Source organism: Cebidichthys violaceus, unplaced genomic scaffold (genome assembly GCF_023349555.1).
Source record: "Cebidichthys violaceus isolate CVI_PGR_0920_01 unplaced genomic scaffold, fCebVio1.0.p SCAF_14, whole genome shotgun sequence".
In the NCBI taxonomy this organism is placed as follows: domain Eukaryota; kingdom Metazoa; phylum Chordata; class Actinopteri; order Perciformes; family Stichaeidae; genus Cebidichthys; species Cebidichthys violaceus.
The window spans coordinates 4,107,522-4,179,610 of NW_027176307.1; positions in this window are offsets into that span (position 1 = coordinate 4,107,522).

A 72,089-nucleotide genomic window follows, 5' to 3' on the forward strand; every position below is an offset into this window, starting at 1 on the left:
GGCTACCTCACTGCTCTTTTCAAATGAATCAACCTCCTTGGTTCAGCTTTTGTTTGTTTGGATTTGGCCTGGATGGAAATTTGTTCTTGAAGACGATTAATGCAGCGTCGGGGTGTCAGTGTAAGGCTTGCACCGTGCTAGTAAAAGTCAAATCTGTGTGATTTAATTGTATTTATATTATCGAAGTGGAGCTCTGGAGACACTGGATGAAACAGCTCCTTTATATGTAAGAGGCATTGCCAAAAGTCCTGATATGAGGATCCTCCCACTAGAGGAGGGACGGAACACTGGAATGTCCACTGACTGATGAAAGTGATTACTGTAATACAACATCCTCCCATGTCTAAGTGTGTGTGTGTGTTTCTGTATCTGCGTGGGTGTACACAGCTCTTCAATCAATAGCAATTACGAAGACACATAGTTGATTGCTGACCTCGGTCACTATGAGAGTCTGTGTAGATGAGTGTGTCACGTTTCTCCCCTTTGGGTCAACGCACCGCTCACGGTTTGTTCAGTCCAGGCTTGAACAGCGCTGGGATCGGTGGTTAAAAAGGTAGAGCTTGTCTCAGCAGTTTGATGGAGCTTTACAGATTAGCGTCAGATTGAGGTGAAAAATTCATTTCAAACAGCTCCTCAGTACACGTGCGTTTAAGACCGGGGGAGGACAGGCAGTGAACTTGGTGGATTGGTGGTGTGTTGTGCTGCACTGTGCAGATGCTCATTTGTTGAAATAAAGCAGATTAGTCCATTAGTGGGACTGACAACATGCACACAGACTGCCAGGGCGGCAAAAAACATCAGCGATCCCAGCCCGCTGGATCAATCAGATGGAATTACAGTGGTAATCGGTGGTGCTGTGATATCAATACGCATCCATTATGCTTCAATCTAATGCAGATTGATACACAGTAGTAGGGTTGGGTGCAAAAGTTGTCCAACCGGCCACCGTCGTAGTTTCTAGTTTCAGCTGGAATATCGGTTGAGCAACGTAAAACACACTTGGTTCAAACTCGACAGAAACTAAATAAAACCCACCAAGACCAGCTTCCAACAATCACCAGCTTTGGTTTGGTCAAAAATAAACCCTTAATTCAGTGAGTAAATGCCTTTACACATCAATTATAATATATTTTCTTTCTCTCATGGGTATTTTCACACAGAACGTGGATATTACACACCGCAAATAAAGGCATTAAGGCCTTTAGATGTGAAAAGGTGCAGGTTCTTGGCCTTCTCACAATGTACATTATGAACATTTTAACAATAATTATTCATTCTCCATTTATTTCGTGACAAAATTGCTATGACAATGTAGATGAAAAACAGGGAAATATCTTTTCATTTTACCCTGAGGAGCAGACGACCTAAGATGGATCACGGAAGCCATCTCAAAGCATTGGTTGTTTTCCTTTTTTTGACAAATTATTAATCTGCAAGTGCGTGTCTAAATTCTCACTACTTTAAAACGATTAGCTCCTCTTGCTGCGTTATCGTTAAATCTAACGGATGCAAATAGACAAAGTAATAAAATTAACATCTAACTGTGTATTATTGATGTTTTCTTTTAAGAGTCTTAAAGAAGACATTATGGAAGCAATTGACCAGTGCTTGAAATGTGTTTTTGCCTGGGGTGTGTCCCCTGAAATAAGTGAATTTGTGCAAAGACATCATTTTTATGTTTTACAGGCTGTTTTTATGTTGCCGCGGTCATTCCGGTGTTCGGATGTCATTTACCGGTCGATAGCTGATGTTAATAAACATCCCGCATTGACAAACCAATTTATCAGCCCGGCTTTTTGTTTTGGTTCCGTACAGTCCAAGGCTTCGTGTAAAGCCTGAACACTCCTGGCACTGCAGCCCAGACCTCACACAGCTAACTCAGATGTGGTCAGTCTGTGTGTGTGTGTGTGTGTGTGTGTGTGTGTGTGTGTGTGTGTGTGTGTGTGTGTGTGTGTGTGGGTGACCAGGGTTTTTTTCTTGAGTGTGTTGCAGTAGCACGCTGTTAAGCCCTGGAGAGCCACACAACCTGCTATGCATCAGTCCCAACCCCCCTCAGCTGTCTCTCCTCAGCCTTAGTGGACATGGCAGCCCGCTCACAAGCATTTTCCTCCGCGGGGACATCCCCCCCCCCCCCCACACACACACACACACACACACACACACACACACACACACACATACACACACAGATGCACTCACACACATTCACACACAACCCCGACAGCAATCTCCCTTCCCCGGCTCGGATCAAAGCCATCCACACGGTAAATAAACATATCAAAATGGCCAACAAAAGAGCCGGTAACTGCTCTGGAACAAAAAAAAACCGGAGAGACTTAGGAAACAACAGAGTGAGGGCTCTTGGCTATCGGATCACAGGCGGGAGGAACCCGATGGGCGCGATGTGAAGATGTGAAGGTAAACATGCAAGGGAGAGGCTCCTGTCCTGAAGGCCGCCGACAATGATGTGATCTAGACCTGCAAGCACACACTGGAAGAGAAAATATATGGTGCAAGAATATCGATGTATGGGTGCTGGCTTTGAAATGGCACCCTGAAGTCAACTACAAAGGAGCTTGTAGTGCAAAATCAGCAGGACAGACAGGTAGGGGAGCACCGGGTGGTACAATGCTGTGATCAGAGATTTACCTAATTAGTAACTGTACTTTTGACTGATGATATCTAACATCTACAAAAAAAACCATACTGAATAATAATTTATTCTGAATAGAAATGAATAACATGAAATTGATCCCATTGATATCAGTTGATAATGATAAAAGCTTCCATCCTTTATTCCAGGTCCATAAACGGAGGCAGATACAAAGGTATACCTGAAGAGTAGCATTTATGTGTTTTTTGTGATCTTGCTGTTGTTAAGGATGAATTTTATTTTGTGTTTTTTGTAATGTGTACAGCGACTCGAGGAATCGTCTGTTTGAAAAAAAAGAAAAAAATACACTCAAGAACCCTGCTTTGATCTGGTTGTCTAAACATTTATAGAAACTGCATGGCAACCAAGACCGAGACCTCTGTATCCAACATAATAAGGCTTTTTTTTTGTTGTTTTGGAAATTGAACATTTTGAGCTGTATGTTAGGCTTGGCCACGTGGTAATCCTGGTTGTTGTTGCCGTCCAGTGTCTTCTAAGCCCATTTGGGCTGGGCACCATATGGTGCAGGACGCTCAAATAAGAAAATCTAACAAAAATGTACTCATTCACACACTTATGATACCTATAAGCCATAAGCCACTCGGATGTGGGAATCACAGCTGCAGATAGGGGGGTAGTTTGGATGTTTTTAAGTGATGGTTTAAGTGGGGTTATATAAGACATCCATCGTCAGTGTGATACCTATAGTAGAGCTACTTAACGCGTTGACGACCACTGGACGGATAAAAAAAATGCTTGTGTTCATAGCGCCTATTTTTAAACTAATTAAGTCTATGTCAAGGTGTATGACGCTCAGTACATGTTAAAAGCTAATGTAGTTGGGAGCATCTAGCAATGACTGCATCTAGCAAGTCACTAGATGCAAGCATCTAGTGACTGGCATGCAGACTTGCATCTAGTGACTTGCATTTCTCACTGGTGTAACATTACATGCTAAGTTCATCCATCAAATAATATATACTGTACATGTATATATCTGGCCACTAAATATCGGGCCGCTTGCTAATGTGTTCTACCCACTCACGCATAGAATACAGATCTGGAAGTTGGTCACCAATAGTCAAAGTCAATTTGTTGAGGTTGTATTCTCGATCTTTGGTGCGTAAAGCTTGACAAGCTATTGCACTCCGCTGTGCTTCTGTTGCCGAACTGCATGCGCGGGCTTATGTACGTCATCATTGTTTGCAAACTATTAGTAGAGTTTTGTGGATTTGGAGTTAGTCATGATTAAACTTTTTAACTTGACTCGCCGTTGAATCGGTTTGACATCCTGGAAAAAATCCTGCAAACAGATATTGTAGACCTTAGATATTATTTCTTCAGGGAGTGGAGTTAGTGACAGTGGGCTCCATGGTAGCTCTGACATATTGACGGAGTAGCAGCGGGTGGGGCTTGGCTATGGGGTCAATTACATGTTGAATTTTTAATAACATGCCGTCGCGATGCCAATAACCTGGACTCCCCCATTACTTCATAACATACATTAATTATAGTTACTGGAAGAGGTAATGACTTTCAATATAGGATCCAGAATTTCTTTGCTTAGCACTGTATTTTACTTTGAAAGCAAATCAATTGATGACCATAAAATGGCGGAGTAATTGAACTTGGTTTCTCTGCCTGGTTCTCTTGAGGATTGTCAAATACTGAAACAAAGTGGTTCAATGTAGCAGGATGAAATGCTATAATGTTTATCGGGGGGGATGATTCACAGTGATGTTTGAGGCCTTAAGCGCTGCATGTGGTTGTCCAAGCCTTCAAAATGCCATCAGTCTAATCCATTGTTCCGAGTGTCGTGTTGGTTTTCTTTTTAATATGCCAATGAAATGTGGTTGATTCAATTCAGACGCGGCCTCATGCCGAGCTTGTGGCAAAAGACCAGGGGCTGCTTTAATAGTTTCTGACAGGGAAATCAAAGATCAAGATGGAGTGCTGTACTAAATGGTAGGTCTTTATAATTACAGGGCAGGTGGGCAGAAATAGTGGTTTGACTCGTAGCTGCACGGAATCCGGCTCAATAATTAATGAAGCAGATCTCTGCGCCCTGCAGAGGCGGGAGACTGGCTGTTAGAAAATGCACTTTGCTTATGATGAAATACCTCCCAAGTATAAAGACATCTTTCCATCGGCCGCATGTGCGGTTCACCTCCGTCACTCTCCAAGTGATCAGGCCTCGCTCAAACTGCTGAAAGGCTTTGTTAGTGTGAAATATATGGGGGAGAGAAAAAAGAAAAAAAGAGCTTTTCACCTGCAGTGATCAATTAAAACTCACCGCCGGTGCCATTAATAAACTCGAGCTACGGCTCTGTTTTTATTGCTCCTGCTAGGACACTTGCATCACAGGAAAAGAAAGTTCAGTGGTTTAACTAGGGGTATATTTCTTTGAAATCCCTGCACTGTGACAAATTGAAACAACAGCGGCAGAAACATAGCTGATAAAATGTACTTTCATTTGGCTACAAAATGAGAGTAAAACCTTTCTCTTTGGGTAAATACTCAGCAATAAACGCAGGAAACGACCAAATGAACGTCAGAGCAATTTGCTCTTGTGAGCTCTTTTGAAGTGCAGAGCTTGTTGTGACACGAGTGGAAATAGCACATCTATCCTTTTGCGGGAAGCAGGAGTGTGTGGCATGACATAATCGTGCCGCTGCTCAACCTGCTCAACACAGAGGACACAGACTGTGTGTTTTCAATTCAAACGATGCAAATGAAGCTTGATATGTGCCGCACATACGTATCCGTTCCAGGTCAACTATCCCAAGTGGCTTTACTTTCAATTACATGATGGAATGAACCCGTCAAGGGAAGTCGGACAAATTAATAAGAGCAAAACCGTGGAGCACTTGTGACTGCACATCCAAACTGCGCGTTATGGTGTGCATCACATTTGACATTCTCCGTCACTGTGACACAAATGTGAGAATGTGTTGTAAAATATGCTTTGAGTCCTTGAGTTTAATTTTGTTTTTGGAAACATGGCATGGCGTTTCAAATTTGACGAATTGGAGCAGCATCGCCTCTTGTTTTTGAGTTGAGGTTGAAGTGTGTTGTACGATGCCTCACAGCTCATTAGTGTCTAGACGGTGAGTGCACCTTTCAAGTTTGATTCTCTGTTCACCACAGGGGCATGCAAGAAAAAACATAGTTTTCCTCATATATTCAAAGTAAAATGTAGTATTTATATTTTTAATGTATTATATATTGATATATTGCCTTCCATGTTCCTTATCGTGCCTCTCTGTGTGTATAGTTATGTGTGTGTGTCTTCTTGTGCTGCCCTCAACCTGGATCCTGTCTACCTTCACACCTGCCTACAATCTGCTCACCACCTCCCTCAGCTCGCACATCTGCCGTTCATCAGCTCATCATCTCTGCCGTACATCCGCTCTGGCTCTTCACCCCCTCATTGCTAAAGGTCCTCGTTTCAGCTCCCTGAGTAGCATCACGTCTCAGGCAACTGAGTTTATTCCTGTGGGAAAATATTATCTTGTTGTTGCACTCAGCCACTAACCATTTTTTTCCTCTTCTTTGTCCTATAGGATCAATGCATCAACTGCCTTCCAGTCTGTCAGCCTGCCTACCTGCCTATCAACAACCCTCCTCGTCTCTTCGCTTCGCTACGCTTCGGATGGGCTTTAAAAGAAAATGTGATACACACATTTATAAATATTGCTTTGACTAAGTTTTACTATTATTTTGGTAAAATGTATTAATACAACATATGCCTGCAAATAATCATGTGTTTACATAAACACAAAGGGAATGCTAATGGCCGTGTCCTGTACAGTATGTATTTTTGAATGAACAGTATGTGTCTATAAATGTTTTATTTTAATTATTGCCTGAGCTGTGTAGGCTGTTCATCAATTATACATGTGTATAGTGAGGAGGGTGGGTGTAATAAGCTACGGTTTCAGCCTGCACCAATTGTTATAATCTTTTTTTGACATTGAGTCATTATTTTGTGGTTTTCTAAAAACATGGACACAGTTTTTTTTTCAATTTTTTCAGTAATTTATTTAATCCTAATGCTAAAATAAAGAGTGATCCATAAATTCCATATGAAGTTGTGTTTTTCTCTATATACTGAGATCATGTGGTGGACTTTATTCAACTAATTATGTGACGTCTGAACGTCATTGGTAGCGGCAGATCTTATTTTAAGGGGCTTCAGCAACATACAGCAATAACTAGACAACAAGGAACAACAACAATGTACACACTTTTTATTGTAAATTGTAAACAATAATACAACAAGTGAAAATATTTTCAGGTAGGAGACATCTTGTGTCCAGCAGTTAAACTCTGGAAAAAAAATATTTCTAATTTTGTTTAAGGAGATTAGAGTAGATTTAAGACAATTAATTGCCAAGTAATCAAGTCTGTATTTGTGGAAAACCACATTAAACACAAATTACTTTTCCAAGTATTTGATATTTGTTACTATGTTACAGTTACTGTGAGGAACTTTTAACGCCAGTTGGAGGGAAGGGAGATACGGGAGAACCAGAACCCGGACTGAGAGACTGCAGACTTTTGGTCCCTGCTGCAGAAAAATTGGACGTTTTTTAAAGGGCGTCTGGTATTCGGAAACAAACCACACTTTTGTCCAGAGGGTCTGCCAAGAGCAACACAAAATAAAAAGTTGCTCGTAGTAGATCAAATTAATTTGAAGTGTGCCAGTTGAAAGCTGTTTTTGTGGTTTTCCTAAGAATAGTACTATACTATATTGCCCTTGTTGGGGAATGTTTCTAAAATGTTTTAAATCACTTTTACTATGATGTTACAGAAAGCTCTGTGACCTGTAAAAGAACCACGTTTCCCTTCATGTTTCACAGTTACTTTCTCCATACATCGATAATATAAATATGTTTGCTGAGATCCATCACTACACTGGTGAGCTGTCAACATCTATCATCTCTCGCTGACTTGCATTGCTTTTGTACATTTGTGACGTGTTTCTTGTGCCAATCCTCAAACCCCCCCCCCCGTTCTGGAGCACCAGGGTTCATGTGGTTTTGTACATTCGAGTCAAACGGGGTTAACGTCTGGCCAGACAGCAGATGGGCTGCCACACACAGGTTTGTTTGACCCATGACCTGTGAGCATTATGCCCAGAATGAGGGCAGCGGAGTCAGCTTCTTGCTGATTTGCGGGGGGGGGGGGACATTTTGCCCAGCAGAATTCGCGATGGATTTTCTCCTTGGTGCCGAGCTGCAGCTTCCTGGCTGGACTGATTGCTGCAATCTGAAGCAAAGCAGACCGACCTTTCTCTCAAAACGTAAACACATATGGCGCAGATTTGTGACATATAAAGGCACGCATTCTTCGCCGCTTAACTCTTTTGGAGACGGCATTATCTGGAGTTCTCCACCGATACAGTATTTATGTCTGGCGCGCCGAAGCAATGACAAAACACTTCAAAACAGCTTCTGTCCCGCTCCAGCGAACAGGCCGGCTGCCTCGACTTCTGGTTATTGCGTGCCATTTTAAGAAAGAGGCCATTTCATCTCCACCTGTGGGAGAGAGTGTGTGTGTGTGTGTGTGTGGGGGGGGGGGTGGTGGTGGTGAGGAGTGATGTGGCTGTCTGCTCTGTCAGCAGACCGCCTCCTGTTTGTCTCACGCTCGCCGGCCGCTGAGAGCAGGCGCACAGTTTGCTCTCTCAAGCCGAGGTGTCCATTTATCTCAAGGTGAGATGTCAAAGGTGTGACACATGAGAAGAGGGCCTGAAAACATCCTTTTAGCCCAGTCAGCCGCCGCACACACCTACCGCTCTGTTCACGTCCCACGTGTTGCCTTTTTGTTCTTTGGTTCGTGATATTAGCTATAAGGTGTTTTTGCACAGGAATAAAGGCAAGTTATTTTCAGTGTTGCTTCTAATGCTGTATGAGGATACGTGTTTTCCTTAACATATAAGTCCATTAACTGGATGAAAATTCAGCTTTTATCCAGCAAGCATCTAAATAAATCATTTTTTTCTATAAATATAAGTAAATCAACACTTCTTTGTATATTTCACTAATATTCCTTTTACATGCAGTGATCAAAATAGGATTCTCTCAGAGTTTACCACCGCTCACGGACTTGTTCATAATGTTTTAGAGTATGTGTGTGCCTTGCAAACTGTTGGCTAGTTGGTTTGTGTACACAAAGCTGGCTGTTAACAGCCAAGAGGCTGTGTGGGAAACACTAAAGTTTACTTTTTAAATGAAAAAGATATATTCATTTCTAATGTTTACCTCGTTGTGATGGATTATGAAATAGTTTCCACCATCTAGAGTTGTAAAATCTTGCATGTGAGTATTACAAACGGTGTGCAGTGTCTGTTAAGCCTTTAAACGCATTAATCCAATTAGATTTAGTGTTTCATTGTCTCATCAGTACCTTAAGCACCTACGCAGCCCCCTGTGCTTTTTTAAAGCAGGTCTGTCCCTGCTTGCTTACACTCATCAGGTTGACAGAATCACAACTCCAAATAAATTGTATCGTTGCTCTGTCTGCTGGATGTGTAAATATGTAACTGTTTGCCAACACCTCATAAGGTGATTATATGTCAGATATTGTGTTTCCTGATCAATGCACCGCCTCCGAGTGGTCAAAAATGTATTGAAGCAGCATTAAGTTTACTGCTGAGAGTTAATTAAAGTTCCACACATTAAGTTAACTCATGTAATGTACTTACTTACGTTGTGCACGCAACTTACACAGTAAGTTAACTAAGAAACATACTTAATCCAACCCAACCATGATCTTTTCCTAAAACTAACCAAGACCTTTTTCACATTAACATAAGTGACACCAATAAGGGGACATCAAGCGTCATCCAGGGGGTGTGCAATATGTGCAGTTTGTCTGTTTTCCTGAACAATAATATGACAGGTACATATGAGCAGTGGGTTGCTGAAGTAAAACAAAGTGGCACACAGTGCACTCGCTCCGGGGAGTTGTGTATTCAGGAGCCCCGCATCCAGCCCAAGGCTTCGTTTTTTTTTTCCCCCACTTGAAAAGTTCCTGATCAATACTGGTGAGTCAGCATCTGCTCAGGTGCCAGAAATGTGGGGTGCTGAGATGACTGCCTTTAGAACTCACGGTCCAGCTGGAGTTCTGTTGCACTGACATCTCCCATTTCAAACGCTTACCCCAAACCTATCAATCTGTACTCAACCTGCTCAGTGAAGGCTGACATATACTAGATGTTACCTAATTTTGGGAAAGAGTGTGTGCAGAGGGTTCCCAGCAGCCTCACAGAGAACACAAGTAACCAGTGTGTGTGATGGGCTCTGGGATGATGATACCAGCCAAGCCTTCCAAATTCAAGCAAAAGACATCCCATAGCCACCTATAGTATGAGCTCCGTCTTAGTTCAGGAGTTGGACCAAGAACACAGGCCCGATGAAGAACAGACGGAACCTGCACCTCCTCCCCATGTGAGATGATCCTGCCTCACCGAGATCAAAACTGATGGGGTGTTAAGGGGCAACGACTACCACCAGGAGGTGTATCTTTACACATTGTGCATTGTGGACAACTGAGACAAACTGTGGAGGCTATAGCTCAGGCGTTAGAGCGGTTAGTCCATTAATTGTAAAGCTGGTAGTTTGATCCCCACATGTTGTAGTGCCCTTGAGCAAGCAGTGCTATTCGATTACAAATTCAGTTGACTCTCCGCTAACAACTTCCCCGTACTGCTTCTCCTTCAAGCTGTCAGAGCTGCCATGGAGCCCACACTGTCACTAACTGCACTCCCTGAAAATTTTGTATGTAGTTTTTGGGAAAAAAACAAAAGGGCAATTTCAAATCGAAGCACACAGAAGGGTCTACGATATGTGTTTGGATATCTACAGGATGTCAAACTGATTCAGCAGTGCAAACAGGTTAAAGAGATTTCTATCAGGAAAGACTTAATTTTGAAGACTTCATTAACTTATTTGTTAACTCATTTATCTCACGTTATCTTACTTACCAACGGCGTGTACATACTTACATAAGTAACAAACACTTATTTCAACCAAACCACTACTTTTTCCTAAACCTAGTCAAGTAAACCTTAAAACTAAGTAAACCTACATTGGACGTTTGTATAAGCACGTCACCACCGCAGGCCCAGTCTGACAGGCAGTGTTCCGTGCTGTGCTGTGATATCCGTACTGACATCAGATATCTAAAAGTAAAAGTTCTTAGACCATCCCTATGCCAGTCCACCCCCAGTTGGGCAAATGACCAAAGGTTGGTATTTTACGAGTTGTGAATGAGTGTTGGACCAGCTAGAGAGATGTCTCACTCTGTTGGGTTTGTCGGAACTACAGAAGCTCTCAGTCCACTCACAATTGTGCAGTGGCATCACAGAGTCAGACCACAGACTAAGTTAATGTTTGGCCTGCTATGTTACTTATACAATTGATGTTAATGAGCGACAGCATACATGACCTGCCTCCGGTTATTTTATCTGCCGAAAGCACCGGGCAAGGCCTGAACGTTTTGTACACTGCTATTAATCTTCAGTTTTGTTAAAGAAATTTACTCGAAGCCGATGTAAAAGTAATTATCACAGGACATTTATTCTTGCAAGAAGGAGACAGAGTTGAAACACATACAAGTCATGTATCAAGGCTGCTCAGAGGTCTGTCTCTGAGTCTCTGATATTTATACTTCGGATAACACACAAGTGCGTTTGCACAGAATCATTTGCATAAAGCTACGTGGCATGTCTTGAACTCGCCCCTTCCGCACAAGCAAACGTCATCTTGACGTCTAGTATATAATCGCCCCTTACAGAAGGTCACAGTGACTGCTAAACAAGGAACATCTGAGATAGCAAGTGTGAAGAGAGTTCACACAGTAGTCACAGACTTCACGGAGCCTTGTATGTTAAACAATAAGAACTGATCATTCAAAAAATTATTTTTCTCCAATAGTTTACAAAATCTGTGTATTTTGCCCACCCAAGTGTCTGAATTTAGGATAAACTCAGGACATCTAGGAAATACACAATGTTCTTATTTTTTGAGTGCATCAATAGCCTCTAAAATTATAGTCTGAATCCAATACATATCAGATTTCTTTTTACCATGGCATGGCAGATCCAGGAATAATTCAACATCAAATCGCACAGGGAATACAATCGCAGTGCTTTTCCTTCCGGCATGTTTGACATCAAATATTCCGCCAGAGGCGTTCAACCTGCTGAGTGTGGTGCAACAAACACCGTATTTACACTCATAATTTCATTATATCCGGATTAAACGTTCGCTGCCATTATTGCAGGTGTTATGTAAACACCTTAACAAGGTTATGTTAGTCTTATAGGCTGGAATTGAGTAAACATAACCTGATTAACACGCCACGATTGCCTGTCAGTCTTTCAATTTACTCTGGCATGTACATGAGGTGGACATAATGTATGACCACCTGTACATTTCAATGCAATTATGTAATACCCTTGCTACGCATGTTGTAGAGCTCATAATATTCAGATCACATTTCATGTCACAGTGTTAAATATGATCTACAACCTGGGGAGCATTTGAGGATTTCTTTTGTTTGATATATGATGTGAAAATTATTGTTAATATGGGGACAATTCATTCAAATGTATTTGACTAAACATGCAGACATTTTTTTAGTGTGCTGAGCAATGATAAAAAAATCGACCAACGCTTTAGACATTTTAAATGTAATACTAGTTGACTGATAAGATTTACTTTTAACTATGTAATGCTTTGAAACTTGCCGTGAAACGACCATAACAAATTAACAGTGTATTACGTGGTGCTGGCATGAAACACTGGAAACAATGTTAATGGAAAGTCAATTAGGATCCGTTGTCTTGGTGGACACAAATTCCCAGGTTGGGGGTCAGGGTGGGATGTTTGGATGGGTCACCCAGGAGTCCCTTGTGAAACCAAAAGTCAACTTTGACTTATTTGAAATTACGTAGGCTGTGTGGGAAATAACATTTTTTTATTGGTAGTAACATGACAAAATAAAATACATAGTGACATATACGTATACATAGAAGACAGATGTATTAGTCAGACATACAGATTATAAAATGAAGTAGTTACAGTGATGGATGTGATGATTCAATAAGAGTCGAGTTGTGGGATGTGTGGCGGATAGACAGGATATATCCAGAGAGGTGCAGCAACTTGGTTGGTGGAGGCTCATTTTCGTATGGAGCCAGCACTAGAAAACCCTTTTGTTAGGACAGGCTTCTTTCACTGTCTCTTGCAACACTCAGGTTACCCACTCACAAACTGTCTCGCCAACTGAGGACATGCCCCCCAAAAGAATATTTCCAAGGCCATCTTGGCTTGGTAGGTTTTCCATGCCTCCATGGACTTCCACTGTCCTTAAACATTGGCCCACTGCGCAGCCAATGTTTTGATCAGCCACTTTCGTGATTAGACCTGTGAAGCCGCTTCCCGGCTCTCTCGCCACAAAAGGGATTACCATGGGTCTTGACGCAGTCGGGTGTTTCAGGATGTCAATGCGAAACAAGTCTGCTGCAGAGACTGTCTACCGCCTGTTGCTGTTGGAAGTAATGTGACTTACTCTACCCGTGCAGCCCCTTTAAATTAGAGTTTTGTGGCGCTCATCGTTCGGTCAACACAAAGCAGAATATCATTGTCCCCCTCCACTAAAAACCACCAAGAAATATCAGTCTGATAACTTCACCCTGTGACCCAGCGGACTCTGACCCTCAATTTCCCTATTCAGAAATGGACTGGATGAACATATATGAGATAAGAATCCATGTTTAAGCTCTGTCGCTTTGAGTTTTCCCCGCATTTATTAAGATTCGTCCTTTTTCTCTCCTAATTTGTTTGTGTCCCCCTTTTTTTTCTCCAAAGCACTTAATAACACCCCCGTGTATTAAAATGCTCTGTGTAAATAATCTTGACTTGACAGCAACCTGGCTTAGCTCAGTTCAGTTTTATAGATGGATGTTTGCCTACTGAACACTGAGGAGCTGTTTGCCATCTTTCTCACTGACGCAAATGGCTTTTAAAAGTTCTTTTGCCAAACACACCTTGTACATGATTAACTATCTTTGCTGTATTAAAACGCACCCGCGTAGCCCATCTGCCAAGTACGATTGTGTTCAACCACCGAAACCATTTCATGAGAAAACTCATTTTCAGCCTCTTAATTATTTTTCATTACAGTGGCGCCGAGGAGTAGATTGGAATAGGACAGTAATTGCCCGGGCTTGAGCTGTGAAACAATCCTGATGCATCAGGCTAGATGAAGTGTGACAGGGAGACATCTCGCCACTGTCCAGAGCCCATTAGCCTGCTTCCTCCTTTCTGATCGCCTAAAAACCACCTCGGATCGTGGCCGGTGCAAGGTCAGTGCGGCGGCCTTTTGGGGCGGGGGGGGCAAAGTGCCGGTGGCAATTGGCGCAAGATGCTGATAACCTTGTCGCCAGCTTTGCAACTGTCCCTAAGCGTGTCTGATTGTGAGTGGCTGTCACATTGCGGTGCACTTTACCATCCTCCTGGAGCTGCCAATGGAACTAAAGGGGGGGGGGGGGAGGGGGGGGCAGCTTCTGCAGGTTTAAGAAGGATGTGTTCAGCACAGCTTGTGGGGCTGCTGTTAGGATTATCTTTCTACCCCGACCTCCCCAATCTGCGGTGTGATAGAAAAGCTTTTCCAAATGCACTATCGTGAGCAGTGCTGCCAATCAATACAGCTCTCTCTGCGAGAGGTAAAAAAGGGCTTCAGTCCCCCCTGCCTGTCTCGAAATCTAGGTTTATCCTTCCTACGTTGGCCAGTTTCATGTGTGATAGAAGAAATAAGAACGCTGTAACCTTTTCACATTCTGTTGATAATATTAACTTACTTTCTTATGTGTTAAACTTCTGGCAGGATCTTACACGTTGCTCTCTTTAAGATCTTATACACACGAATAAACCACACTAAAATGTTATACTTGGCTGCGAATATTATTTGTCCAGGGCTTTATTGTCAAAGGTGAGAACGGAAGGAGCAGATCTGATATGCGTTGCCTTTGCTAAGACTGGAAAAAGTAATAAGGTATGCCATCAAGTTGTTGTTTTATAATCCTCACAAAAATATGTGCAACTCAACTCGTTCCACACAGCGTGATTGAAGTGGTTGATACCTTTATTTGCGGTGCAAAACCCTCGTTAAAATTTACTTGATCATAAAAGAAAGTTTCGGCGCTTTTTGCTGTCCAATATTTCCATTATGTGCAGTAAAAACAACATAATGACGTGCGAATTAATCACATGAAAAAATGGCAAAGGCCTTTTCAGGTGAGGCAAAAAACAGTTAGTTAAAGTCAGCATTTAGCTTAAAGACCCCAAAGGTTGTGGCGACATTAATAAGAAGGCAAAGCTTATTTGCAGGGTCTGAACTCCAACTTCCTGTCAACCAGGATACTCGGCTGGAGGGGGCGGGGGAAGGTTCTTATTTGTACCTAATGTGCCTGGAAAAGGAAGTAAATAGGAAACATTCCATTCCACAAGTGTTTCATCAGATAGCTCTCTCCACAATGAACAGCAAACAGGTATGCCTCTTGTTTTAATGGGATTTCCAGACAGGCGAGTGGAAAAGGGCCTCAGGCTTTGACAGAAACTGTGCGGCAGCCTCACTGAGTGGTCTGCGGTTTTCTTTTTCCATTGAACATTCTGCAGCCATGGCCAGACTTTACACATGGTTGGACAATGACCATGAGAGTTAAAAAAACCCAAAACATATTGTTCATCCTCAGCAAGAGAGATCCCGCATGTCTTCATGATTTACCTCAACCCAGTTGTATCAAGGTCAGCCTTGGCACTGTAAAAACAAGGATGAGGTTTTTCCTCGAGGCGATAGCAGCAGAAGCAGCAGCTCCGGCCGAATGCGGCTCCGTCAGTTTCTTGGGTCAGACAATTCAATAAAAGCTCAATAAAGATCCGGTGTCCTCTGCTAGTGCATTCAGAGTCTTTATTATGAGAGTGATGGGAGAGGAACGGGCGCTGAGAGCTGTGTTCAGCGGAGCAGTTTACAAGAGGCCGACACATAACAGAGCAAACTCATGAAACGGATCCGCTGGCCTCTGTTTCAGACCTTATGGCCTCTAGGCAGGCTCGTAGTGCCTCTGCCCTGAAATGTATAACTCTATTCTCTGCAGATCAAATGAGGATTCATGATATCCTTTTTAATGGGGGTGAATGTGATCAGTCATGAGGCTACACAGCGAGCAAAAACTAGCTCAAAATCAGAAGCGGATTTTGAACAGAGGACTAGAAAACATGATAAAGTAGATCTGGGTCCTACCAATTAGCGTAATTTGAAAAGAGTACCTGTAACCTCTCGTTACAGGTACCAGTAAGACGATGGAACATCAATGGGTTTCATGACTGAGATCTGCCTACTCTGCGGGATACCTTGTGTGCAAGCTTTGTATTCAAATCCAAATAAATTGAAAGAGTTTTTAGACACCCAAAAGCATATTATTCCCAAAGACTGTCAGAGAATATTTTTTGCCTTTTTTCTCTTCATTCCTTTGGCACAACCATGAGATACGTACCTGAAATCAAATGTGTTATATTCACTAAAAAGGTTAATAACTAGAGCTGGGACCATATGTATCTACCATACCATCACAATACTTGGGTGCATGTTTCATATGTATTGTGATTTTATTGCGATTCTACAAATGTTGTGATTTGATTTTTTGTTTTAATGCCAGTTTGTTTACTTTTTTAACACTAGACCATGGGAAAAAGTGGATTCATACACTTCTAGAGACATTTACTTTGGGATATCTCTGAATTGATTCAGTAAAAATGTATGACATTCAGCATGTATCTTGGAGAAGTGAAATATATCAGGCTTTGTCAGGAATTATTCATGATATTTTTCCCAGAACCCCAAAAATCTAAAATATGATATACTTCTGGTGAAAATAATCCTGTGAATCTTATTTCCACACGTGTGTTTTGTATATACTCTTTGTTAACTCCTCATTTTAAAAAAACGGGACGTAGTCACACTGCTAACTTTCACCGTCAGCTCCGTTTTCTTTATACATCCACATTTCCCTCAGGCCGTGTGAGTGGATGTATGTATATGGGTGCACTGCAGTTGCAGTGTCGGCTGATTGGTTTACATCGATGCATGTTGCGGCTGCTTGACCGAAGTCGAGCCCTATGGGCACTCATGTTAGTCGAATTACCGCAGTACGATGACATTTTTCATTTCATGTAGCTTTAGCCAAGTCTGGCATGTGTGAAAACTGTAAACAATCCGCCGTTTTCTGCCTTCTCTGTAACAGTCAAGTACAACAACAAAAGCAGTAACTTCCGTCCACCTCCACATAGACTCAAATGAAGCAATTACATCAATGCAGGCATTAAAACGTTGACTAAAAAATATGTATGTGTATATATATCGTGACAGAAGAATACGTAGATACATCGGTTGTCTTTCCAACACTCTCAACAGCCATGTCAAATAGTATAGATCATGTTTTTTTCCAGATCATCATGGTCTTATCATTAAGATGCATTTCTTACACACAAGTACAAGTGTGTTCAATTACAATAAACATTCTGTCATTGTGTGCTGCAAATGACTGAATATCCACGCAGAAAAATGAACGATTTCATTCTTTCCTCCGGCTTTCATCACCCAGAAATGTTCTGTATTCAATTTGCAGCTGTACAGCATTCAGAAAAGTGAACGGAAGATTAAAACGAAACACAGTTAAAAAAAGTGCTTTGTTCAAAGTCATTTATGTCCATTTAGATACTCCAGAATAATACGCAGAGGAAATGCATTATCCTCCTGGCAGCAAATGGCCCTGTTGTTAGAGAAAAAAAAACTCCTGTTAGGATTGAATGGAGCTATTTTTATCAGCTTCTATCTGAAGTGAAGGGTGGTGGGAGGGTGAAAAAAAGAAAAACTTTTTTTCTGCTCCAAGAGCTGGGAGTATTGTCTCAGGGACAGCTGATCTGTATGCTTTAGCGCCAAAGGAAGCCACTTACTCCATCATCGCAGAAATCCCTGCAGTACAGCCTTCCCTTGTACATTTACAGGCCTGAGTTCAGCCCTGTATCCCACCTGTCAAGACAGAGAGCTAACCATGTCCATCTTACTCCATTTGGCAGAAAAAAAAGAGAAACGGAGAGGAAAAAGCTGGAGAGGTGTGCTTCTCTATCTCCACTTCTCCTTTTTTTCTTCATTGTACAGTAATCACAGGGGCAAGCGGGTTGCATATGTGTAAATCATTTATTGAGGAGCTAATGCATTGCACTTGGAGGAAGAGTGCCCACTTTGGCTGTAATTACTCTGGCAGGAGATACGGTGTGGTTTCACATGGGAAGTCGCGTTCTGTCTTTCTGCTCGACTGTACACGATGATGAATCCTTTTGGACGTGTTAGTGAACAGAATGTTTTTTTCATAAGTCGATAGTCACACTCAAGTTATTTAAGCACTGAAAAGAATGAACCTTGGTTTTCAAATTAATTTTTTTGGTGATAAAATCGCAGCATTAAAACAAGGTACACTCGGCTGCCAGTAGGGTGTGACACAATCGGGAAAAAAAAATGTCTTTTCCTTTTTGCCAGCAGGAGCTGAGGCCTGTTAATTAAACCCTGTTTGCACTTGGTTGTAAAGTTTGTCTTGGGCGATCGGATCACAAGTGGAGAGCGTTATATACAAGTGTCAAAGGCAACCAAGACACATTGTGATTTTTTTTTTTAATAGGTGTCGCCAAATATTTATAGATAATACAATGCAGTGTCAGAAAAAAAGTTTCCTAAAATCTTACTTCCCATTTATTAGCATTTGTGAGTCTTTTGAAAGATTAATTCAAGACATTTTATCGACAATTAAGGCCTTCATTTTAGATGTCAAACATTTACCAGCTAAGAAAGCATTTATCTCTGGAGTTGGTCGAGACCAAGACGGGGATAAATATTTTGACTTGACCGTGTCATCATTTTGGCTATTGAAGGTTCTAAATTCAAAACATGTAAAAAAAAGACTAATTACTGATGGCTGTTTGTTTATTCAAATGTATTTTTCAGCAGAAACTTGTGTCGTGAGGCTCAAACGTGCAAACACATTATTGGAACTCTTACTTAGGATGGATGAGGCTACTTTTGTCCAACCCACTGTCACTGCAGCAAGTTCCTGTCGATTTTCACAGATGAGCTGTAACAGTGGTAAAGAACAACATTTGCTGGATTCTCTGCCACGAAAATGCTACAACAACTCAGCAACGTGCTGCAGAAGAGCTCAGAGTGATCCCTAAGACGTCTCAACTGCTCCTGGTCATTGCTGTCCTGACAGCAACTTCCCAGTGTGCCTTTTGCGAGGTCCAGAATCCCTAAACTGCTCCGGTGGCTTTTATCGTCCTATCCCCTCTGAATCATATCACCTCGCCAGTACCTTCCTCCTCTACTCAATCCAATATGCTGTTATCTAGATATAAAATAACCTCACTACTTCTCTCACATTTCTGTTATATCTTCCTGGAGCACTTATTCTGGAGTAACAGGAATGTTGTTGGGGTCTTACGGCTCTGACCCCTCCAAGAAACGGCTTGGCTAGGGACCAAAGATTGAACTATATGTCTGTCAAACGTGAGTGCCACTGAATGGATTTTGAGGATTGCTTGTAATATGTTGCAGTAAGAAGTTGCCATTCGGCAAAATGTTACCTCAGACTCCATCAGAGGGATTGTGTCTGTCTTTGACACTTACTACCATATTAGTAAAGAGTGTCAGTGTGCAGTCCCATTTGTTAATACAAAACCTTTTTCAATGACTTAGGTAGTTGGTTGCATTGAGAGGTGATGAAGATAATATGTTTTTATTCTAACATATAGTTGGATAGTTGAAATAAGTATTTTTTTTGTTCAGAAATAGGAAGCCTTTATCACTAATAACCGAATAACTAAAACAGCCGGCGGGGCATGCCCCCGGACCCCCCTGAGTGACTTTGTTTGTTCAGCACTTTGCCTATAGACTGTATATAAGAAGTGGACATAGTCACCGTGAGGTCACCCAGTGGTTTGTGGACTGCGGTTTTGAAGCCTCTAGTTTGGCAATTTGGCCATCGCCATCTTTTTTTTTTTTTTTTTGCAACCAGTGACCAACAGAACTAACGGAAGTGACCATATGTGGACTGCTGAGGAGTGACGCCGAGGTAGAGTCTCCGTATATGGCTCTAGTAGCGATCTGTCAATCACGCCCTAAAGCATACCCTGCTTTATGATCTATTTCACTCTAAGTGGGACCATAATTTAAAAAAGGGCATCATGCTGTACAGAAAAAGACTTGAAACCAGCAATTGAGACCATAAACTCATTTACAATGTTTACTGAGATAATAAATCAAGTGAGAAGTAGAGTCATTTCCTCATAGACTTCTATACAATTTGAGGGGTTTTTTTTCAACCAGAGGAGTCGCCCCCTAATGGCCTGACGAAAGAATGCGAGTTTAAGGCACTTCCGCATTGGCTTCACTTTTCAGAACCTGGCTACGCTGCCCTTTTTCAGTTTAAAGCAAAAGCCCTCTCAAAAATGTCTGTGCAAGTCCCTGCCGTATTCAGTACTGATGCAATGAAGACCAGTGAGTGAGTAATGTAAATTCACGATTTGAGATGACAGGGAACAGCGAGCAGAATAATCCCACACCGAGCATTTCATGGATGACCTTTCCGGTCTTCAGCGGGAGCGGCAGTAATGTGAAAGGCAGATGGAAGGGAGAGTGATAGGGGTTCAGGAGCGGGTGAGCGGCACCCCATGGCTCCCACTCCGGCTAGGGTACTGCTAAACTCCAATGGCCTTGTCACATATCACAAGAGGTGTGCTTAATTTGATAATGATCACATCAATATGGGACGGCGTGTCCCCGTCACTGAAATCCAGAGTGCCCGCCGAATTCCTCAGCCGAGTTTTTGAAAAGGCGTATCGTTTAAGAGCCGGCCAGCTAGATGGGAATCAGAATTGGGAGTAGAAGTTAAGCTTCTCCGCTGGACTCTGCACAGAGCGGGAGTTAATCTTGATAAATAGCTGGATGTCAATAATAAAATGCCAAGTGCATTCAAGATAAGACACCATGCAAGCCACATTCAAGGCCTCAGGTTCTGACTTTGTGGTATAAAAATACACTCTTGTACTTATTCTTTCTTCCTTTTTTATGCCGACTTACAATGTCCAAGAAGCTTCTCTTTCAAAGGTTTTTTTTTCTTCTTTTTTTTTTCACCTTAGACCTTGAAAATCTTCCCCTCCGGTGAGTATGGAAAACAAAGATATGTCTATACAGTGAAATAAGGTTGTCTTGCCTCAGAGACTCTGACAAGGTGACTCATAAAGGGGTGTTACAGATAGAGAGCAAGACACGCTGGGAGAGTCTGGAAACTCAACCCCCCCCTCACTCCGGCGCTGATGGATGTGCCGTGGCGCACAATCCGTCTGCGATGCAACCTCGTAAAGATGTCGTTTACTCAAATCAAAGACAAATAGGACTCTGTTTTACTTACCGGTAGTCCGAAGGTCTCCGCGAGCGAACAGTTTGTCAGGAACCCACGAGATAGAGAGATCACAAGTGAAGCGAGAATCGCTCACTCGCCAGGAGTTGTTTTTTTGAACAGCCGTTAAATGATGCCTTCCTGGGAGTTTTCTCCCCCCCCTCCCCAAACACACTCTCTGAAGTCTCTCATTATGTCCCGTAGAGTCTTTTATGATCTCAGGCATGTTTCCCATGATGCCCCATCTGTCCGTCCTGCTATGACAGAGGGCCCGGCCTCCTCTCATTCCTGTTGGACAGCTCCATCACTCACCTCTGCCTGCCGCTATCTCTACATCAAAACAATGCTGCGCCAGAGTGAATTAGTATGTCCTTCACCTTGGGTGGAACCCTGTCATTACTTTACCCAGACTGGAGACGAGGAGATATGATTTAGCACATGTTACAGGAAGTGCAACATTGGTATGTCCTCAAAAGCTGCAGGCACTCGGATGTGTGGGGTTGAGTAGGTGTATGGCAAAAAAAAATTTCTTGGCTCTCGGAGCGTGGTGTGACGTGAGAACAATTCTGCACAAAACTTGAATACGTTCCCTTAACATGAGATGGAAAATTAGCACTGTGCTATATAGTTGTCCTTCAGTGTTTCCTTGCCTCGCACACAAAGTGTATGTTTTGCAACAGCTGCTAGAGTGATCTCAAGCGCCGTGTCTTTATATAGAACTAAACGTTGCATTGACAAAGCATTATAAAGGTGAACCAGAGTTCATGGGACTTTTGCAGCGATCACAATCATTGACTGGTAAAACAGCCTCGCACATTTTGTTCAAATGAGTGCAGACTCCAAAGAAAAGATTATGTTCAGTTGGCACAATGTGAAGATTACATGGCTCCGCTATGCGAGGATTACTTGGGTGCAATCTTTACCTAAAGCAGGAAATATCTTAGCATGGCATTAAAGAGACTTTGTTTTATTTTAAAGACATGCCGTAGTAAGACGGACGGTATTTATCTCTCTCATGCACATTCAGAGTTGACACTGGAAGACATTGGAAAAAGCCAAACAGTGAATGTCATGTTGGTGACGTCATCCAAAGGTTTCTGTGGGGCCTTTTTGCAGCTTCTATCTTTTTCTGGCCAAGCCGCCTGACTTTCTGTTGTCTCCATTGAACACATGGATGGCATGAAATAATCCAATGATGCAACTCTTCGAGACTGGGGGGCACTCTGAAAAATATGAATCGCTTTACAGCCCTTCTATTTACAATGGTTGTGGCCACTGCGCCAAAATCCCTTTACAGCCTGGTGCTGTTCCTGGGGACTTGGCCTTTACGGACTCACCCTCATATTTGTCAATGACTCGTGCCTTAAAGTCCAAATTTACAGAAGAGATGAGACCAACAAGTAACAACAACTATGGTTCAGTGTGATGGGTTGAAGCACATTTCAAAGAGGCAAATAAGCTCATGAATGTTCATATTGTTCTGATAATTGTGGTCTATTATCTAATATAAAAAGGCTTGCGTACATTCGGTTTGTTTTACTGATGAGAGGAAATGAAAAGAATGAGAATGAGCCTGTTAACTCCACCTAAATGCATTTATGTGGTGTCATTTATTAAGTATTTAACATGTGTATATGTTTTCAATAACATGCATAAAACAAAGTTATCAAACATTTATCTCTTTGAAATGGCAGTAAAAACGATAAGGAATGTTCATTTATGTAAACATTTTCTCTCATAATTCAAAGAGACCTATTGTGAAACGGGTCATGATGGTTTGCCATTTTTTAAAAAGTGGGTTCGCAGAACAAAAGTTTGGAGAACACTGCCCTAGGGTATGAAACTGAAGTCAATGTGTGTGCAAAAATAACATGCAAGAGTGAGAATGAGAGTGGACGTTCTAATACACTCTATCACAAGCTAGCAGAAAGTGCTGAATCATTTATTACTGCTGTCCATAGCCTGGCCAAGCAATGTGCATTCAGAGATCTTAGGGAAAAACTGTTTAGACTGTTGTTGTCTTGAGACATGCAAAACCTTGTGCACAGATGTGTTGTGTTTCACTACAACTAAAAACAGTGCATCTGGTCCTAGTGCATACATGTATGTTACAATTCTAATGCTACTGTGATGTCCAGATCAAATAGAATTAACTAACTAACTAACATGATAGTCATACTATCACCCAGGCAATGACCAACAAGTATGAAACACTGCTAGTTCAACACGTTCTCCCTCCCTGTGTTTACAGGAAATTATCCAGAGATTGCGGTTTGGTTTAAAATAAGTATGTTTGTTACTTTAATTTAAGTACATTACATATGCGACTTAAATTAAGTATGTTATGTAATATATTACGCAAGCCACGCAAGTTATGCACGGCCTATGGTAAGTATGTTAGGTATGTCGTAGGTTTAGTAAGTTACGTTAGTTAGGTATCGTTAGTTAAGGATGTTACATATTGTTACGTGACTTAACTTGACTTTCACCTTTACTCACGCCATAACTATGGCCACTCATAGACCGACCATGACCGAAGTTACCCTATTTAATGACTGGGGAGCGAGAAAGGGCTGGCCAGCTGTGCCAAGGGAGCACCTGGCCAAACTATAGATACAATGCCCAGGTATTGAACCTGGGTCTCTGAAATGATGTGACCTGAAACTGCAATTATAAACATAGCAGCAAGCACCGTTATAGGGACAATAGGACAATGCTGTATGCTTTGATTCGTGCCTTCATTTATCTCTCTCTGTATTGAACATTTAAGACTCATCAAGTAATATTGCTTACATATTGCAAATAAGTCATTTGTTTGCTCCAATATTCCACCACAGAGCATGTGGACACTTATGTTATTTGGTTTTGAAGACAAGGTGTTTTTTTTGTCATTATAATGCCAAAAGCTGCATCTTACAATTACATTCCTTCACATTCCTTCCAAAACCCCCTCCCCAAAATTCTTCTTTGATGACCTTGCCACCGAACACAAACTGTTTTAAAAGCTTCTGTTGCTGAGCAAAGGGAGCGGCGTGTCCTGTGTGATACGGATCGATAGCGGGCCCGGGTGAAGCGCGCCTCCTTTATAGCCGCTGAACCTGAGCTAGAAGGGTTAAAGGAACGAGGGAGGGCAAGGGCAGGCGCGGATGCAGACGGAATGCTTGATGAGGAGGTGAAGCAGCGTATGGAACCGGGATTAAGGAAGCCCAAGGATGGGCCAAAGACAGCGGTATTCCAAAAAAATTAAACAAGGTCAGTTTTCAAATTTAACTTTTTTTGATATTGTTGAATAATAAATAAATGTTCATCTCTCGTAAAGCAAAAAATTGGATGCATTTAAGAATAAATTACATAACAGAAAGCTTTTGAAAAATGTTCATCTTAAAATAAAGTACTTTATTTTGAGAAAAATGTATTTAACTGAATTGTCCTGAGCTTAAAATTCAGTTAATTCAAGTGTTAAGTGATGTCACCCAAAAAAGCCACGATATTATATTCTTTTATTCTTCTAATAAGAGAGATTTGTGTGCAATGTCTTATGTTACATCAGTGGTTTTTGAAACCACTTGTTTCAGCTCTATTCCTCTCTGTTAACATCAGTGTTGGTCAGTGAATTCACGTATTAGGATTCTGATCATATTGGGCTTGGTTTATTTTCTGTCTTCATTTGAGATGTGAGTGGATGCGTTTGCTCGTAAGATTTGTGCTTTGTCTCGTAGTGACATTACCGCTTATAATAATCGTCTCTGAACATATGAGACATACTGGTTTGGAACTGCCCGTTATTTAGCAGACGCTTTTATCCAAAGCTACTTACAATTCAGTATCTATCTACACACCATAGACGCAGCTACGGGAGAACTTTTGGGGTTAAGTGCCTTGCTCAAGGACACATTGACATGAGACTAGAAGAGCAGGAGCCGGGGATCGAACTGCCGACCCACTGATTGAAAGGCGTCCCTGATCTCCACTTAGACACGGTCACCCCTTTAAATTAACATTTAAAGTCTGTCCATTCTTGGTAAAGGTTCTGGTCTCGCTGACCACTTTTCTCTTTTTGGAGAACGTCATGTGAAATAACTTCTCTCACTCACGTATTATTCTCCGACTAGTCTCCCCTGTGTGTGTAAATTTCCCTTGAGTTGGTAAACTTATCAGAATACACATATTTGATTGGCTTAGTATCATCACGTGATATGTTTTACAACGCATGTAATTGGTTGGTGTGCTTCCTGGACCGCTGAACGAGTGCCGTTAAGGCTAGAAAAGCTGCGTCGGTTAAAATAGAAGCGCTCCGTCAAAATGTAATAATTCTCAACGATCAATCGGTTATAGGTCCGGACTTGGATCGCGGTCTACCTACTGTTACCCCTGCGGTAGACAGTCCGTGGTTTTTTGCGGTTCTGGGAGGAGACGAGATGAAAAAATTCGGCAGCAAAAAAAAAAGACAGATAATGTCCAAGGAAATAGTTGAGTCTGCTTTAAAAGGAGGAGAGGAAATAGGAAGCTGAGATTCACATTTCTGCTGGGTTTGATGTGGAAAATAGGCAGGACCTTTCACACAGTACTTAAGAGAGGAAGTGAGACTGGCTGGCTGGTGTATAAACATACCTCTAAAGTCAACAAAACAAAATGAACACAAGGAAAAATTATCAAAACCAGAGGTAATCAAAGTTTGGCAAGTTGCTAGACGGAATACATGCCCTTTATAAAACTTGTGCAAAAGAACAACTGTGAAACCACTGAACCGAGAGCGGCAGTGATCTATGGATAAAAATACCGCACCCAATCTAGCTTCCATGTGTTCTAAAAGCCCCGCTGAGGTCAGTTTACAAGCACTTAAATGGGTTTTCATATGGTCAGCCGTGATGGAGAGCCAGGCCTGTGACATTTTGGGTCACTTGTGGGTGTTTCGTCAGGAAGAGCCAAGAAAATCGTGCGGCTGTGACCGGTAAATGGAAAAGCTGAATCAGTGCTCGAGGGAAGAGAGTGAAGGATGGGGGGGGGGAATCGGCCTGCAGCTGATGTTCACGTTATGCTGTTTGTGTGCTTCTTGAGACAATGGACATTACCGGAGGCAACGCTCACCCATAAATAAGGCAGGAAGCACGCACGGTAGTATTGACAAAAGGGAAGAGGCAGCGTAGGAGTCCATTAGTCTTATAAAAAATGAAGGCAGGCGTTAGTGGTCAGGCTGAGAAAACAACCCAGGAGTTGGAACAATCAGAGAGTGTTGTGCTGCAAACAATGCACGCAAAGTCATTGACCTGGACTGAGTCCTCCAAAACTTCTCCTGCTCTATTCTTAGGAGTTGTTAATGGAAAAAAGCAGAAGATGCATTCGCAAAATACCGTTGCCATGCTCCGCGTTGCATTCGTTCTCTTTATTTGAGTGTTTTATTTTCCACCCTCTGTGGAAAGTTATGCTCGGGCACAAAGGTTACATCTCAAATTCGCTCATTGCATATGGAGGACCGCGGCAAAGGGGGAACGACGTTAGCTTTGCAATTTAGCTATCATTATCATCAATCATTCAGATGCTCCAAATAGCCAAATGAGACCTTTCGCAATGTGATCAGTGCTATTTGTCAAGGGACATGGAGGGTATGAATGTGGTGGCTGATGAGCATTTGGTCACATCCAGCTCAATGGAAGGCTGAGTGGAGCTCCGAATGCTCAGAAGAAAGGCAATTGAAGCCGCGCAACGTCTCAGCGCAAGACACTCGTAACCAAACAAACAGTTTCCTTCAAAACTTGTTCCTCTGATAGCTGCAGATTAAACGAGCAGAGCCTCTCAACTCAAACCAGAAACTGTGGTTTCTAAGTGGAGTGTGTGGTGGTTGAAAGCACCAAGAAAAAAGCAACAGATGTACTATACTGGATGAAGTAAAGGCTTACACTGTACTGACATACTGAAGCATTTAAAGGAAAGTTTGAAGGTGAATCTACAAAATAAATCTTTGGGTTGGAGAGTGTTTCTTTGCAGAGGGAAACTTCCTCGTGTTTGCATGTTTTTGCCAAGACTAAACTTCGGCATGACAAGATTAGACTGGAGACTAACTGAAGACTAGATTAAGACATTATTTAACGAAAGGTCTTTTTACGCGTCATGAATAAATAGCATGGAATAGCAAAAGTTGACTGTTGAAATTGTTGCATCAAAACGCTACAGCCGGTTAGCTTAGCTTAGCATAAAGACTGGAAAGAGGTAGAAATAATGTACGCCTACCAACAATTCTAAAACTCACTAATTAACTTGTTGAATCTAATTTTTTTAAACCATACAAAAATCTAAGTCCGACCCGAATGCTTCGGAACGTTGACGTTGCAATGGCAGAGAGTCCAGGAAGTTAATGCTCACTGCCAATAAATATTTGTTGTAAATCTGATTGTAGGCTCAAATAACAGAAAATGAAGCAAAATACTAGATGCCGCACTTGTGCATATCCAAATTCAACATTGTGCCTGTATTGTTAAATTATGTGATTTAAAATAAATGCATTTCTTTTTATTCTACAAATTGCCTTTTTTTTTTTAAACGGCGGAAATCAGACTGCTGAAGTTGTCATGCATTTTGTCCCATATCTTGTTCTAAAACAAATTATTCCCGTGATATACACATTACATATGACGGGAATTGGGTGTCTGGGCCCTTAACGAGCCCAGGCTCATTAAATGTAATGATATCACGCACACACACAGTGTTGCCAACTTCTTCTTTCTCACTGGAATGAGCTACTTCTTAGACCCTTTTAGCAACTTGCTGCTCAGAGTAGACTCTCTCACTCCCTCTCCTCTCCTTTTATCCCATTGAGCATGTAGGAGTGAGTTGCTATGTTAAGGGAAAATCAGGCATCGGTGTTGCCAGGTCGGTTTGCCGGGGCTACACCCTGACCGTTTTGAGAGCAGCCACCCGAAAATAAATGTAACTGTAAGTCAATGTGAAGCGGAACTCGAGACAGTCGAGACCTGTAAGAATGCATGCAGGTCTCTAAACCAGCTGGGTGTGTGTGGGTGGGTCTGGTGGTCAGCCCTGAGTGACACCAAATTTCCGAGGGGAGGATCCCACGGGACTCCCCTGCCAAGTTTTGGGGCAAAGCCCCAATGTTTATCTCATGTTTACCTGTATCACTGCTGGTCCCGAACCACCTCCACATCTTGGCAGGAAATGACTGCGTTTCCACTGAGTTGCTGGATAAAATCAATTACTGTCAATTACCTCATCCATGTTAATTCCAGATCAGTGAAAATTCTGTCTACCTGCCTGGGAAATGGAATACGACATGCCTATGCTATATAGATGTGCTTAACGTGGCGACATCGCCTCTTTTGTTTGCCTTGGGCCCGCTCACGGAAATCAAAACGATATGATAGGAGTATTATATTAACAAAGACTTGAACAAATCCAAACATATTTTTAAACTTAGATTCCCCCCTTACAAGCAGCCAACAGCAAAACAAGAGAGCGAGCACTGAACACCTGGACTACTGTGGGTTTTCCTGGCAGACACTGACTGGGCAGGTCTGTGGAGATATATGGGGGACTAGCTAATTAGAACTGGAGCTATTAATACACAATACGTCTTCAGTATGTCATCAGTGCACAAGTGACCGCAGTGCTGCAATCATACTGCAATAAATAGTGCCTGTGAATGATCAAATGAAATGGGAAATAATACTGGGATGCATCATGAGATCTGCTGCAAAGAGGTCGTGGTCATTTAATGCATTTCGGTGACCACGGTTGGTTGGTTGGTTTCCCTGCTCACCACATTACAAGTCCCCACCCATGCTCACCAATATTAGGATAGGTTCACGTTTTTTTAAGGGGTGTCTTTAAACAACGAGACCATGCCCTTATGTACATTGAAATAGTAATAGGTAGCTGTGATTGCTCCTCCTGTCCACACTGGCAATGAAGAAATCAATTTGTAACATGATTCCAAGTGATCTTCTAAACTTGAATGAAAATTCCCAAGACGGTAGGTGTGTTCATATATCAACATGCACAATGTAAATGTTAACAGAAATGCTCATTAATTCTCATCTTCATTTGCTGAAATTCTGTTTGTGCCTCATTTGAATGGAACACATTCATATTGTCATTTAACAACATGTATTTGTATTTATTAGTAACATATTATAACCCTGCTGTCATGTTTTTCATTTGTTGCTGTTACCCATAATCCGTCTATTTGCTCTGTGATGCTGATGTTCATTGTATCCCAATGTACCAAATGCCATAATACATAATGCCATGATTATACTACACAATATCACATACCACACATTCAAACTGTACTAAATGCATCAGCCACTGTACGCTCACATTGCTGCTGTACATGTGGAGAAGTAACTGTAAAATGTCATGCAAGCAACAGGCTTGTAATTGAATGTCTCTATCATCCGTACAGAGTTAGCCGCTGGCACATACAGTATATGGTCACCGCATATATTAAGTGTGTATTCCGCGCATGCTAAATATCCCCAGCAGGTGTTCCATTCTTCACACCTGCCGATTCATTGTAATTCATGACAATGAGGCAAAAATAAAAAAACACCACAGGATTTCCGTTCGAGAGCCGGAGCAGCTTGTCAGTGTTTGCTAATAGAGACAAGAGGTTTATAAAGAAATGTGGGCTTGTACTGCGAACGATAACACGTCCAGTTATCGCAGGACAAATTGAATGCGGGCTTCCCAGGCTCAATCTGCTTACTTTGTGTTCGCTTTTGTGTAACTTGGCAGAATGCGAGACGGTTGCACGATTTGCGTGGCTGCAGCGAAAAGCAAAGCGGGCTGTTTTTTTCCTCCCCACACAGGCACCAAATGGACTAAATGGATGCAGGCAGTGCTGATGTCACGCGAACAGTCAAGTTAAATTTCTGTACAAGTTCTCGAAAATGCTATTTTTCTTTACTTCTATTTTTGGGGCCCGCCACACGGACATCCAGACGCAAAACATGAGTGATGATTGTTTATTGGTGGAGCTAAAGGAAGTGGTTAATTATGCTGTCAGCTTCTTCCTACAGAAAAAAAAATTATGAACTGCATCTGCATCTTGATGCATTGCTGAGAAATAAAACCCCAGTTAATCATACACCAAGTGGCCTGTTCACAATCTGTCTGCCCACGGACTAACATTTGCTGCTGATAAAAACCAATGTGGTTATTTACTTTAGACGAAGAAAGTCCTGGACGCAGTTTTATTTTTTCAGTCAGTATCAAGTGTTTTACATCATAGGATTCTGGGGAACCCACTCTTTGTTTCTGGTGCAGTGTAAGGGGCTGTACAAATGATGCGTCCAAAAACGTGTGGAAAACGCCAGCTGTGTCGCTTTCATCCTTTTACCCAAGGTGCTTGGGAGGTTGCGCTTCCGTAACAAAGCAACAAAAATCTGTGCCCTGCAATGGCGATCATGATGAAGTCGTAGTAAATCCCTGACAGTGGCTTTACTGCTCTGTGTGTTGGTTTGGCTGACGTTTCATCTGATGTACTGATTTGTATTGATATTATATTGTCTTGTAAATGTGTCGCAATAGGTTTTAATAGGCAATATATGTCACAATCAATTCAGTCTTAAATTTGCTTTCGTCTGGCACGAGCCAGGCTTTGCTCTCAGTACATTCAAACAATTGTTGATGCATTTAATTAGACATTTTTATGTAGCTGTGATCTGAGAGGCACCTCTATTACATCAGATGAGGAAGACACAACTGGCTCAAGTCACCAGTCCAGTATATGAGTCTGATCCTATTAGAACTTGCAAGGTTATTTTCATTGTACAGCAGGGTTGCACAACGGGCAATGCAGATTGCAGTCCCATTTTGCTAGATGACGAAACAAAAAAAACAACATTATAAGCGGAGGGTGGAAGATGAATTATGTAGTTTTCTGTTTCTTTTGCCGGATGGCAGCAGTGTGAACAGGCTGAGGCTTGGGTTGGTATTGTCTTTTAATATCCTTTGGGCCCTACGCAGGCACCTCTTGTCATCAATATCACTGATGCTCAATAGATGGGCAGCAGTGATGTTCTGGGCAGTTTTAATAACCAGCTACAGACCCCTCCTGTCCTGGGCCGTGCACATCCCGTGCCAGTTTGTAATGTTTCCAGTCAGGATGCTTTCTATTGATCCTCTGTAAAAGTTAACAAGAACTTGACACGTGAATTGAGCCTTCTCAAGTAAGAAATACAGCCGTGACAATGACAATGTCAGGTTGTTTGTGATAAAACTTAAAACTGTTCACTTGCTCCACCTTAGCTCCATTGATGTGGATATCGGTGTGTTCATCTTCACCTCCTTTTTTTCTTCTTTCCTTTTCCTTGGTTTTACTGACATTGAGCAGTAGGTTGTTCTTTGAGCACCACTCTGCGAGATTGTGGTTTTCCTCTCCATATCAAGTCTCTTCGTTGTTTGTGATCCTGCCAAAGATGGTAGTGTCATCTGCAAACTTCCCAATTACTCTTCAGCATTTGTCATCGTTTTTCCTTCCAGTAAATCAATGTAAAGCTCCGAGGCCGAGCGTCTACTTTGCCTTGTACAGACGGACCAATGAAGCGGCGTGAAAACCTCACATGACTCATCAGCACGGAAATCCACACGCAGGCATTGCGCTAAACAGTTCCTTATCTCTAAAGAAACACCTTATTTCACTGTTTTGTTTTGCTTTTTTTCCCCCGAGATATGTTCAACAAGGTGCACAGAGGAGTGTTTGGGCTTTTACACGAGAAACTAATAATCTAGCTACTGGAAACACAAACGTTATCTTGATAAATCCACCATTCCGCAGAACCATTGTTCACGGTGCCCCTTTGCTGACCTTGAATTTTTGGCCCAAAGTCAAGTCCTGCTGTGTGTGACCAACATAATACCATAGGACTGCTTTGCATATTTATTCTATTTCCAACAGGTAAGTGTCTAACACCTCCTGTCTGGCTCTAATTAACATAGCAGTTGAATGTGGTGCAGTTATGGATCGTCTTCTTTTCCTTCTCTGTGTAGCGTTCGGCTTTGCCTCCTCGGTGTTTTCCCCGGCTTCATCTTCCCAATCCAGTCTGACAGTATTGGTAATTGTGCATTATAAGGCTTTGGCACAGGTTGCTGTTTAGTATACAGAAGCCATAGCGAGGACCTGATACTCCTTAATGCTTCTGCTATTAAGAACCAAATCACATTGCAAACACTTCATTAAACAGCCTGAGGCGCTGTCATTGTTTAATGACATATCGATGAGTGTGTTCAGTGGACAACAGCCGCAACGGCGGGCTCTCTCTTTTTTTTTTCCCATTACGCTCCCTGGGGTTGTCATCTGTCACTCCATCTCCTACTAATCGATGTCTCTGGAGAATGCAGCGACATGCCCCGCTGATGACGAGGTGTATTAAAAATGTAGCTAGTTATCTCTGCTGGGCAATTCATTAATTTTGTATGGTTTAGAGACGTGAAGCATGTGATTCCACGGCGCTTATTGTCCTACAAGAACAGGGAACTGTAGTCTGGTCATCAGATGTTTTGACACAAAGAACTTCAAACTCCACCATTCAAAAAGAGAATGGATTAAATGAGTATCTGCACTTAAAATTAGCACCCAACTTTATTAGTTTACATTTCTTGTTTTAACGCTAGGACTGCCAAGACAGTCTGACAGACCATTTGGGTTTTCATATGCAAATCAATCTGTTTAAATAAAAACTACAAGCATTTTAGCCCAAGACTTCCCCTAAATGTGTTTTTGATGTCTGAATCCTAGGAGGTACTTAAATAAAGTACACAAGATTTCTGAGCATGTATTCCTCTGTTGACAATAGTATTGAATCAATCCACTCTTCAGTACCTAGAGATTGCTTTTCAGATGGGCAGCTAAAACTAACTACACTGCTCAAAAAAATGAAAGGAACAATCTTTTATCAGGGTATGGCATGAATTCAATTCACTTCTCTGATAATGATGTGGTCAGGTAAGTAGCAGAGGGGGTTGTTAATCAGTTTCAGCTGCATTGGTGTTGAATTAACAACAGGCGCACTAGAGGGGCAACAATGAGACGACCCCCAAAACAGGACTGGTTTTGCATGTGGAGGACAATTCAAGTTTCTCCCTCTTGATCTGTTTGATTGGTTTTCCACTAGTGTTGGTTTTAGCTAGAGTCATTATCACTACTGGGAGCATGAGGCGATGTCTTAACCCTACAGAAGTTGCACAGATTGTCCAACTCCTCCAGGATGGCACATCCACGCGTGCCATTACAAGAAGATGTGACATGTCTCCCAGCACAATCTCCAGAACATGGAGGAGATTCCAGGAGACAGGCAGTTACTCTAGGAGAGCTGGACAGGGCCGTAGAAGGTCCTCAACCCATCAGCAGGACCGATATCTGCTGCTTTATGTAAGGAGGAACAGGTTGAGCACTGCCCGAGCCCTGCAGAATGACCTCCAGCAGGCCACTGGTGTGAATGTCTCTGCCCAAACAATCAGAAACAGACTTCATGAGGGTGGCCTCAGGGCGGACGTCCTGTAGTGTGCCCTGTGCTCACTGCCCAGCACCGTGGAGCTCGATTGGCATTTGCTATAGAACACCAGAATTGGCATATCCACCACTGGCGCCCTGTGCTTTTCACAGATGAGAGCAGGTTCACCCTGAGCACCTGTGATAGACGTGAAAGGGTCTGGAGAAGCAAAGGAGAACGCCATGCTGCCTGCAACATCGTTCAGCATGACCGGTTTGGTGATGGGTCAGTGATGGTCTGGGGAGGCATATCCATGGAGGGACGCACAGACCTCTACAGGCTAGAGAACGGCAGTCTGACTGCCATTAGGTATTGGGATGAAATCCTTGAACCCATGGTCAGACCCTACGCTGGTGCAGTAGGTCCTGGGTTCGTCCTGATGCACGACAATGCCCGGCCTTACGTGGCAAGAGTATGCAGGCAGTACCTGGAGGATGAAGGAACTGATACAATTGAATGGTCCTCACGATCTCCTGACCTAAACCCGATAGAACATCTCTGGGACATTATGTTTCGGTCCATCAGACGCCGCCAGGTTGCTCCTCAGACTTTACAGGAGCTCACTGATGCCCTTAGACAGATCTGGGAGAACATCCCACAAGACACCATCCATCATCTCATTAGGTACATGCCGCGACGTTGTCAAGCATGCATACAAGCACGTGGGGGCCACACAAGATATTGAGAAGCATTTTGAGTTGCAGAAATTTAATTTTGGCAAAATGGACTAGTCTGCCACATAATTTTTTCACTTTGATTTTCAGGGGTGTCTATAAAGTGAAGCCCTCTGTAGGCTGAAACTTTTATTTCCATCAAAAGATGTGGCATCCTTTCATTCCTAAGACACATCAGATCTCACATTGAGATCTGATGTGTTTTCAAAGTGTTCCTTTAATTTTTTTCAGCAGTGTAATAAGTCAGCCGACTTGAATCATCCAAACCTTGGTGTTTTCAGCCATACAAAGCCAGTCATTCAATGTTTCAAAGTTCAACACCTTCTTCTATTCAACAATACATACAATACAAGTTTTCCTTTCTTATTTTTTTACATTTCTTACATAAATGATCAGTGGGTGTCCAGTAACACCTGTGCAGTGCCATGTGCATATGTTGTCATTTCTCTCTCACCATGAGGCAGCAACATTTCTTCCCATATGGTCTGGTGTGCCGATTGACAGATGGATGTTGATGAAACGACACCGACCAGAAGTTGAGTGAAGTTCAAATAAAGTAAAGTAAAAAAAAAAGATTATTATCATTGTCTTTGAACCGTCATAAAATATTAGAAGTCTTTATACTCTATGCAAGTTAAATGAATCAATGGCAGCAATCCGTATATTAACTAGTTGTGTCATACACAGGCTAGGTTAGATGTACCTCATCTCTTTCAAAAAAATAAACTACATATGTAGTTTCTTCTTCTTCGCCGTCCTTTAACCACAAGGTTGCCGGTTCTGTTCCCGGCTCCTCCCGTCTGCATTTTATTCATGTAGCTGTATATATGTAACGATCATAGTAAAAATAGAATAAGTGTGCGCACAAGTGTTCCGATTAAATTCATTTGGCCGACTACTTTTATCTTGTTGTTCAGTGTCGAAAGTTTGTGTTGCATGTTGGGAACACATAATAAAAATAGAAAAAACTATCTTGACCAGTCTCCATGACTTTTACAACAGAAACATAACCAGCTGATCCCAGAGCTGTGCAAGACAGCTGATCTAATACTTAGTGAATGTTTGACAGACTTTCCACCTCAGCAGTCTCACATTCTTTTAGCTCTGTTAGTCCCACTCCAATCATCCCAAGCAGAAACTACACATTAACAGTTCCTGTGTAGACAGGAAGGTAAAACGCCTTTATTTAAAAGCATATGTTACAGCAAGACAGAATGCTGGAGATCACCAGAAGTGAAATGTGGTCAAATTGATTGATATATCATATACATTGCCAGGCCCCGCCCAGGGTGTTTATTTATATATTATTATTTTTATATTAATTAGGACATTTATTTCTTAGGAATTTCTGAACCAGGGGGGCAGTTGCATCTGCTCCACACCTTCAACAAATCCTGGCAGTCTGAAAAGAGAGAGAACATAGCAAAGATTTTTGTGGAAGCTGCAGTGATCGATTGGAACACTCTTGTGGACACCAGCATTGTTGTACCTTGGAACAGCCCAGTGTTGAATGTGATTTTCTTGTGGAGGAGCTCAGAGGTGACAAACTGTTTGTGTCCATCCAGCATTTTATAAAGAAGCACACCAAGCTGCCAGCCTGTGATAGGGCCAGCCTTGTGCAGCCCCTGTAGTAAAATTTTGGAGTACACAGACGAAGACAGAAAGAAACAGAGGATGACGAGTAAGAATTACATGAAAGTCACTCCAGAGATCAACAGATGGATATAGGGGGCAGGAGCAGAAGCCAGACATTGTACTTCTTCACGAAGCAGCCACATCAAAAGTCTAGAACCGGCACTTGAGGGACAAGATCGGAGCATTTTTCTGTCTTAATGTCACGTTGGAAGACTCCCTTCCGAGTTAATATCAATGGCTGCTTCCGCCAGCTGCTTCATGATATTCTCGGAATGAAATAGTGTATGGTGGAAAATGTCTCTCTGACACAGAAACCACCCGGCTTAAGAAACATAGCAACAAGGAAGTGAAAGACAGTCGGTGCCGAGACATCGGATCAAATCACTCACCATTGGCCGACTCTCCACATCAACTTTAGAGATGTGTGTTTGTTTCCCTACGGGACAGAATCACCAGTACTTTGGCTCGTGCTGGGAGTGACAACTGTTTGTATGTGTGATGTGAGAAGACGGGTCTGGTACTTACTGGTAAATTATCGGTCCTTCTGTTGCCAGCGCAAACTAATCCGAAGTCACCTTCTCCGAGCTTTTAAAGCTGCAGGTGCTTGGCCTCAAATTTGGCTACACACCTACACAAACACACACACACACACACAAACACAGATTTGTGTTTTACGGTATTTGTGAGGAGGCCTTACCTTGACCCCTCTATGTTTAAACTGAAGCTAGGGTGCTATGGTTCAAATCAGAGGTTGTCAACTGGGGCCTTAGTAAAATCAACTTTACATTTTTTATTTTTATATTACAGTTTTCAAATCACAAAAGGAATGTTTTCACATTTTGGGAAATACAATTATTTGCTTTTCTACAAAGAGTTAGAAGTAAAAGGTCAATACCACCCTCATGTCTGTACAGTAAATATTAGGCTGGGGGGGGGATAACTGCCATTTCCAAAGTCAACTCTAAATCTAAAAGCCACTAATGGACATGTTATATCTTGTTTGTTTCAATCCGAACAAAAAGTGAAAAAAACAACATGTTTTAGTCTTACCAGGAGTCATGTTTCTCTCACACTATCAGCTTACCTCAGTCTTGACTGAGCAGGACTTGCTCCTGATGTTCTTTTGGGAGGTTGGCTGCGGGAGCTCGGGCGAGACGTCACAGTCGATCTCCGCCCTGGGACTCTCTGTTGCTGGCAGCTGCTCAGCACTGGCCTCCTTCCTACTCTCAGTCTCTATGACGTCCTCCGCCGACACCGTGGTGGGCTCAGTGGTGTCGTGGGACAGTGTTTCCACCCCTCTTCTTCTTACTGGGTGTCCATCATTCATAGCTGGTCATTCTCTTGGTGCTATTCACTGTCTCACCCTCCACTGGCACCACAGTGGGTTTTTTTGATCCCCTTGGCCTTGATGGGTTTGGTAACACCCCTCTGCCTTTTTCTGGGTGACTGTGTAATTTATGCTGACCTTCCTTATAGACCCTACAGCAAGGGTAACCAATAGGTGGACCCGAACCCAGACACTGTTGTCTTGACCCAGACCTATAACCAATAGATCACTGAGAATGATTACATTTTGACGGAGCGCTTCATTTTTCATTATTCAAATGAAGTACTTTATTTGAAGATAAACATTTTTCAAAAGCTTTCTGTAATGTTTTTTATTTTTAAATCCAGCCCTTATTTTACTTGAAATGAGAGATGTATCTATGTATTATTTATAATGCATCCAGTTAAATTTGACAACTGACGATAAATATTGTTGAGATATCATTCAATTGAACTTTCTTTATTTGATTTGACTGTCAGTTTGTTGATTAGATACAGGCGTTAATACAACTAGCTAGTCTACTTCAATATATTTACTAATATTAACTAAATCATAGCTCAAGTTAGACATTAGTGTGATGTTCCGGACCTTTGCATGAGGAAATCCTCTCCAGCTGGACCTCGTTAATTGAATACCCCTGCCCTGCAGTCTTCTCACACAGTTGTTGGGTTCGGAGGTGCAGGCACTGCTCTCTAGAAATGCGATAAACCCAGTAAATTATCAACTTGTTGATATTATATAGTTTCGCAAAAGTCTGTTCAACAACCTTCCTGTTACGCTTTTAAAAAAGTGAATTGCTCGTCTGTGACAAGGCACAAACTCCTCATTTAAGTCAGATGTTCTCCATGCTTTTCCACCACTTTGACCTCTGGGCTCTGACCAGTGATGGGAAGTATCTATGGTTACATTCTTACTGTGGACAAATCCGTTTGGTTTTTCCAATCAGATCTTTCAGAAAAATTGCATTTCTCGCCATCCAGAATTTCTAAAATCAATATGGATACAATCTTGATATGCCAAATGCCGGCAGTCTGATCAAGGCCTAAGTTCTTTTGCAGATTATGATATTTAGTACTCAGCTGTGTCATTATAAATCCTGCTTACGTGTAAATGTAGTAGTAACAATACTAGTTATATAATATGTAGAATAGCATAATATATATTTAAAAATCATTTAAAAGCCATTTGGCCCAACAAGTACTTTTATTTTTGACACTACATGTCAAGTACATTTGGCTGATAATACTTTTGTACTTTTTACTTACAACTTACAAAATAGCCACGACTGTACCCGCCGATTCTGCGAGCTTAATAAGAGGCGGATGTGAAACGCATTTTTGGGTTCAGAAAGGTCCGCATTCAACGAGTCCTGAGGTTTGCAGAAACATACATGGCATTTTTAGGTCATAAAATGTCCAGTAGCAACCTTTGTTTTCTCCAATAAGTAGAGGTGTAACACAACCAAAAATGCAAATATATAAACCATATATTATTCCACAAACTAGTGCATGTGTTCCTGCTTACCACACATATATTCCTTGATGGGAAATAGCATCAGTGTTTTTGCAGTTTGTGCTGGCACAGGCTACTTTGGACAAAAATGTAGTGTTACTCTACCACTCCTAGTGAAAAGTAGCTTGTAGCTTCACCACTTTCAGCTTTAATGTAGCTTCCCCCAACCCCGGATATTGTACCCATATTGTATCTTAAACCTTTTTTTTTCTCGTAAAGAGTACATTGTCAACGTGCCATGATATTCTTGGACCAAGATGTGGGGTGAAACGGTCACAAAAAGCTTTGTGGAATTTGAGACACCCGCGAACCAGCAACAGCCTCGGGCGGATGAGATAGGTGTACCGGCACATCACTTGCCTCCGTTGTTCCTTTCACCGTCTGTCAAGATTGTGCTAGCACAGACATGCAGGACAGACCGTCCAGGGGAAAGGTTGTCTTGTTGTCACAACCTTCACTGTAGCCGCCGTCTCTCCCTCTGAAAGCCTGTATCATTTAACATACTCGGGCTGAGAGTTCCAAAACAACACTAATGGACTCTCTGAGATCTGGAGGAACTTCCAATGGGGCAGTATCTGTTACACCCATCAGCAGCACCGCCCCAGCCCCGGCCCTCAAAAGGCATTACACCACGTTATTTTGATGCTGCATAAATCATCGCGGCTGGCTCATGACAGAGGTGATATGGTGGAAGTCAAGAGAGTCACGCACTGGTTTCTGAAGGCAGGCCTGTGCAAGATGTCACATTCAAATTCCTCCCCCTTTCACCTCACGCCATGACTCTGGATGAACTTCCTGGTAGAGGGGTCATGACTTTTTTTTCCTTCTTAGCTTTAAATAACAGCGAGACACGCCTGAAAATCTGAATACTATGTTTGAAAAGTGACCACCTCTGTTTTTACGTTTTTTTGCTGTTATTCTACCCGGTGGAACTAATTTAAATGATGACGTGTCTAATTGTGTTTTATGGTGCGATGTTTGAAAAGAGGCCCCTTGAATATGACACGGCTTTTACCGATCTGTGCCTGTGTTTCACTGCTAATTTGGATATGGAGCTGTCACCTGTGCTTGGCCAGGCCCCAGAACAGCCTCAGCTCCGCCCGCCACACAGAATGTGGGGGAAGATCATTAACACCCCCAACATCCATCAGGCCCTCTGCCTGAATGGCTGTTTATATGAAAGGCTGTCCTCATTACATATTATGCAGGTAAATCCCTCCACCTGTATTGGATTTCTGACTACAAAGCCTTCCAAATTAAACAATAAAAAAATATTGGTTGTTCATGCCCTTTAGAACGACACATATGAGCGTTTTCTGATCTGATGCCACTATTGGCAAGATGACATCATTTGTCTGTGCCTTCAAAGCTGTTACAAATCTCCAGAGGTCGGTCAGGGTTTTTTCACAATGTACTACAAAGGGCTCACTGTAAACGAATCCCCCCCCCCCACACAATATTACTGCAGGTGAATGCACTAATTTGACTTGACATCTCCTTCGGGTAGAAGGAGTGCTACTGAAATCAGCCATAGTCTGTGTATTTTAAGAAAATCTTTATTACGCATAGCCCTTCATTGCATGTGGTTAAATGGCACAGTCCTACTGTTTGATGGCTTTTCTAATTAATTACACACAGAATTCATTAATGTGTCCCTACATAATGGGGGAGTGGGGATTATTTAAGTTATCTTTGCAAGTTTCTTAGCACTACTGATTTGTTTACCATAATTGTAGTCTTTTTTTCGGCTCAGTGTTTCAACTGCGGCATAAATAACGAGATAGACCTGCAATGCAATCTGGGGGAGCATGATGGATTTCTTATTGCTGGTCCCTCCCAGCTTCTAAACACAGTAGTTTAACTAGAGGGGCACTTTCTCTATTGTATTGCTGGCCCTGGTGGATGTATATTACAGGAATCTCGTTGTTTTGGCAGCAACAGTGATCGAGACAACACCGCCAACTACCCTATTGGCAAAGCCCTTTATCCAGGTGACCTTCATGTCCCATCAGCCATTCCTTTTCATTTTTCACAAGACCTGGCTGACAGGGGCCTTCCCAATGAAGCATTCGGACAAGTCTTTAACCACCGCAACATGATGGGCTCAGGTCTCCCACTGCTGCGTCTTTCGTCAGCAAAGCACTGCCAAAAAATCAGCTGGTTCGAGTCATAATCAAATCAAAAGATATTTAATAACTACAGAAGCAAAACAGTTACAATGTGAATCACCCTATTGAAGGATATTATAAACAAATGTATAACCCGGCTCATTAATCTTACTATTAATAAACTGCATTTAGTGTAATACTCCATTGTACCACCAGGAATTTAAAACTATGTAATTAATAAAGAAATGCATGCAGTGTAATACTTGATGGTACCGCCACGTTCACTGGCGGAGAGACATTCGAGATATCCAGTTACATTGAACGCACCGAAGACGTCACGTGCCCAGGGGCGTGGACACTGCCTTCCACACCAACTTTAATCCTATCATCAAGAAGAGCTCCAATGGGATGAAATCGCACCTTTTCTGTTTGTGTATATATAACTGTGTTTGTACTTTGTTCGGGATTTGTAGGTGGAGCAAGAGACAGGAAAACTGCTCAGCGGACTGTGGATTGCGGAAGCCGGCGAATCCTCAGCTGAGATTTTGTACTCTCTATTCACAACTATTTGTTACATTACATTACATTACATTACAGTCATTTAGCAGACGCTTTTATCCAAAGCGACTTACAATTCAGTATCTATCTATACAGCTATAGGCGCAGCTACGGGAGCAATTTTGGGGTTAAGCGTCTTGCTCAAGGACACATTGACATGAGACTAGTGGAGCAGGAACCGGGGATCGAACCGCCGACCCTCTAATTAAATGGCGGCCCTGCTCTCCACTTAGCCACGGTCAACTTACTTTATTTTAATATGCTTTATTATAACTTTTGATCCAAGACATCCTTTGTTCCCCTGGGAGTTTGTCATAAACCACAACACTATGCATAACAAAAATATATCTCATGAGATAGAGATCCAATGCTTTTACACCCAACAGTCCAGCAAGCCAGTTATCTGTAAAGTGGTCCGCACTGATCTGAAGAAAGTCCGGAGAATCAGAACTTCTTGTCCCCTGCGTCTCTGAAAAGTTCTCATATTACAAGGTCCTCAGCTTATCGATCAGCTCAGTGATTGGCTGAAATCCAATAGCTCCTCCTGGCCTTTGACTCTTGGCCTGTGGTCAGTCTTTCAGCCATCATGCATCCTTCCCCATCCTTCCTGAAGACGGTATCTCTCCTGTGCCCTACAATTCCCTAACTCAACTAACTTCATACATTTCAGCTAATCCTCTTCACATTATTTAATACATTCAATGACTATACTTTTTGGTTTAAGACCTCTATAAGTAAATATTGACATAAAATATCCACCACTAGGGTTGCCATTAAACATAGTAACATTACTTTTAGACTTAAATTCCTCACACCTTGCATCATGAAGCATTGTGTGAAATGAAAAAAATTGGACAATCCGCCACTCTGAATGTTAGTGATTTACCAGAAAACTGCTTCCTCATTTCTCAAACGCATATCTGATGAAAACAACAGACTTGGGGCAAAAGATATGAATGCCGCTTTTTTTGCACAGTGAAATTCCGTATTTGATGCGAAAGGGTCTGATGACAGGATATTGGTTCCAAAAGTATCAGTCATGGCTATAGAGTTAGAAAGGATATGTACTGAGATAAGGTTAGGAAAACCTTCATCAACATTGTTAGAAGAAAAAACAACATTATACAGTGGAACGTGCTTATGTTTCTGACTCATGACTATGCCCTGCATTGTGTATCAGACTGAATGCCATGGCTCACTCAGTAATCCAGCCACCATCACCGTATTTCTAGTTTTTTAATTCATTTCAATTATTTCTGGTGATGTTAGGTGACCAAAAAGTGGTAAAGGTTAAAGTTAGAGAAAGATTGTAGTAATGTTGGGACAAGAAGGAGTGCGAATCCCTAGGGGTGACCATGAAGAGTCGACTTTTCGATGATTTGATCTATGAAACTTGATTCGACCGCCAATGTCAGTCAAATTGTCGCATCGGGGGAAAAATATGTAACAAAGGATCACTCCATTTGGGCTACATGGGCGGACTGGAATGTCTTACATGAAAAAAAAAAAATAACTTTTACCATTTTAGTCCTACAAACAACTCTGTCCCGAGATGACACCTAAACGATCGTTACATGTATCTTGGACATCGTTGCAAATTGCAGTTTTTGGAGTCTCTGCTTCGATGCCCTGACTTTCAACCCCGCCTCTAAGCAGCTGCTCAGCAACGATTTGTAACTTTGACATCAAATCCTCACATTTGCCAGACTCCAAGAGCAATAATTGCCTCTAGTGTTGCCTTCTTCACAGGCATGCGACTGTCAGTCAGGAAGTAATCCATCATAGAGCAGGCAGAGATACCAGTGTTTTCACTAGTAGAGACCTCGATGGATATAAATGTGATGACAATATAATGACACACAAGGACTGTTGCATGATATGGTGTTTTACTATAATGGAGCATATCTTCACCTCGCCGGAATGTTGTTGCAGGTCATGTTTATTCAGCCCAAACAGCAAAGTCTGGAGTTCCGATGCTAGCTGCAGCTAGCTAGCAATGTATGTGCAACAGTGTGTGTGGAGTGTGCCTTTGTGTTCAGCTCAGACTCTGACTGATCTCAGATTTGACTAAGAACTCCAGTAGTTTCTCTTATTGTCCCCCAGTCTCTTTAATTTCCCTCTTGTTTCTGTGTATGTTTAAGAAGTGAAAGCACGCAGCCTTGGAATATTGCTTCTTTTTTTTTTCAATTCACTTGGATGCATCTTTCTGTCCAGCAATGACAGCCCATGTTTTCATTCTGGAGACCAGAATTAAAATTCAGTTGAAAAGAAGGAAATAATTAACCAACAGTGAAAATGGGTCCAACTTAAAAAAAAGAAAGAAAGGGAAATGACTGCATTTAATTAAAAATAACTGCTGCTTAGTATTTTAGAGCGCATCATACCTTTAGTGAAGGTGCCCTTGAGCAAGGCACTTAACCTCCACCTGCTTTGGTTAATGTGTTTGGCCGTCATCAGCAGGAAACTCTGATTGCATTCTGCACCTCCCCAGTGTGAATGTGTGTACGTGTTGGAATGTGAAGCAGGAAATTACTGAAAAAGAGTGGACATGCTCAACACATCTTTCGTGACTAAACAAAAAGTGTAACACAAAGTCTGGACGGGCTTTTTAATTGTTTTTCCAAAAACATGAATACTTTCAATGCTTGAAGAAATATTTATTTTTCTTGTTCTGGTGGAACATGTTTTAATGTTTACAGAACACATTATTTTTCTCACACTGTCTGTCTGAATATACCTGTATTTACCCCAATACTCTGTTTGAGCGCCTGTCCCTTTAAGACTATGCAAACACACACACTCATAGATATACTGTACTGAACACTGAATACTGTTTTAAAAGGGGACAAATAATGCTTTTTAGGGTCATGCTTGTATTTTGGGTTTCTTCTGAGACATGTTAACGTGCTTAAATGTAAAAAAAAATGTGCACAATTTTAGTGCTTGTCTCTTTAAGACCCCATGCTGAAAAAGTTCAGTCTGCTAGGTTGCAAGAAAAATTATGGTGCATGCACGTTTACAAAGGTAGTTCTCAAGCCGTGGGTGGTATATACTCATGAACTTGCAGGTGATATAAGAAGGGGATCCAAACATGAATGGCTTGTTGAATGACATGTTTTCTGATCCAAGCAGCTCACAATAAAACTAATTGGCTTGTCTTATATCACAGTTTGTGGGTTGGTCGGGATTCCAGATACCCAAATGTATGTGCTCAATTTTTCATGATATGCCCCCTTTAATGTGAACATAGCATGTACTCTATTATGCATATAAAATGTGATTTAATGTGAACATGCGTTGGCCCTTGACAGGCCAAAAAGAAAGCATGTAAAACTCATGGCTATCTGCAGGCGGCTTTTATATAAGAGCTTTATCAATCAATTTTGGAGTGAAAACATATCTTTATTCTACTTTCACTAAAGTTGAACAAAGCCAGGAGTGGGGCATTAGTGTCGCATGAGGGATTGTAGGGGAATGAGAGATGTCTCTGCAGGGTACGCTCTGTGTGTTGCTGCATGTCGTCTTTCACTCGGATTGAAACAAAGCATTTGCAAGGCTTGTAGACAGTGGCACATTTCTGATTGATGTTTTCCTCTGTTTTGCATCTATAAATTATTAGAGATGACACCGGCTTTGGGAAGCAAAGGCCCCCCAACAGATGAGACTTACAGTATGGATTCATCCCGCACCAATAAAAGTCTCGTAGCCAGCGTTCAGGGCCCCACTATAAATTATTATTCATGAATCCTTCTTCCTCGGTGGCTTCTCCCCCTGTCTCCCCCATTCGCTCTCCTGCTCAGGAAGCACACAGACCACACTATGTACAAGCCTTATGGAACATGGATTAATGCAGTGGCTCAGAAAAACAACGTGGTCTGTTTGCTAAAACAACAAAGGACCAAACTTGGGTGAATATTCCACAAATCAAAACACTCGCATACAAACTAAGACACGCATTTGGATGAATTGACTCTGATAGAATTTAGATAAGAAACTTAAGGGTGATTCTCAAGAATGAACAAAAAAATGGCACAAGATGAAAGACTAGGCTTTTACTTTTCAAGTTTAAATATCAGTTCTGAATATCCTTACATGTGTGAGTCCATAATGTCGAGGCAGCAACCCCCGAAAGTGAAACCAATACAGAAGTGCCTTAAAGCTGCATTCCTTCTAATGGCCATCAGGGGGCGACTCACAAATAAGGAAGGTTGTGTAGAAGTCTATGAGAAAATGACCACCTTCTCACTTGATTTATTAGCTCAGTAAACATTGAGTTGAGTTTGTGGTCTCAATCACTATTTTCACAACTGTTTCAGTACAGCATGATGTTAATTTAGTAAACTATGGTCCCATTTACAATCAAATGGATTATCAACATTTGTCTGTGTTTTCATCTTACAACTTTAACCCTTTCACAGTGTTTTTTTTTCAGTTCCTTGAAGTTAATTGTAAAATTTTGGGCCCATAAAAATGTCTTCAGCGTCCTGTTGTATTAAGCTCCACCCTCTAGTGTCACTTCTGGTTGCAAAAAAAAAAAAGATGACGACTGCAAAATGCCAAGATGGGGACTGCCAAAACGCCGAACTCGAGGCTTTAAAACAGCAGTCCACAAGCCAATGGGTGATGTCATGGTGACTACGTCCACTTTTTATATACAGTCTATGATTTGGACTAAATACCAATTATAAAATGTAGTATTATAATATTGAATAAACTAGAGTGCAGTCCTGCACTCAATCGTGACTACTTTTACTTTTTACCTCAACAACTTAACTCACAAACCATTTGACAAGTAAACCTACAAAGTGCGTCATTGAGAACAAACAATTGGTGCAATTTCACCGTAAAACCAGCATCATGTCATAATTATCTATAAAAGCATTTATTTAAACTAATAATTGTGTGAGTAAATATAGCACATTTTGCGTACTACACTTTTCATCAATGTAGTAAAAATGTATGCAATTAGACCTTTAGCTTATCCTGTCATGGTCCATTTGTTTTCTGTTTTATTTTGAAAGTCCTCTCCTCTTGTGTCGGTTTTACTTACTGCCTGAGCAATTTTTGCCCAGCCCTCATGAGTTTCACCTGTTGCTCGTTAGCCCTGCTGTCACCTGTCCCTCGTTATCGCTACCTGCCTGTGTCTTGGACTGTTAGTTTGTAAGCCTTGTGTTTAACAAACCGTTAAACTGCACCGCTTCGGTGTCTGCATCTGGCTCCTTCTCCTGCTACCTGCACTCCAAAACACGACATATCCTGTTATTGTAATACAGTAAGGTGGAACATTGGTTTACAAATTAAAAGTTGAGTTCATACGTTGTAAAAATGCAGCCTTAATTCAATACACCTAGGGGTTTTGCTGCCTTACTTGGTCTTGTTTCACAAGTGGCTTACTACTTACTTTAGAATAGGGCCAAAATCGGCCAGATTGGTTTGTCATTTGACGTGCAGTTTGGGGGGAATTGAGATGTCAGATTAATTGCCAGACTGATCAACGATCTGGCTTTCCAACGATCAGCTGGATTTCTGGCACATTTTCCCAACATAGAGGCAAAATATGTTGTTAACTGTAGTGAGCTTGTTTTCCTCTTGCACACTCTACTGCCACTATTCCATCATATACACTAATCTTAATCATTTTGCGTATTTAATGGGTTTGCCTACCATGTAAACGTGATGAATTATTGTATAGTAAAATTAAGATTTGGGTGCATTTTAGCCCACACAGCTTGTAACTGGCTATTCATATTTAAAACCAGTCTATTCCTGACTGATATAAACTTTTGTAATCAAAACTTATTAGACCATATTTATTGTTTTTATATATTAGTTGACACCCTCGCTCCATTTTCTTTTCTACTCATAGTCACCACACATTAGGGCAGTAAGCAAGATTTTATTAGGAATGATCATTCACTTTGTTACACACAAAGCAAGCAAACCATATCCACTTTCATATAGAGCATGTGGCTAAAGTATGGGTCTGCACCCACTCAGTAATAAAGCTTTTACTGAGGTTTTCGAATGAAGCTTTGAATGCCTGTCAACCAAAAAATGGAGAAAATATGATTTGGTGTTATTGTGACGAAAATGTAATATACGGTGCTGTTAGATTGCTGCTTGACCTCACTCTCACGTGCCTCCTTTTGGCAAGCCGGAGAACAAACAGTTTTTTGACCGCAGTGGACATATTTTTGAAAGGCTAAACGCCAACTAATATGGATTGAGGCAGAATATTTAATTGGATAAAAACTTTTAGTAAATTTTGAGTGATTACCTCCATCTTTTTTTCAATATATTTGGACTGTCACAAAAGGTCTGAACATGGATAGGATGATGCATATTGTTGTGTAACTGACAATAATGATTCAGTTCTCTGACTATTTTCTGACTTCTTTTCGTTTACTGCTGTTATTTTATGTTTCTATTCTCACCATTATCCTGTAAAACTTTCAAAGCCAAATGTGGATGTTTAGGCAAGTAAATATGACTTTTTTATAATTCCTAATTGTATAGTTTGGGAAGATACTAATATTTTTCATATTGGTTAGACTTTATATTATTAGAGGTTTGTCGAAGCCATTAGAGATACAACTACTGCATTGCCTAATTTTGTATCTCTTTCCGTGTATGCCTCTGCAGGGTTTTTCTTTTTAAGTGAATGGTAGATGAAGGGATGGGAAATAATTAAATTCAATTGAAAAACTAAATGTTATCAAGAATATGTAATTGAAATTACTAGGAAATAAATTATTGTATTTTAATTCAAAAACTTATTTTTTTTCAAATCCTGGCATTAATAGTTTTAATTATGTATTATCATCTGCTAAAGCTAGAGTTTGGAAATTAAACAGGACATAATTTCCTCTCTAATATCTATAATGTATTGCTGTGAATACATCTTCAAACAACTGTATTTATTTGTATTTCTTAAGTTTCTCACCAAAAACTTTTACAAGATTACATTTGAAGACTTTATGATAAAGTTTTACTTTACCTTCACCCAATATAAATTTTTACTGAATAGAGCTTGAACGCACCTCCGTTAATGTTAACTGTTAGATCCATTAATTAGCCAAAAGGGACTGAGAGGTAATGGCTAACGTTTGCTCTCCTTCTAACGATTTCAAGACAGATTTGTTGTCCGCAATGATTTTTTTAATTAGTTTAAAATTAGGCTGCGTTTTTTTTCTCTCTCTTCCGTGGCTCCGGTCCAGAAACAGTTTGCGTTTTAGAGATGTGCGGGTCGGCTTGATGTCATCCTAATCCACGTGTGCGATTAAATCCCCCCCCTGCCATCCACCCGAATTTATTTTTTCCTCCCGATTTAGAGAAGTCCACCCGCATAGACATTTTACTCCCTCTCTACTAGTCCCTGTCAGCTAAGTTACTTTTTGATTTCAGTTTTGCTATGTGTGATTTCTTTAACAATACACTTAAATAATTAAAGAGACGGAGGCACTAGTTCTCAGCAGTTTTCCCATCCTAGATGACATATACCAAAACAAATGATTACAGTACATAACATTGACATGTCTCAATCATCTGTTTTTTTTCCCCTCATTCAAGAAGGAGACAGTCTGCTGAGAGTGCAGTTTTTCATCCTGCAAAGTCAGGAAATTCTGATAGAGACTACTTTAATCAATGTCCCACTAAACATATTGTCATGTTGATGTGAAATTTAAAAATACCTTGCAGCACTTCCCTCCCATTATGTGGGAAGTGAAAAGAATCCATAGCTTATAACTTAAAGAGTCAGACACTATGCAGTCTGCACTGTGGTATTGTTTTTCAGCAGATTCAACTTTGAACTTCTTTAACAAAGGTGAAGCCGAAGTGGTATCATGATTGACCATCATATTAAATGTGGCTTTTAAAAGAATACACACACAATACATAATATAGCTGACACTTAATCAGCAGTCGCAGTAGCTCAATCAAGAAGAGTGTAGACAGGTTTGCCTCATTAATTCCTCTTAGCAGGGAGCGGTTCGTAAGGAAGATAGGTAAGGTAGTTCCGCAGTAAATTACATTCTGTTATATTTGGTGTGCTCGTTGGTATGGATGGGTGCCCATAGATAGAATGAGGTGTCAGCAATTTGGAGATCTTGGATTAATGACATGTTCATTATTCTGCGTGAATGTCGATGCTTGCTCGGTTTCCCTCACCCTATACTAAGCCTATATGGGCAGGTGGTAGGTTCCAATTAGATGAGGCTGAGAAGATATAATATCATTCATATCAATAGGGGGGGGCGTTGGCATCTTCCTTCTAAGATGCAGCCGTCTTTTGTTTGGTGTTCTTTTGCGTCAAATTAAATGTAATTTTTGAATGTCCTCGGTTTCCATTTGTTTCAGTAAACTTTGTATTAAATTATATTTTTTTGCGATGCTCTTGCCTATAGCCCTGGTTCTTCAAAATCTGAAATGCCAAATCAACTTAACAGGTGCGGCGGCACTAAATAAAATTATGTGTGTTTGGCTGCTCACTGTGAGTTCGGAGATTTCGGTGAGTTGGTTAATCCATGACAAGATTATAAAAAAGTAACGGTGGAATTTCCTTGAAATTTAGTGGATACAATCTCGGAACAATCAGCTATCGGCCTGACGATGGGTTAGCCTCTGGGGGCAAGCGGCTATATTTCTGGGGTTCAGTTGCAGCCAGTGGATATCTGTGCCAAAAAATAATTTTCTCTGCGCTGCTCATTGTTTACAGACCCATTAGCAACTTGAGAGATGAGACTGGAATTATAATTGAGACAGGTGTGTGACAGGATTGTCTCACAAGTAGCCAGTTAACAAGCTCATTTCAAACCAATAAAACTCTAAACAATTGTCAGATGATATGTGGTGGGTTCCCAGATTGCATTTCAGCCAGTACGTTGATACAACCATCCACCCCGACCTCCTGCCTCAGTGGACTCTCTCACTCTTTATACTACAGCAGTTGCTCTAAATGTCTAATCATGACATGGATGGATTCACATAGGAGTTAGTTGACAGCCTGGTATTATACATATACAACTAAAGGGTGCCTCCGCGTTGATATTTAATGAGTTGGAGAATGATTTCTGTTTTTATATGTCTTGAAAACAGGGCATTGCGAGAATGAATATGGCGTTGCAATGTAAATTGCAAATAGAAATGTGAAAAATAAAAACAAGTATAACTTTAAATTGCTTTTAAATTTGTTGTTTTTACAACAAAACAATTTGTATTTATTGCAACCGAAAAAAATAAATGCACAATGGACTGAGACCAGAAGTAACAGAAATGACTTACAAGGAAAGTGTTTCCAATTTACCAACTTGAATTTAGTCTGTAATGCCCTCATACCGTAGCCATTAGCGCTTGCCGGCAGACACAATAAGGTTTTGTGCTAGACCCCAGCTGGACGGTAGACTTCTAGTCCTGTTTATGCATGAAAACCACACACCAACACGCCGAGCCCCAAAGAGAGGTCACTTGGGTTGAGGTTTGGCGAACATGAAAGTCAGTTGTTATTATTGCAGTGTTTCATAGGAATGCCTTATTTATGTGCTGAGGATTGCACTGTGCCATGAATATGAAGCAGCTATAGTAAATGTGGGTTATATGGGGCTGGGAGGACGCAGCAATGGCTGAACTCAAGGTCAGCGGTGGCTCTCCGTTTGCATCAGAATTCTGCACACACCTCTCTCATGAAACAAAAAGTCTAAATGAAGAGGGCAAGGAGTACCTGAATGATCCGACAGAAGATCAGCCACAAGAGGTTCCTCAAAGGCTTCTCAGTCTTGACTCCCCTACACGAGGGGGGGGGGCTCTTTCTTTGGGAATCAGAGCAAGAGCATTATGGTCAATATGGCCGTGCTGCTTCTCCCTTTTATAACATTCAGTAGTGTGTTGAAGTGCAATTTTAATCAGATTTTTAATTAAATTTTGCCTCATTGAAAGTCTCTCCGGAGAAAAAAAAAGATAAGCATCCGCGGAACGATAAAGAAGGAAACCTCATTGCAGATCTGCGTTGCAGCATTTCAAGCGAACACATGGGCTGAATTAGCGGACGTGCAAATATTTTCCGTGGATCAATATTTGGCGGTCCCCTGTGCTGTCCGCTGGCAGAAAAGTGGAGCTGAAGGCTACATTTTATTCAGAGGCCCTCAGGTCTCTGCTTAACTGATGATTACCATTTTAACTTGTCCTCACAGGACACTGCAATCAATAGAAAGAGACATTGCTTTCAGAGAGAGTATGGGGTTTTGTTACATAATGGGGACAAGCTACATTGCCGCACTAACATGCAGGATTTCACATCAGACTGTCACGTGGCGGGGAGGGCAACATGTAAAAAAAGACAATACCAGAGGTTTATTATTGGCATTAGACGCGCATCTGATGTACAAAGACAAAACTCTTCATGCATGCATATCTGATCTGAACATGTCTGCCTCACCTTCACATTAGTGTCGCTCCTGTTACCTTAAGCTGAGCCTGGACAAGTCTTAATGCCCTGCTATTGATCCCTCAGCGACCACCCTCACCAAACCGTCAGGAATCTCAGTGTGACTCCATATAATCATTAGATTGTCTTTTGAAAAAGGTGCCAAAAATTAAGATCTGGCCAGAACTGATGACTGTACATTTAGATTTCATGGACCCAGTAGAAGAGGTGAAATGCTGCCCCTCACTTGTTTGCAGCAGGTGCCTAGGCATCACCGTTGCACCTCTTTGAAAGACACAAGTCCTTGGATATTACAGCAAAGTGTATATTTATACTGTATCTTGTAAGGGAGCAAGAAAAGGCTATGGTCTGTGCTTGTTTGTTTCACAAAAATAACTTTATTGAGATTCGCACCAGAAGTGGTTGGAGCCTAAAGCCAGAGTTGTTATACATTTTCCCGACTGCTGCAACTTCTGTAAAAAACGATTTATTCATAAAAAAAATTATGATTTTTTTTTTTTAACTGCTATTAACACTTTTCTTGCAGGGGGGATGGAGAAATATAGGAACCATACTGCATTTTCTTTAAAACCCACTTCTGTTAAAACTCGGATAATGGAGAATTTATTGGCTATCTAAATGAATTAGTCATCTCCATTATTTATATATATATATATATATATATATATATATATATATATATATATATATGTGTGTGTGTGTGTGTGTGTGTGTGTGTGTGTGTGTGTGTGTGTGTGTGTATATTTGATTTAAATTTGGTTTTAAAGGGACATGCAATTCTTATTTTCAGGGTCACACTTGTACATGCTTTAATTTTCAAAAGACAATATTTTTCCTCATTTTAGCTCTAGTCTCTTTAAGACCTCCCATAAATGATTAGCTTGCGTGAATTTTTTTTACACCTTTTGAAAAAATAGATCTCAAGCAGAGTATATTCTAATAAGCCTGTATGTGCCATAGGAAAGGGGAGCCAAATCTGAATGTCTTGTTGAATCACATGTTTTTCTGATGGAGGCAGAATCTAGGCTCACACTTTGTGGGTTGGTACGCACTACAGATACCCAAATGTATGTGTGCAAGCACTGAAAAAGGGAGCTTTTTCATCAGATGTCCCCTTTAAATCCTAGGGCCAACTTGCTGAGCATGTATGTGGGCTGTGTCTCTAACTTTATTTTACGTTATAGAGCAGGAAAGTTCATATTGGGCCTTATGTTATTATTCTTATATTGGTGAATAAGCAGCTCCACTGCAGGAACTGAGGGTTGATTTGCTCAAGGGCACATTGTGTGCCTTACATCACTCCCCCACTAGACTGCTATCCACTGAGGAGGTTGAAATACTGTAGCCTCCCTCACTAACTAAAATGTAAAATGTAAATGAGCAAATTACTGATGCATTCCATGTCATAAGGAAAACTGAACATAATATAATTTTATAGATGACACAAAAAACACTAACATTCGGAGTTAATACCCGTTCATTCTCGGAGAGAATCGCTCTTGAAGTCGTGCTGTATTGAAATTGGTCTGTGTGATCATTTGCAAATGACAATAATCAGTGGCTTTTTTTTTACTCATGCTCAGGTTTTAATTAAATAACACTGTGATATTAATTACATCCTTCTCCCCGGTTGAATCAGATTATTGCATCTCCTCGTCCGTGCGTGTCCTGGAAGTCTAATGCTCCTCAGAGTACGGGAGGCGCAGACGAAACTGCCAAACTTCCACCTTGATTCGTTAGAGCGTGTTTTACTCTGTAAAGGCCACTTCATGTTGTAGAGGATGCAATTTGTTTTAAAATCTCTTTCACGTAAAAAAACAAAAAATAATTCCATTCAAATACACATGAATCAGCCTGGAGCGCCTTTTGTAGCCGAGTTACACTGCATGCCGAATGAGCGTGATTTCCTGGGTTCGATACCGGAACTTGGGACCATTGTTGCATGACTCTTTCTCTCTCTCTCTCCCCCATTACTAAACTGTCCTCAAGGTGAAAATTAAAAAAAAGAATAATAATAAAGAAAGAGCGTGAGGGTCTCAGGTAATGTTTCTGTAACCGCCAAAAAATGAAAAGTCCTTTTTCCTGAAATAAGGCATGGGAAATATGAACAGAATAATCAAACCACCACACGCACGATAGATGTCTGGTGTTCATTTGAAACATTAAACTTCTGGACACCGAAGCTGACCAAAGCTGATTGGACTGATTGGAAAAGAGCATGATTTGCTCCCCCCCTTTCTTCTTCCAATTTTTTTTCCTTTTTCTCTGCACTAGATCGATTCCTGCAGAAAAAAAGAGGGTCCTCCAGCTCAAGTTGTGGTGGAGTGGTGTTTCTTTTGAGGATGATTAATGAAGGCTCCTGCCCACAAAAACCACAAGTGTTCTTCCTCATCAGACAAGCAATGCTGATTAAGCTGCTGAAGTGTTCTCTGATTACTGGCTCACCTCTTATTCCTACTTTCTTTTTTTTTGTCAGTGGTTGTGTGGGTGTATGTGTGTACTGTCAGCACTGATGTGTTGAGTTGTATTTTTATTTTTTTTATTTTGATGGGGGGGTGGAATCGGCAGCTCCTCACTCTCAGCCCCACCTGTCCATTAGTTCTACATGACTGAGTCTGTGTCAGCTTTCATCATTGTGATATCCACACACACACACACACACACACACACCAGGCCAGTGCAACTGGACTCTCTACAGTCCACTCATCAACTACTGGCTTTGCATTGCACCAGAGGTGCTCCAGACACATACCGATGCTAAGATGATATGCCAATACTGGCCTATTACTAAACACTGAATCATACACCCTCGGCAAGATGGTGGTTCCTCCCTAAACGGACCCACAGTATTTTCAAATGTGCACTGAAATTTAGTTTGCTTTGTACCTTTTCTTAATTTTTGACCTGCACATGCACGTAGCAGAAGTAAAACTACTGCCGGAATGCAATTGGATTAGGAATGGATATTCATGGTCCCTGGAGGATGAATTTTTTTGATTTTTGTGTTAATGTGGGAAGCCCTTTCTGCTTAAATCCCAGGTCAAATTTACACAGAGATTTGGTCAAAGTATCCTGAAAATAAATTAATGGAGTTACATGAAATTAGTGATGCATATTGATGATCCCCAGAGGATGTTTCACATTGTTTTTATTAAGTGTTAAGAACTAGTGTTGCTGTCAAAGACTGAGCCTTTTCCTTTTTATGTCATGCTCAGATAAAGCTTTTGGGGATTAGGGTCCTGACATGAGCAATTGGTGTGACAATCCTTTTATCCAGTCTAGAGTTTCATAGCAAAAGAAAAACAATGCAGCACCTGGGTCACCTTATAAGGTTGAATATTTTTTTTTCCTTCTCTTGAGACCATAACCTGTTTACAATGTTTACTAAGGTAATAAATCAAGTGTGAAGTAGGCTTGTTTTCTCCATGACTTTACAATCAGACTTCTTTTTTTACCCTGATGGACATTAGAAGGAATGCAAGTTTAAGGCACTCGTGCATTAGCTTCATTTTTCAGACTAGAGGTTGCTCGCTGACCAGGACTATCACCGAAATTCCATAGTTAGGTCACAACAACAACTAAACAATCCCCACAACACCTGAGCAAACCCATCCTCTGAAAAATGTTTTAAGATGTAGTTGAAGGCCCTGATGAACCCAAGTAATTGGACCTTGTGATGTTTTTTGTCAAACAACTAATTTCCAAGGTTAAGACTGACCCTTCAAGCTCAACTTGTGTTTTTAGCTTGACTAATCTTTGCACAAATTGTCAGTAAGAGTTTTTTTTTCAGTCTATCATTTAGTATTGTCGGGTGTAATGATCTTTACTGCTTCTTGGGGCCTCATGTAAAGGTCTAAAGAATCCCAGAGTTTCCCCAGCAATTACCAATCAGGCTTGGTCATACCGCATTAAAGACCTTTCAGCAATTTCCCGAGCCCGTTTTTTGTTTGATAGCTTTATTTTCCAATGATGATCTTTCAGAATATTCCAGGCCAACAAGAATAAAACTGCCTTTAGTCTGTAATGTCCTTTGAATGTTTTGATTCAACTGTTCTCTATACTGGCACAAAATACTGACTCTCGCCAGATTGAAGCCAAAAATACTTTGGCACTGGCTTTCACCAACCTAGTTTGGTTGAACCTTTTCAACCTTTTGGAACTAGACTGGTGTTTCAGGTCTGTAAGATATCAGCAGAAAGAAACCCGAATGCAGCTGAATCGTAAAATGAGCCAAATATGACTGGCATTCCAGTATCATACACATAACAAACAAAAATGCAAAGGAAACATACCAAACTGTGCATTGGTATGGATGTTGCACTCCGGTTAAAAGGACTTATGATCGTATATATTCATAGTGTACTTTCATGATACCATGTCAGCCCTTGTTAAACACCCCTCGAGTCCAAGCTTGGCCAGTCTAAAATGCAACTAAAGAGACTGTGGAGCTGAGCTTTGGCATGTAAATGCATAAAGTGTCACTGGAATCTCCTGAGGGCTCTCCAAAGTGTTTATACCGCACACATAATTCATATTTGTTTACCCACTTATGTGGTCCAAGTGGGAAATGATGATCACTCAAAACAGTATTAGCACGTCAAATATTGTACCAAATTTTACCGGACCACTCCGGGACTTAGTTTGCAGAGCAAAACAAAGAGTCGCTATTGATTGTTCTCATGTTTGACCAAACAGCTGCTCTGCACCGGTGTCAATCAGTGTATTATTGTAAACACAGCTCTCCAACACGTTTGCCAGGTAAATAGCAAGCCTCTCCTGAGTGCTTCACATGTAGCCTCATTTAAATAGGCTTCGTCCCTTGATCTTTCTTTTCAGTTTGACGATGACAGCAAATGTTTGACTGTGTTTTTTTATGTAAATGTATTCTTTGTGTGATCTATACACACATCAGCTCAACTGGAGTAAAGTAATCCAAACTGAAGCTTAAAGCTGCGTTAATTCTTTCTTTTTTTACTGTGCCTCATGGGGGCAGAGCTCAACGAGGCTACAAACTGAAAAGAATGGATATATTATAGCATTGCAAAGATTACATTGCTAATGTGCATCTTTATATTTCCTGCACACAATAAACGCTTCTAACTACCAAACAAATATTCAATATTCTCTCTTTTTTTTAGCTCTGGTTTGGTCTGCACCAACTCGTGAGAAAAATGTCTGGCTCTTTAGCTGCTAATTGTTCCACTATGTTAATCAGCTAGTCTCAAACTGTATCTGTGTGCTGTTTTGTGCTGGACAGGTAGTGTACATTGTGTATATAAGACCTTTCTTGCTGCTGCTGCTGCTGCTGCTTCCTGCTGCTGCTGCTGGAAACCACGTTGATGAGAGCTGTGAGACTGAAACAAAACAGTAAAGTAGCGGGTCGTTAAACCAAAAATAATGTTAAAAAAGTTCAAGAAGGTTGAACTGGATACAGTATGAATTGTCTCTCTACCATTAAGGTCCTCTGTCATGCCTCAGTCACCCAGCAACTTACTAGATGGGGTCCAAAGACAACTTTCACCCAGGAGACCATTGTTCTTGTAACGTATGTTATGTACATACGTTATGTGTCTATATTGCTTACATAACTTACTTAACCACGTTACATTAGTTATCCGAACAAAAGTCTTTTCCTAAATTTTACCAAGTAGTTTTGTTGCCTAAACCTTAACGTAGTAGAAACCTAAACCGTTTGAAGCGTAGGGCCACTGACCAAGCTGCTGTATTTGATGAGTTGGGAGTGAGAACATGTTGGCTGGGCATACTTTATTCTTGTAATATTGAAATGAATGATAAACATGACGATGAGACAAATGGTAATAGTGGAACACAAATGTGGTCAAACATGACATACATGAACTCGAAATGAAAATAAGTGACATCACATGTCCTAGACTGTGTCTTCTTACCAAAGTCAGCGGGCAGGTAATTTATCTGAGCCTCCTGGAAGTTTGCAGGTGAAGTGTGAAAACTGGATGGGAAAATGCTTCACGGGACGCACACTGTGTGGAGGCTGTGAAGCAGAAAGGCTGGCCATGCTTGAATTGTTTCTCTCCCAATCTGCATTTGACAGTCACCCATGCAATAGCAAGACCAGACAACTTGAGCAAGCACAGCAGACTGAGCTTCAACTTCCACAACACAGCTCATGGCGGTAGAGCAATATTCCCTCATTATTAACTGTCAAAGAGAATTCAACTAAATATTTTGGGTGTTCTCCTAAAAGAGCCCTTACTCAGTCACATTTGTTGTACATTATATAAGCCCATGACTGTTTTTAGCCTTTTTTTTTCGTCATTGCCAGAAGCAACCTGCTGGGACACCAAGCACAAAAACAGCAGATCGGCTTTTGGAACAAGCTTTAGTTATGTAAAGAGTTTTGGATGAGTGCCTCCATCGACACCTCAGCCGAGCTGGCAGCACAAGCAGTAGCTGTGCTCGGTTGGGACAGCAGTACATCCCAGTGACGCCCGTCTCTGACTTCACAGGTATACTGTCTCCAGAAAAATCTGCCACCACTTTCTCAGGCAGACCTGTGCTACAGCTGCTGATGGAAAACCTTCTAGCCTCGTCTGAGGATGACACTGATTTAACAAGCAAATGGAAAAGTGCCGTATTGGATGACATATAGAAAGGTATTAAATAAGTAAATCTATTAGTGAAGGCGTCTGCCCTTCAGCCCAGATACACACTGCCCAGTGAATTTGTATGCCCTTAAAGTTTACCAAAAATAGTTCTCTTTTCACAGTGCTGCACTTATAAAGGCTGTGGATGATTGCAGGAGGTTGGCTGGTAGCGAATGTAACAATTATATCAAAAGCTTTGTTGCTCTGCTAGCAGCAGGGCCTATGAATGGCAGTTTTGATCCATAGGGCCTATGGTCCTCCGTCCACAGTGAGATGTCTGAATAGCTACTCAACAGATTGCCATGGATATTCATGCTCCCAGATGATAATTGCAAATGATTTTCTGGGTCCCTTGACCTTTCCTCTATTGACACCATCAGGTGAAATTTTTGTATGCTCTGGTCCTGGATATGGTGACATATAATGAGGGTTGGGGTTTGGTGGCATTTTCACATCTGAATCCTGCATTAAATCCCTTATCCAATCCATTTGTAACCCATGTAAAAAAACAACTAAAACGATTCACTTTGGAAGGCATAAACACTACAGTTTTGAGTGGCAGCCTAATTAATGGTCACAGTAAATTCTGAAATACAGCAAATGGTGATTAAATACATGTGTCTGGCACATTAGAATAACAATGGTAGCCTTTGCACTTCTTATTTTTCAAGAGCTGCTTGATCCAAATCCTGGGGCCCCAGATTCTAGGTTGATTGATAAGCTTAAATTATTAACAAGATAAGCATGAACTGGGCAATAAGACAACTAGATTTGTTTCTGTAGAGAAGACTCTACACTCCTTTGACCTTATTGAACCACAAAAACGCAACGTCCACTCGTGAGTAAAGTGAGTGGTGCTTCTTTCACCCTGAAGCTTACAGCTTTATCATTAATTAGGTGCCGCTGATATGATCTGCCGCTCGCTAAAAATAAGTAGCCCGCTGACCTGAATGTTTTGCACATTGCTAAAAAGAGAGCGAGGAGAGACAAAAGATTTGATAAGAGATTCATTAACCTTGGAGCTTAGCAAATCCACCTTTTTTTAACAACCTGGAATGCAATTCAAAAAGGATCCATGAATGATACATCGTACTATCTGTTGAAATGGTAGTGTTATTTTTTAAGTAATCAGCATTGGATACTTATAGTCTCCCTAATATGTTATTTTTCTGCAGCACAAAATTTGCACACAAAATCTCAGTTTCCGCTCGTTACATGCTAAGCGCATTTTTCAAAATAAACTTCCAACTCACGTTTACTGACTTTGTAGGTTAACTTTCGCAACAAAAGTACTTGGTTAGGCTTGTGAAAAGATGGGGATTTGGGTTGAAATAAGTATGTTCGTAACGTAAAATAAGTAAACTACGTTTTGCTACTTGCTTTGTTACTGCCGTGTAGATAAACAAATGTGATTGGCCTCTCCGAATCTAGGACATGTAAGGAGCGTAGGTTTGTTAGCTGCCGCTTTTGCCGCCGTTCTCGTAACAACTCGCATAAGAAAGACGATCAGTAGGCAGAGATTGCCTAGTATCAAAAGTCCTGTGTTTGTGAGCCATCCTAGCTTCCACCCTATGTGCGCTTTCCCCTCTAAGACAGTTGCTTTGACTGTCTATTATTTATGTTGGTGGGTTAGTTGAAAGCGTGGTGCAGCTCATACAGACGCTAAAGTGTGCCTCTGGGTTAGACGAGTTGGGTGCGAGAGATATAGGGACACTACAGAAGAAAACAAAGTTTGGTTGCAGAGTTCCAAAGAAGGAAATCAAATGAGAGTCATATTTTCTAAACAGCTCAGCCAGCATAATTAAAATGTTTCACAGCCAAAAATATATCCTCAAAGCCAATTTTTTTCCAGCTCCAGTTTTGACTGAAACAGAAAAAAACATTCTGAACAGACGCTTAAATTCTAAACTCAAACAACAACAAACAACAAGAACACTTACTCAACCACAAGAACTACAACAACGGCAGAAATAATGAACTTCTAAAGGAGAAACCATAATTCATCAAACCATTTACTGCAATGCTCACTGTATGTATACTATTACGTTTTTATAGCAAAAATATGACAGGGAAACAAATCCTAAAATCACAATCCATGATTCTGATGTTGACAAAAAAGTATAGCACCAAACAAAAACAAAGAATTCAAACCTGAAAGACTAATACTCGACCTAGAATTCATTAGGTGAAATAAGATGTACTAATGGAGTCTTATGTAGAAGAGACACCCCATTATGCTGGTGTTACATCAGTCACACAAAGCCATCACCATGAGTGCCATATGCAGTGTAGTACGTTATGTATTCTGACAGCCTGTGTGACAGGTTTAAGGTATTTTAGTGGCGACTCACTCGGATCGACTTGACAGAAAAAAAATTACAAATAAATTGATTGAAGTATAGTAATGTGACGTACACCATCTTCAGATTTGCATGTTCTGATTTTGATGTATAAAAACAGATTTGGATTTGACATTTTATTAATCAGAGATTAAAAGATGTTTTCAAATAAATATGGTATATTTTTGTGACACATCTAAATTGCTATTTTAAAAAAAAGATTTTCTAATATGATATTGTAACTCTGTTTTATTAATAAAATATCTGACAATATTACCTTATGGTCATTGTTGTTTTATCCTTGACTTAACATATGTCAAGCATAACATAAAAATGCAGAGAACACAATTGAAATTTGTTAAGTGTTTCAAGTATGTCAACCATTTTCAAGTCATATATTGTCATCAGTGACAAACCTGGAAACAGGACAAGTACTGTGTGCCTGCAGCCAAGCTGTTCCCAGATGTAATTCTAATTTGTTGGATATACAGTGGAGCACTTAGTGCAGTAAAAGAGATGTGTTCATAGAAAATCAAACTGACATGTTGACTTCCTCTGCAGGACCTCAGAGGCCGGTGCCCTCTTGATCTTTACATCTGCTACAGTAATACTGGAGCACATGTACTTCACCCCGATCTCATGTTGACGATTCTCCAGAGTGCACAACTCCATCAAGGTGCACAACAGGGAAGCACAGCAATCTACCAGGCATGATGTAAGCATAGCATACTAGGTGTAATATGGGTGAAATACAAGTCAAGAGTTCAGTTACAAAAATACAAGCTAAATATTGCAAAGTATCAACTTGATATTGATGAAGTGATCCATATTCGACACTGGTTGATGTTGGGATTGTGTGATGTCAAATGCAAGTATTGTTAACACTGTGGTTGCATTTGGGTCAGACGTGTGTTCCCTCTGCAATATGTTCCCTCAATACATACGTTTTTTTTCCATCCCAAATTAGCCCCTATGTTCCCTGATGAACTTTCTGTCCATTCTAAATTAGGCCCTATGTTCCCTCATTAACGTTGGGCCATCCCAAATTATGCCCTATGCTCCCTAATTAGCTTTTTGTCCATCTCAAATTAGGCCCAAAATTCCCTCATTAACTTTCTTTCCATCCCAGATTAGGCCCCATGTTGCCTCATGAACTTTTTGTCCATTCCAAATTAGGCTCCATGTTCCCGCATGAACTTTTTGTCCGTTCCAAATTAGGCTCTATGTTCCCTCATGAACTTTTTGTCCATTCCAAATTAGGCTCTATGTTCCCTCATGAACATTTTGTCCATCCTAAATTAGGCCCTTAATTCCGTCATGAACTTTTTGTCCATCCGATATTAGGCCCTAGGTTCCGTCAAGAACTTTTTATTCATCTCAAATCAGGCCCTATGTTCCCTCAGCCCTATGTCTCCTCAGCATCATCCTTGACCCATGTTAAAATATGCAACCGCCACCATCTCCTGTCTCAGCTGGTGCTACAAAAGCCCTCAAGGACTAGTACAGAAACCTCACGCTGCTCTGCAGCAGCGTCTCAACCTGAGCAGTGAGTTTCATTCAGTTGCAGCCGTAACCTCCTGTTGACCCCGCTCTCTGTCCACCCACTCTCACACTGCATTATGCTGTGTCTGCTTGCATCCCAATCCCTCATAATGATTTATGTAATAAGGATGATGGATAATTTTCCTGCCAAAAAAAGTGTTCAGGCTCCAAACAACTGCAAAGAGATCCACCTTCACTCATGTGGGCGGAGAGAAACAGAAACCCTGGCAAGAAAATGATTTATTCAATTAGATTGCTTATGACAAATATTTCAGTTCCACTTTTTCAAAAAAAGGAACTCATATTACACTTGTCTGTCAATGTAAATATATTATAAATGTTATGAATATAAGAACTTAGCTTATGACTTAACTCAAATTATGAATAGTTTGAAGCAGTATATTTTTGGCCTATATTCTGACGGTAAATTGACATTTATTGTAGATGGACTGGACTACCACCAGACAACTCTGTCCTTCAGAGATTGTATTTATTAGCAGTAAATTTGGTCATATCTCTCATCAATGAGCGTCTTTAGTAAATGCCTTTTAGTAAAAGCCTGTATTTTTTTACATTTCACCATGACAGGTAAAACAGCAAGAGATCAAATACTAATGGCTTATCTGGATGACGGCCAATATCAAATTGCATGAATTTCTACTAACGTGCCAAACACTGTATGTGTGTGCTTCTCGCATAAAGGACAGCTTACTAAAACATGTTTTATGCTGCCATTATTTTTTTCCCTATTATCAACAAATCTCATTAAAATAACAAAAAACAACAACGCTTAAAACTTTCCAAGCGGTCCTAAAGACATTTTTTTTTTAAATGCAACAGTGTGACTCATTGATGAGTTTTTAATAGTTTTTGAACTACTGTACCAAAATGAAGCTTCATGGCTATAATATATATCATGCTTTGATACACACACAATACTTATTAGTACGATACATTCGTTTTAGAGTCCTGCACGGGCCAATACTCCATCCCTAGTCCGACCCCAGCCCGCCATTGGCAATTTTTCAACACGAGCAAGACTCTGACCTGAGACCAGCACCACTCCTTGGGAGGTACCCATTGTCCCGACGTACCATTATGCTGAAACCCAAATAGTCCGACAAAAGTCACATTGTGACCGAAAGCCCATTTCTTCGACAGCCTGTATTTTCCAAAAACAACAACGCTCCCAAAACAATAAGGTTGATGATGTCATTTTGCAACAGAAGTTAAATCAGTGGTCGCTAAACTGGTGGCTTCAATCTGTATGATAATTTAACTATTCATGTTCAGTTGTTTTAAAGCTACTAGGCTAAAGGTCGCTCATTGCACAGGAAATTCTGTGCACTTTGAGGACAAGGAATGTAGATCAAATCTGAACAGAGAAATCAAGCTATGGACACTGTGTCTATGGAGACTACGGACAGTTTGTCTGGTATTTTTATGTGTTCTTATCCCCAAATGAATGTGGCTAACCCTGCTAAATTTTCAGCATTGTATCTGCATTCAGCAATTACTTTAGTGAGCGTTGTTATCACAACCAATAGAATTAGTGACCCTGCTAACAAAATAAAACCTGACTTGTTATAAAGTAGTTTTTCTTTACCAGTGTGGGCCTGGTCCCACTCCCTGAGCGAGCCTGAATGTCATTTCTAACCAATCTAAGAGGCAATTAGGAGACTAGTCGGCAGTGCAGAGTGCAGGGAGCGTCATTCCATTAGATGTTAGGTCTTAAAACAGCCCGTCTGTATGCCGGAGGCGCACTGCTGCACCTTTGCCGAGCACAGATTCATTCTGCTTCATTTAAGCAAGTTTGATCCAGCGATTGTCTATTTTTTTTTTTCTGCCTCACATTATGAAATTAATAATTAATATGTAATACTCTTCTCATTCACTTATCAATTTTAAAGCACAAACAGAATGGAGAATGGGCTCTTGCTGCCAGCTTTTACCCCCGAGGACACGGCCAGACGAGTGGAAAGTAATGAGAGAAACCAAGCAATAATGTCCCCGAAATGATTTCGTACAAACAAAGTCGAGATGGCTCTCTCTCATGTTCAGAGCTGAACGGAGCACGCTGTTCCAATAAATCCAAAAGAAGGATCAACTGTTAATTATTTCCAAACAATGGCATCATGGTACGAGGAGAAGTACAGTATAGTATTACACAGAGGTCCATAGAGAATGATTTATACCATTTAATTACAAAATGATTCACTTACATAAATACACTTTTTGTTCTGATAATTACTGTAGGTGTAAGGAAAATAAATGAAATGCCTAGGGGTACGTACGGGATAGAAAGTATTGTTTTAAAACCTGGATCCTTTTCTTTCATCCTTTTGGCCATCACATATTGTGATGAGGCGCCAGGTTTTCAACTACTCCAATGCAAGCCCAGCTGTGTCATTATTAAAGTCAGGTGATGTATTATAAAGAGCAACAAAGAAAAAAGAAGTGAGAACTATATGTTAATGTTAAGGGTGTAACTACACATTATATTCCTTTGCAAAAAATCATAAAGAGCAGGCCCTAAACAACGTTATTGTTATTGCATGGATAATTCCGAATCTGCAACACAGACATTAGTCTAAACACTGGGGTCATGTGTAATATAGCTAGGTGTATTGACGTTGGAACTATGGTAAACAATTATGTTAATTGTAGAATTGAAATTACTGTGTGTGTGGTGGTGGGGGTGTTAGTATTCAAGTAATGGATGGGTGACAATGGCTGGTGCGCACATTTGAACATATAATTTCATCAGTCACAGAGCTGAGCGGAATCCTCGGCTTCCGCAGACACATGCTTTCCACACACACACACACACACACACACACACACAGTAAAGAGGCGGGGCCAGCGTCCAGTGTGCAGCCTCCCAGGAGAGGAGGTCTGCGCTGCACGCACCGTGTCAAACCACTGGAAAATCACACTGCACTACGCCTGTCATTCGGCAAACGACCGACGCGGCTTCCTTTATGTACATGCTTCCTGACAGCCTAATTAGACCGGGGCGCTTTAATTGTCACAAATTGTCAGTGCATGACAGATCATGAAGGAGATCCAAAGAGCACAATGAAATCATACACTCAAGTATTAGTACTCCAGACCCCCACACACACAAAAAAATGCTTCAAAGCTGGTACATGAGATTTATTTTATTTCTTAATTCTATTTTTTTGTTTGTTTGTTTTACTGTACTTTATTATTAATGTATTGTCTTAATACTAAAGGTAACATCTACAAACATGGTTGTTAAATCCTCCCATATGAAACAAAGTCTTTTTTTTACTTTCCGGAATCTTACGTAAGATCAGTGTTGTGTTCATTTGAAACTTGGGACTTTGTTTGATTATGTTTGTGGTGGTTGACACCTCCTCTCTGACGGAGACTATATACCTTTATTCTATGATTGTGTTACTACATGTTTATCTTCGTAGAGGAAAGAAATACATACAATATATTTCATTTTCATCCTTTCTCTTTTCTTCACAGTGGCTGAGAGAGCTCAACACACCCAACTTCAGAAAACCCAAGCATCGAAGAACCAATTTTACAAAACATACATGACAAAGAAATTAACTGAAAATACAGGAACATTATACTCAAATCTCCGACTGAGCTGCCGGGGATTGAATTGCATTGTGGGAAATTGCCTGCACTCAGCAAACGTACATTTCCCAATCGTTACATGCATACAGTGTCTTTAAAAACAAACTACCAACACGGTATTTTTCGGCTTTGGAAAAGATAGTTTGGGTTTAAATAAGTATAAGTAAAATAAGTGCTTGTACATAAGTTACATAAGTACATAAGTTGTGTAAATAACTATGGAAACATAACTCAATGTTGACGCAACGGTCTCCTGGGTGAAAGTCTGTTTGTATGACCCAACCATCCACTCCGACCTCCTCCCTACTCTGACTTTCTCTACTACATCAGTTGCTCTTAGCGTCTCATATGCTAAAGGCTGCCTTGGAGGGGTACTGACCAGGCGGCGGTATTTGGCGAAAGCTTTGATGAAAGCGTCCTCCAAGCACAATGTTGGCACAATAACAGTGTCTGACTGTACTAATGACTTGGTCTCAGCGTTGTTCATTACTGTAGGCTCTAATCCCAACCTCTCACTGTAATAAGAGAGGGAGGCCGACTGTTCATCCCCAAATAAAATCAGTCATCCACTGGACAAAATGTCTGTACACAGTATTAACTCAAATGAAGGGAGATTCGGGAGTGCGAAACAATTGCAGCACTCCAGGAGTGACCCGTGAATAAAAGTATTACTCAATTAAGGCACAATGGTCGCATCCCCCAAACCGTCCCTGACATTCAACCGAGCTGAAACTGGAAGCATCGTGCTAAATCCTATTAGCTTCCGTTCAATGCTAATCCATGAAACCAATAAGCAGCAATTAAAAGTTTAAAAACTCATGGGCCTGAAAAAAAAAGATACACCAATAACAGGATTACGGATTATAAAGCACGCCCTGCATGATATGTTCACGAAAAAAAACACAATATAAAGCGTTTAAAGTCATAATATGAATGGTCAAATGTCAGAATATTCTGTAAATTAACAAATAAGTGTTTCTCTTGGTGATTAAAGGGGCTTAATCTGATTCCTATTTGAATATTGATAACCATTATTTATTAAATGTATTATTGTTTTAATTATTGCTCAAAAGGGCATTATGACCTTTATGTCTGCCTCACTTCATACTATTTACTTATTTATGTTTTTATATCCATTCCAGATGACAGGACCAGCAGTGGTGCTCCTTACTTTTGTCTTGAAAATTACAACTTTTCTTCTGATTATGGCAGCCCGACTGCATAAAGATGAATGAATGTTCTTAACAGCTCTGCAATCCACCACAGTTAGTTAGAAGCCTATAGGTATCTGTTCCATCTGTATCATTTGAGTGATGATATGCACTGTCAATTACAAGCGGCAGATGGTTAAATAATTTGTGCAACAAGCACCAGACTGTTGCAAAAAACATAACCACGAGAAACTGATGTGCACATCAGAGCAGTCAGTTATGATTCAATATTATACACAGTATCTACTATACATATACTCGGGATGCAAGAAGCCCATGGTCTGGTTCTATTGCAGTTCTTGGGTCAGGGTTTTCGGTTTGTTTTGGAAAAGACCGTTTGAACGCACCATTGCTGGTGAGAGCTGTGTTGGACGTTTCGGCCAGTTGGTTCTCAATTTTCCTTGCGTGTTTGTTCCTGGAGCTCAGGGATTACTTTGTTAGCAAAGTGCGACTGCATTTTTGCCTCCACGTGATGTCTCCACGCTGTGTTCTTGCCTCTCAGCTTGTGTTCAGATTTATGCGTTCCACATGTCGTCTTGTTCTTCCTGCCCTAAATTTCCCCCTCTCCAGTTCCGCCCACGGTAACATCACATGACTCATCATTGGTGTGCTGACAGTTCATTGGACAGCTACTCTCGAGGGAAGGGGGAGGGGGAAACCAAAAAATCTGCGGCTCAGATGTGGTTGGCATCCCACAAAAAATGATGGATCCCTTCTCTTTCCATTGGGTCCATCCTGTACCTGCCAGTCTTCACCCAAGTGTCTCCATCCAAAACACCGGGGAATCCGTAAACTGGCACCCCCCACGTAATTTAAAAACCCCTGAAATAACTGATTGGCCACTTGGGGGCCAATAAAACTCAGACATATCGTCACCTCTTATGTATGTATGTATCCGTGACGTGCGGTGAGGTTCGTGGCTGGTGAGGCACTACATAAGTCAGATTTACAAATATATGAACCCAATAGAGTAGTTTAACTCAACATTCAATTGGCAACTTGTACATTGGCTACTGGTTGTTTTTCATATCAGCATTATTTACACACACATAGGTAAGGCACATATTTGATTCCACCGGGAACGTGTGTGCTGTGATCTGCCCCGCCGATCTACTCCACCGATACTGCCCCATCGGGAGCGTTTCAGAAGCGGAGCGCTCGCGGGCACCACCCGCAAACATCATGAGATTCCGTGATAAGCTGTGTAACAACCACGGATGTATAAAGAGAACAACAAACACATAAAAGGTTACTTTACCTGTCCGACGTTGAATTGCTGTTGATTTGGTCATATTTCCCTGTTTTTTGAGACATTTTTAAGCTTGGATATATAATCTTACATTCTTGTGGTCAAAGCAAAATATAAGAAGAAGAAAAGTGTAGAAGAAGAGCAACGACAGAACAAGCATGAACCCGACCCGTGGGCTCTCGCACGCCCTCTTTGTTGAGGCAGAGTGTTAGCCTCCCCTCTGTGCTTTTTCACTGCGGTTTCTGTCAGGTCAGCAACACTAAATATGTTCTACACAGACGTGAAATACATTACCTATTCTATATAAAGAAAGGACATATAATAAAAGTGTCTACAAATATTACAGTGGTGACAAATAATGAGAAAGCAAAAGGCACGCGCTCAACCCAGTTAGTGTGATGATGACAGGTGAGGCTCAGCCTCCCCTGACCGTACGTCCCTGGTATGTATGGTGAACGTGTTAGCAAACAGCTGCTTGTTTACACATCCAGCAGTTATGGGGTCACATTAGGCTCTTCATTTGGAGTTTGTGTCCACCTGATGAATGTTCAATATCCACTTTCTGTTAGCTCTGCTTTCTGGTCTCTACCAAATCCTGAGGGAAATATCTGGCTCTTTAGCTGCTCTTTAGCTGCTCTTTAGCTGCTCTTTAGCTGCGCTGAGTGGTAAACAGCAAAGTTGTGGGCCAGACAGTGAAACAATGAGCTGAAACTCGCTAGAGAGCTGCTGCAGATTCAGCTGATAATTCTCCTTAGGTTCATCAAGAGAAACCCCTCATACATTGTTGCACTGTTGCACATTGTCATTTGATACTTATTACTTACCTATTATAGTAGCCACTTTAGCGAGTCTGGCTAAATGTGTCACCTGGAGCTTTGCATTTTAATCACAACACAGGTAGAGTTAAATTCTATGATGGGGTTCCCAGAAAACAAAAGACCATTTTATTTGTGAATCATTGTGGACCAAGGTCCTGTTTATATGTTGATTGAAGTAAAACAGACTAATTTAATTGATGTTTAAAATTAATTCCAGTAAAAATACGGAAAAAAAACCTAGGCTGTTTTTTTTAATTGTACATTTATTTTATATATAGTGCTACAGTGATACTAAACAGCAGTTGGGTATTCTATATCTAGATTTTGGGTATCTAGATATAGATATATATTATATAGATGACTAAGAAAATCATCATGCAGTTATGAGCCGGAAACATGGTGATCGTTGTTAGATCATATGTAAATGACTCTCTGCACAAAAATAAATAAATAAATAAATAAATAAATAATGCACACAATACAGTTATCATTTTTTAATCAATGTAAACACTTTACCCGGTGGCTTGCCAGGTGTGTAGAGTTGTGTAAGTAGACAGGGTTTATACTAAATGGTGCTTTTTATTTCTACTTTTAATAAAACACCATTAAAAGTGTCTGCAATTGTTCAACTAGTGCAGTGCCAGTTTGTGGCGTGGCCAATTGCTCGGCCCCTAGAAGTGCTGCTTGCAGTGTTGTCGAGAGGCGCTCATCGCTCTTTAACTGGAAGGACGTGAAGAAGAGTTTGCTATATGTCAAGTACCCAGCAGCTGGAGTGAACCGCAGTATACGTACCACGGCCTGTAAATGCCCCAGCTGAGTGCTACAATGTCACGTGTCCAAATGGCACCAACTTTGACTGCATGTCAGTCGGCCCCCAGCAATACACCCGCAAGAAGGACATAGACAAGACAGACAAAGATTCCTTGTTTTATAGTTAGATTCATTGTGTCAACGTTATAAAGTAATGCAAAAGGCAGAACAAGAGTTTGTATAGAGTGATTAGGGAGGCAGTGGAAATGCAGACTTGCAGACTTGTTGCATTTGCATGGTACGGCACGGCTCACTTTGAAACGTTCTTTTTTTGGTTTTCCATTAGCAAAAGTTAGGGATTTGTTTTGGCATCTCCTCGGTCAAGGTTCCTAAGATGAGACGAATTCACTCGACCCAGATTTTCCGCCACTGAAATCACATTATGGTTAATTGACACAGCGCCGCCGTTCCTCTGTTTGGTTACCGATGTAAAGATCCAGTGAGAGAACACACCGTGTTTGTGTTGCATTGAAGATGATGGTCATGTGGTGTTTCCACGACAATCATCAGCCTCAATTGAGAGGGTACTATCTTTCGATGGAAAACAAAATCGAGAAAAGCTGCGCCGTAACACGCAGTGGAAATTCTACACAACAGCCCAGATTGTTTTAAAACATACTGACACCCTGACGGTGATAAAGGTGCCCCTGTAAAGTTACTGTTTACATGGAACAAAAGACTGTATTAGCGATGACACCCATTCCGGACTTTTCGAGGGTCTTTCAATGCCATTACGCCACCATATAATTAGGAATTTGTTTGTTCAAAGGTCCCTCTGAGCCGCATGTACCTGCGCCCATTCCCCAGAGGGGGTCGGGGCGACCTTCCACTTAAACAGGACGGTCAGTCCTCCCAGCTGGGACGCCATGCTCCCTGCTACCCCTGCACACTGGAAATGTATGATAAGTCTGCACCACTTAGTTCCTTCCGCGATGCATCAGAGGAGAGGTGACTGTGATGTTCATCTCCAGAGGCGGCCGCATCCCTGTGCCAGGGAGCGAAGTGATAATTCACTTCTGAAGCCATTTTAGCACCTACTACATTACTAGGCTGAAAAGATTGCTATGTCTGTCTTTGGGTCCAATGCACCAAGACAATTACAAAAGTAAGCCATGCATATCAGTCATGTGCTGGCTTGAAATAAAGCCCAGCCATCGCTCCTCACATCATGCACCCATATAACCTTGTTTGGGAAATTGGACACTGTGGCGGTTATTTGTTACTCATCACCTCTAACTCATTATAGACCGGTGTCACCTTTCATTTATGAAAATCTCCATATTCTATTTCACTCCCTAACACAGTGATGAGTATGGGCAGGGTGGTCTGTGATGGCATTCATATTCCAACCAGAAAGAAAATATTTCCTGTCTATTTGTTTTTGTTCCCTATACACGGCATGTTAAACAGTAATACAGCAAGACAATGTTCTTCTCAAGAAATGGGCCGTGTTAGAATGCACGGTTGTCTGCATTTGCTTTGTGAGCCCCTATTATACAGGACAAGATGCTTTCCGAGCTCAGGCTGAAGTAGCAACATGTTCACATGAAAAGTTTTCTCTGAAAGACTGTTTCCGGAGGCCCTTTAATGAAGTGCAAACTGGTAGTTCCTGGGCGCATTGCACTGTGCGCATCTATTTCGGTTCATGTCCGCGCAAGTGCAAAAGGGCCGGATGAAGAGGAATATAATGTGAGGGTGAATAATAACACCACTCTCAACCAGCGACATCACTGGTCTCGGTAGCCAATCACAGGGAAGTGCGACGGCACCAGCTCAAGAGATGAAGAAACAGCAAGAAGCAGGTGTGAGACTTTACTTAATTTATATAAAATGATAGAAACAAATACAGTGGAAACCTCTTGTTGTGATCAAGTCTGTCTGGGTGAAATTGATCACTGTAAGCCGTTGAGTGACACTGGAATATGTGTTACATGGGACGGTCACCTTCCCT